This window comes from Dasypus novemcinctus, chromosome 13, assembly GCF_030445035.2.
Source record: "Dasypus novemcinctus isolate mDasNov1 chromosome 13, mDasNov1.1.hap2, whole genome shotgun sequence".
NCBI lineage: Eukaryota > Metazoa > Chordata > Mammalia > Cingulata > Dasypodidae > Dasypus > Dasypus novemcinctus.
Window position 1 is genome coordinate 21,058,162 of NC_080685.1, and position 66,929 is coordinate 21,125,090.

At 38.8% G+C, this 66,929-nt stretch overlaps 2 pseudogenes; one reads left to right on the forward strand and one right to left on the reverse strand.

Annotated features, from left to right (window-relative positions):
• Window positions 1-13,248: 13,248 nt before the first annotated feature.
• Window positions 13,249-54,533, reverse strand: LOC101437072 (flavin-containing monooxygenase 5-like; annotated as a pseudogene).
• LOC139436330 (actin-histidine N-methyltransferase-like) lies at window positions 24,178-25,316 on the forward strand (annotated as a pseudogene).
• Window positions 54,534-66,929: the final 12,396 nt, after the last annotated feature.

Below are 66,929 nucleotides of genomic sequence, written 5' to 3' on the forward strand. Positions count from 1 at the left end.
TGGTATATAATTTATAACTCATACCAAAAATATGAGGGAAGGAGGAGTATAGAAACAGTGTACATATATGCTATTGTAGGTGAGTTGGTTTCAAATCAATCAGATGATTGTTTTATATTTAGGATGTTAAATTTTAAACCAATGGTAACTATACACACACACCAAAAAAAAAAAAAAAGAAAAGAAAAGAGAAAGAAAAATATATCCAGAATGCAATGAAAAGGGACTCAAAATGGTAAAACATAAAATTTTGATAAATATGAAAGTAAGTGTATTAGCCAAAGGGGTGCTGATTCAAAGTACCAGAAAGCTGTTAGCTTTTATAAAGGCTATTTATTTGGGGTGGAAACTTAAAGTTACAAGGCCCTAAAGAGTCCATCTCAAAGTTACTTCCTCACAAACTGTGCTGCCATGTGTTAAAGCAAGATGGCAGGCAATGTCTGCAAGGGTTCAGCCTTTCTTCTTCCTCTTAAGGCTCCATGGTCCCAGCTTCTTCTGATCTCAGCTGTAGACTGGCATAAGGTTCATCTCTCAGGGCTTCTCAGCTGCACTGTTCTCTTCAGCTGCAAACTGTCAGGCTCATCTCTTCCCAGGGCCCTGCCATGTCAGTGGAGCTGTCTGTCTTCCTCTGTATTCATCTTTTCTCTGTATGTCTACTTCTGTGTAAGAATATTTTTATTGGCCTGCCAAGGGGGTGGGGACTCAACCCTGCATGCCGTAATGATGTGGCTGAATCAAAACCCTAATCTTAACATAATTTAGTCAAAGGGGGATCTCAGCTGAATCCCGTACAATCAAAGGGTATCATGCCCAGAACAACAGACCAGTTTACAAATATAATTAGTTATCTTTTTTGGAATTGATAAATAATATCAAACTGCCACAGTAGGCATTGATAGAAGAATTGAGTATTTTTAAAAGTATAAGACTTGCAAAGAAACTAATGGCAAATGGCAGAAGAAAGTCCTGCATTATCAGTAATTAGTTTAGTGTATATGAATTAAACTCTCCAGTCAAAAGTCAGAGATTGGCAGAATGGATAAAAAGCATGACCCAAGTATATGCTGCTTACAAGAGACTCAACGTAATTTCAAATACATAAGAAAGTTGAACGTGAAAGGATGGGAAAAAATATGTCATGCAAGTTGTAATAAAAGAGAGCTGGGGAAGCATACTAATATCAGATGAAATAGACCTTAATTCAAAAACTGTTACGAGAGCTTAAGAAGGTCATTATATACTGATAAAAAGGTCAATTCAACAAGAAGGCATAATTATAACATCAGAGCCTCAAAATATATGATGTAAATATTGACAGACTTGAAGAGAGAAATTGACAACCCTACAGTACTTCTAGGAGACTTTAATACAACCACTTTCAATAATGGATGAAACATCTAGACAGAAGATCAATAAGGAAATAGAAGACTTAAGTGATACTCTAAATCAACTAGGTCTAAAAAGCATATATAGAAAACTTCACTCAACAGCAGCAGAATATACATTCTTCGCTAGTACCCATGGATATTTCTACAGGATAGACCATACATTAGGACAAAAAACAAGTCTTAATAAATTCAAAAAATTGAAATTATACAATGAATCTCCTTGGACCATAATGAAATGAAATGGGAAATAAATAACTTAGGAGAATTGGAAAATTCACAATATGTAGAAATTAAATTCACAATATGTAGAGAATACTCTTAAACCACCAATGAATCAGAGAAGAAATTGAAAAGGAAATTAGGAAATACCTTGAGGTGAAAACACAATATATCATAACTTATGGGATGCAGTGGAAGCATTGCTGAGAGGGAAATGTAAAACTCTAAATGCATAAATTGAAAAGGAAGAAAAAATTAAATCAGTGCTCTAACCTTGTGACTGAATTTTGTGAATCCCAGGACAGATCTGGTTCTTGAACTAATCCATTCTTGTTGGTGTGGGTCCCTTTGATTGCATTAAATTCAGTTAAGGGACCATTGATTACATCACTTGATTAGATTGCTTTAGGGCTTTTGATTCAGCTTTGTCAGTGTAGCATAACAGGTTGGGTCTCTGCCCTCTTGCTGGGTCTTATATAAATTGAGAACACAAAGAGAGAAAAAAGAGTCCGAGGGAAAGGGAGCTCTGCCATTTTGACCCTGCCATGTGTGAAAAGAGACTCCAGGTTTTCCTGTAGCTGCAGAAAGACAGAGATGCCTTGAGAGGATCAAGGTGACAAGACCCAGGGAGAGATGACTGACAATGGCTGAGCTCATGAAGAAAGTACAGAGAGACAGGAAGACCCGCCATCTTGCCTTGCCATGTGGCAGGACTCCAGAATCTCTTAGCAGCCAACATTTGGTAAGAAAGCATCTCTGATGATGCCTTGATTTGGACATTTTCACAGCCTTGGAAATGTAAGCTTTTACCCTAATAATTTTCCCATTTTTAAAAAAGCCAACCCATTTCTGGTATTTTTGCCTTGGCAGCCTTTGGCAAACTAAGACAAACCTCAAAAGTGGTGGATCTAGAAAAGGAAGAGCAAATGAAACTCAAAGTCAGTAGAAGGAAGGAAATAAAAATAGAGTGGAGATAAATGAAATAGAGGATTTAAAAAAAATAGAATCAACAAAATGAAAAGTTAGTTCTTTGAAACGATCAATAAAATTAACATATATTTAGCCAAATTGACAAAAAGAGAGAGAGGTTACAACAAAAATCAGAAATGTAAAGGTGGACATTATTACTGAGCCCACTGAAATAAAAAGGACTGAGGTGACTCAGGCAATTCGACATCTCCTTCCCACATGGGAAGTCCCAGGCTTGGTTCCTAGTGACTCCTCAAAAGAGAAGACCAACACACAACAAACAAACACAGCGAATGCAAACAATGAGGGTGGGGAGAAATAATCTTTAAAAGATACTATGAACATATGTACACTAACAAATTAGATAGCCTAGATGAAATGGACAAATTCCTAGAAATACACAAAACTACCTACCCTGACTCAAGAAGAAAAAGAAAATCTCAACAAACCAATAATAAGTAACAAGACTGAATCAGTGATGAAAACCTTCTGTACAAAGAAAAGCCTAGGGCCAGATGGCCTCACACAGCAATTTTATAAACCATTCCAATAAGAATTAATACCAATCTTGCTCAAACTCTTCCATAAATTTGAAGAGGGGGGATCACTCCCTAACTCATTCTATGAGACTAACATTACCCTAAAAACAAAGCTAAATAAAGATACCAAAAGAAAAGAAAATTACAAACATCCCTTTTGACTATAGTTGCAAAAATCCTCAAGAAAATACTTACAAACTGAATCCCACTGCACATCAAAAGAATTATAAACTATGATCAAGTGCAGTTTATCCTAGCTATGCAAGGGTGATTCATCATAAGAAAATCAATTAATGTATTATAGCCCATTAACAAAACAAAGGAAAAAAAACATACTCATCTCAATGACCAAAGCTCTGGCATCCATCTTGGCATGAGGTGGAAGCCACAACCACATCCTGACAGTGGAGCATAAAGCTAGGAGCTGTGGAGCTGTCATCCTATCTCAGGCCTCTCTACCTCCAGATTTTTTTTTTAATGAGAGAAAAATAAACTTCAGTGTTGTTTAAGTCATTGCTAGATGCAGCTGAAACTAATCCTAATACATTGGATTAGTGAAAATATTACCTATCATAGAAATTGGGGTAATGGATGTTGGTGATGGTAGCACAATATTGTGAATGTGGCGGCGGACTTGGCCCAGTGGTTAGGGCGTCCGTCTACCACATGGGAGGCCCGCGATTCAGACCTCCCAGCCTCCTTGATCCATGTGGAGCTGGCCCATGCGCAGTGCTGATGCGCGCAAGGAGTGCTCTGCCACGCAGGGGTGTTCCCCGCGTAGGGGAGCCCGCCGTGCAAGGAGTGCGCCCTGTAAGGAGAGTCACCCAGCGCGAAAGAAAGTGCAGCTGCCCAGGAATGGTGCCGCACACATGGAGAGCTGACACAACAAGATGACGCAACAAAAAGTAACACAGATTCCCGTGCCGCTGACAACAACAGAAGCGGACAAAGAAGACGCAGCAAATAGACACAGAGAACAGACAAGGCAGGGGAGGGGAGATAAATAAATAAATAAATCATAAATCTTAAAAAAAAATATTGGGAATGTAATTAATACCACAGAATTGTGTACTTGAAAGTGGTTAAAAACAGGAAATTTTGAGTTGTATATATGTTACTACAGTAAAAATTAAAAAAAAGAGATAAAAAAAAAAACAACCACAGGAATATTATGAAAATAAAGAGAGACAGCTTGGTTCTAAAATCTTCACTGAATGAAGGGAGTAAATGGCAGGTCTATAAATAACTGTAACCAAGAGAGGGAGTGGAATTTGAGAAAGGAGGGAGAAGTAATGATCCTGAAGCAGCAGTGAGGATCAAAGAAGATTCATATCCCACTTTCTTTTTTGTATTAAGCACAATCCTGACTTTTTCAGATCTCACTTTTTCAGTTTGATCAAGGAAGTAAATTATAAATAGAGAGGCTATATCACCTGTGTTTCAAGTTTCAATCCACAGCAGAACATGATATACTGGCTCAAATTAATGATCCGGTCAAGAATACATTCTGGAAGAACATGCTTGCCCCACAGGCATTTCAAAATGTTAAACACCCCTTAAGCTCCTTAATTGCTTTTTAAAAAAATTTTTTCCCCAATTTTAATTTTCTTAAAGTATTTTTTTCTGTAGATGCTCAATAAAATTTATTGACTGATTAAAAATATGTGGTCAGCCTTATAAGAGGACATCACTATTGTAGGATATTAAATGTCTTTTTTCTTCTCCTTTATTTTTAAAGAAACTTTAGATTACATAAATGTTACATCAAAAATACAGTGGATTACAATACAGTCCACTTTCTCCACCATTCATACTTTCCCGCATTGACATCTTTCAATAGTGTGCTGTACCTGCCACAATTGATGAATACATATTAAAGCATTGCTACTACCCAAGGTCTATAGTTTACATTATGGTTTACACTTTGCACCACACAATTTTATAGGCTTTTGACAAAATATATAATGGCATGTATCTGTTGTTACAATATCATGCAGAACAATTCCAATGGCCCAGAAATGTTCTATGTTATACCTATTCTTCTCTCTCCTTCCCCTCAGAACCTCTGGTGACCACTGTCTTTATGTCAAGAATATAAAGTTCTTCTATGACTAGAATAATAAGTCAACTTGTTATTCTACGTAGTTGTATTCCCCCTTATGTTTGTTCATTCCTCACCCTTAATCACTTTTTATAAAAGTATTATTCACTATTTGATTTAATCTTTTAAAAAGTCATTCATATTTTCACCTCCCATGTTGAATTGATTCAATCAATCAATCAATCATTAATTTACTGAGGTCCTACTATGTTCCAGCCACTAAATTATTGACTAGGAAGACACATATTAATTACAAATTATCTGCCTCCAATGAGTTTACTAGTTCAAGGTGGTGCAGGTGAAAAAAGCATTTGTTATTATACAGTGTGATAAATATATTTGCCAAATGGAGGAATACACGAAGAAGCACAAAGGAAGGTCATCTCTTTCATTTTGGGGATTAGGAAGGGATTCCTGGAGGAGGTAACAGATGAACTGAATCTTGAGAGTGAAATAAGTGTTAGCTATTTGGGCAGGTGGAGAATATACTCAGAGGAGGATATAGCACAAGAGTATAGAAGCATGGTAAAGCATGGCACCGTAGGGAATTTCAAGTAGCTGTTGTGGCTGGATTGTGATAGGCGTGAGAAGCTGTGATGAAAAATGAGGCAGTCTGGAGGATGTTTATATGTTACTATTGACAAAAGTAATGTGGGAGACTCAAGCTTAAGTAAAATTGCCTTCTTTATGAATATACTTAACATTGTTATTAAAATACTGTAATTTTGCTAGTGGAAACAAGCAATAGTTTCCACTATTGACTTAATATGCCCAGTTACAAAAAAAGATGTGTCTTTTGAGCTTCTATCTCACCTTTCCTCATTTTAAACTTGTAATCAATACTTATTCAGCAAAAGAAACAAAACTTTAGTAAGTTGTGCTTTATTAGAACAATTTAACTTGTGGAGCAATTAAGGAAAAACATAATAATTTAAATGAGTGGTACTATTCAGTATTCCTCTTCTGTGAAAATTCCACTAGACTGTGGCTCTGTCAAATCTTGAACCAAAGGAATACATTTTTAAAATAAATTTTTAAAATTTGAGACTAGTTTTAGATTTACAAAAAGTTTGCAAAGATAGTACAGGGATTTCCCATATACCCCACACCCAATTTCCCTTATTATTTATATTATATATATGTAATTTGTCACAACTAATAAACCAATATTGATATATTATTATTTATTTTAAATTATGTTTATTATACATTATTAACCAAAGTTCATACTTCATTCAGATTTCATTAGTTTTTACCTCATGTGCTTTTCATGTTCCAGAAACCTATGGAGCATTCCACTTTGCATTTAGATGTCTTTTCTCCTTAGGCTCACCTGGACTGTGACAAGCCTTCCTTATTTTTCATGACCTTGAGAGTTTTGAGATGGCCAGGAATTTTATAGAATATTTCTCAATTTAGGTTTGTCTAGTATGTTTAGATTTGTCTAATGTTTTTCTGTGGTCAAACTGGGGTTATGGGTTTTGGGGAGGAAGACAATGATAAAATGATAGCTTCATTACATCATGTCAAGGGAACATACTTACTATCAACATGATTTATCACTGTTAATGTTAACCTTGATCATTGTGGTGATTTCATTCTTTTATGAACCCCAGAAAATTATGTTCTTAAACTAATCCATTCCTGTGGGTATAAGCGTATTATAGATGGGACATTCCTTTTGATTAGGTCACATCATAGATCATGGCCCAGGGTGGTTAATAATCCTCTACTGGAGTCCTTTATAAACTGGAGTAATATGAAGACAGGAGACCCTGATGCCACCATTGTGCCTTGCCTTGTGAGAGAGGACCCAGAAGCTGAGAGAGACTGCTTCAGGAGCCAGAGGCTGAAATGAATGAGCACAGATGGAGCAGCCAGAAACAGAGGGCAATGGAGCCTGGAGGAGAATGCATAGACTGGCAGATGCTGCCATGTGCCTGATCACCCATCACTGCAGCTGAGGGAGAAAGCATTTTCTGATGATGCTTTGATTTTAACACTCTCATGGCTTCAGAACTGTAAGCTTATAAGGTAATAAATCCCCATTTTAAAAGCCAATCCATTTCTTTTATATTGCCTTGGCAGCCTTTAGCAAACTAAAATAATCATCTAGCTAATATAGTGTTTGCCAGGTTCCCTGACTATAGTTACTCTTTCCCCCCTTTTGCATATTGTAATCTTTGGAAGGAAGTCACTATGGGCAGGCCACAATAAGGGGTGGGGATTTATGCTCCACCTCCTTGAAGCAAGAGTATCTACATAAATTATTTGTAATTATTGTCTATGGAAGATTCATCTATTCTTTCCCATTTATTATGTATTCAATCATTTATTCATGTCAGTATAGACTCATGGAAATATGAGTGTTTCCTTACTTTTTGGTCAATTATATAATTTTCCAATTATATAAACCAAGTATAAACTTTTAATATAATAAAAGGAAGATAAGATAAACTGAATATTAGTAAGTAGAACTTTGTATTTTGAGCAATCTTAAGCTTGAATTAGAAGTTGATCAATGATTTTTTTTTGTAATCTTACATATTTTAAGTAGAATGAGAAAGTAAATGAATTTAACAGAATGTTAAAGAGTCACATACTTTTTATTTAAAGAAAAAACTGGTGTACTTATTTCCAATCAGCTGGAATTATATTATCAAAGGACTGTTGATTTGAAAATTTTACATTAAAATTACTTCTGAACTAGAGTAATCTGCACATTAACAGATACTACATATATTTTAATAGGCAATAAATCACCATTATTTTACAAGGAATAGGGAACAAAGGGGACCTAAGAAGTAATAAAAGTTCTTAATTCTGTGATTCCCAGAAGGCATTTCCACAGGTTAATTGGCCAAATGACAGGCAGTTGTCCAAATGGTTATATGATTAGGAGGAGGTTATAACTCTTACATTTATAGTTCTTTAACATGTATTTATATTAGGAAATATAATAATTTCTAATGTTGTTCTTTCCTTTGTTAAAATTTACCCTGCTTTTGAGTAATATGGAGCAATCACAAAATTTATTAATATATTGCATAACAGCTGTTTATGAACATACACCCACTGGTACCAGTACCACTACCTTTCTTTTATGGAATTGACTGTGACTGATGCCTGAACCTTAGTTATGTCTTCATGTGAAGCAAAACAACAGAGTGAAACTTCTCTAAACAGCACAAAATACAGAGCAAAACTTCTACATATAAGAAAATAAAATAAGCAGAAGCACTGGGATACAAACTGAAGTCTCTGCTTTCCATTTTCAAAATCACACTGCTGTTTCAGAACTACTCTGTTTTTCAAAACTACACTGTACAACATAAGGAAAACTGTATAAACAGGATGTCCCCACATTTGATTTTAATATAAATTCTACTTTAACATAAATACCCACTGTGGGAGTTACCTCCTGGGAACCTCCTTGTTGCTCAAATGTTACCTCTCTCTAAGCCGAACTCAGCATATAAAAACATTATACCCCCCCACTCCCAGTGTGTGAGAATTACTCCCAGGGATGAGCCTCCTTGACACTGAGAGATTATTACTACCAAGTACCAACTAGCCATACAACTGGAAAAAGACCTTGACCAAAGGGGGAAAAGGTAGAGACAAATGAGTTTATATGGCTAAGAGACTTCAAAATAAGTCGGGAGGTCATTTGAGAAGTTACATTTATGCATATCTCACAGGATCTCATTGAGTGCCAAAGTAGATACTACACCAAATAACAGGGCTCTTGAGGGCTCTTGAGACATCCAGACACTGTAGTCAGGGCAGACAGCTCAGGAGTTGGTGCCTTGCCCTACTTCAGAATTTATGCTCCTCAGAGTGACAGAGTTGGACTCAGTTGTGGTTTCCCTACACATGGCTCTTCTGTCCTTCTATTTGAACTTATAATTAATACTAGAGTTGGTAGGTGTACGTCCAAGAGACTTAACTCTGTGGGCTGCCCATGTGCCAGCTGGGCCCTGAATTTCAAGGAGTTGTAACACCTACTCTCCAGTTCATTGGTCTAACCCAGGAAAACTAACAAGGAGGTGATGATGGACAACTAAGACAGTCTACAACTGTAAGCAAGAGAGTCTCATCCATCTGCACTATGGGATCACAGCTCCCTCTCAATTAGAGGAAGAGTGGACATCACCATCTCAGAATCCTCAGGACTGGGAAATTAACTATGGATTAATGTACACTTATTGGAATTCTACTATAAACTTATTGTGACACCAGCAATGGGAGAAATTATATCACTGATGTGGAGGCAGTGGTCACTGGAGGTTCTGAGGGTAAGAAGAGGGAAAAATAAGTATAATAGGAGGGCATTTTTTGGGACTTGGGAATTGTCCTAAATGACATTGCAACAAAACATGCAGGCCATTATATATCTCACCATAACCTAGAGAATTGGATGGGAGAGAGTGTGAACTACCATGTAAACTTTAATCCATGCTTAGCGGCAATGCTCCAAAATGTGTTCATCAATTGCAATGAATGTACCTAATTAATGAAGGATGTTGTCAATGTGGGAAAATGTGTTAAGTGTGGGGAATGGGGCATATGGGAATTCCTCTATATTTTTTTAAATGACATTTGTATAATCTAATTTTCTTTCTTTTTTTTCTTTTTTTATTATCTTTTTAAAAAGATACATAGATCACACAAAAGGTTACATTAAAAAATATAAGAGGTTCCCATATACCCCAATCCCTGCAACCCCCATTCCTCCACATCAACAACTTCTTTCATTAGCGTAGTACGTTCATTGCATTTGATGAATACATTGTGGAGCACTGCTACACAGCATGGATTATAGTTTACATTGTAGTTTACACACTCTCCCAGTCCATTCAGTGGGTTATGGCAGGATATATAATGTCCTGCACCTATCCCTGCAGTATCATTCAGGACAATTCCAAGTCCCAAAAATGCCCTTATATCACACCTCTTTTTCCCTCTCCCTGCCTTCTGTAACTCCCGTGGCCACTGTCTCCACATCAATGATATAATTTCTTCAATTGCTAGAGTTACAATAACTCTTATCGTAGAATACTAGTAAGTCCACTCTAAACCATATTTTATTCCTTCATCCTGAGGACCTGGGATGGTGATGCCCACTCCACCTCTAAATTGAGAGGGGGCTTAGAGCCCACATGGCTGATGGGTGGGATTTTCCTGCTTGCAGTTATAGGCTCTCTTGGTTCCTTGGTGTGGTGGTTGGCCATCCTCATCTCCTTGTTAGCTGCATGGGTAAGTCCAACGAACTGGAGAGTAGGTGTTGCAACTCTGCTGAGCCTCAGGGCCCAGCCAGCACATGGACAGTCCAGAGATTCAAGTCTCCTGAGTATACACTGACCCCTGTGCCAACCACAGGTTCAGTAAAAGTGACAGAAGAAGCATGTGATGAAAGGTCACATCTGAGTCCAACTCCAGCACACTCAGGAGTACACATTCCAAAGTAGGGCCCATTGGCAAGGCACTGAACTCCAGAGCCATATGCCTTGACTGTAGAACCTGTGTGTCTCTGTAGCCCTCAGGAGCACCAGTACCTGGGGTTGTATCTACTTTGGCTGTCTCTGAGATCTTGCTGAGATGTGCATAAGCACAACCCCTCAGATGACCTCTCCCTACTCATTTTGTGGTCTCTTACCCATATCAACTCATTTGTCTTTACCATTTTCCCCTTTTATTCAAGGTCTTTTTCTAGTTGCATCACCAGATGATTGGTAGTAACCCCTTGGCACCAGGGAGGCTCATCCTCGGGAGTCATGCTCCATGCTGGGGGGAAGGTAATGCATTTATATGGTGAGTTTGGCTTAGAGAGTGGCCACATTGAGCAACATAGAGGCTCTCAGGAGGTAACTCTTAGGCACCCTGCAGCTCTAGGCCTACTTGAAATTTCAAGCACACAGGCTCATAAGCATAGTCATCAGTATCAAGAGCCCATTATTGGACCATCCTTCTTAACTGGTCTTTACCTTTGCATTTGGGGATTGTTGCTGTTCCATTGGGAAATACAACAGAACTCCTCAGGATGGGAACTCGGCACTCCCTCAGTTGTGTGAAACCTCTACCCACTATGTCAATACCCAACAATCCTCCAAACATATGTATATACCAAAAATGCATGCCCTGGAGAACTCCCTCCCACCCATGCATCACCCACCAATGACACCCCACACAGGTGTTCCTCCCCTGCCATAGTTGAACCCCTCTGTGATCCAAAACTTCTTAAAAAATGAAGCCTAATATATTGTCAAATTCAATTAATAGGAAAATGAAATAGCAATGGTAGGTTTAAATATTAGAAATAAAATACGTAATAATTCAGAAAAACTAAAGTAAAAAATAAATTGGGTTATTAAAGAAATGAAAAATATCATACAAAAAATTTTTTTGATTTTTTGCCTTTCACCACTGTATAGTTGTTGCCCTGTATGTACAGTGGCAAGGCAATCTCTTCCATTTCTTCTTCAGTGTCTACATCCTTTTTTAAAAAATTATTATTATGTCTTCAAAAAAGTTTTAGATCACAGTAAAGTCACATATAGAATATAGGGGACTCCCATATACCCAGCATCCTCCCTCTTTTCCCCCTTCCCCAGCAATGATCTTTTTACATGTGGGTGTTACTTTTGCTACAACTGATGTACAGATATTGAAATATAGCTATAACCATGGTTACATTATGGTTTACATTATGGTTTCTATTTTAGACTGTATGCTTTTATAGATTTTTGGTGAAATTTAACATAGCCTGTACCATCATTACATGGCCAGTGCCCACATGAGAGAAATTTGTGATAAAGTGGAGGTAAGTAGTTGTGCAGTGAAGGGACAGATGGGAACATAGGGATACTATTGGGTTGGGCTTTGCAGGCTTGAAGGGGGCTAGGGTTGGGAGGATGGCTCAGATGGTCCATGGAATTCGGTGGAGCATTGCGAGGGAGCAGGTGAACACAGGAGATTCTCAGGTACATGGTTCACATTATAATGTTGAGAAAACTCTTAAAAAATATAATAAGGACAGCTTACTGGTTTAAGGTGTTTGACGGGGGCATCTGGTGCAGGGTGTACCTGAGGCAGGCTTCTAGGGAGTGTGTGAGTGCTCATCCTGTCATAGAATGTTATATCAGTGGGCGGAGACCCATACAATGAGTGGGAAGGTGTTGTACCCCCATCCTGGAGAGGCCTGATTTCTCAAACAGAGGGCAGGGTGTCTCTCTAGAGCATGGGTGGCTCCCAGTGGGGGAGGACAGCCTAGTGTGTTAAGCCCTCAGCATTGTTGCAAGTGTTTATGAATCTTGTCCTTCAAGCAGTGAAGCTTGGTTGTCACTATGGGACCTGTGGGGAGGGGGAGAGAGGAATAGAATAGATGGAAGAGTGTATAACTGGAGGGCAATGGAAGTATCTTTTTAAAAATATGACCACTTTGGATGCTTATTCTATGCCATGAAAGAAAGGGAGTGAGAAGAGAAAGTAGAGGTGGAGGCAGACAAATCAAATCACATTAATAGGCTACCTTACAAAAGTTGATTGGCAGCTACTTAGTATACTTTCTAAGATATACTCTAGTGGGATCCTGATTATGGGAACTAAAGAGTTCAAAACAGATAGGCCAGCTAATTTACAATCCCAAGTTTCTCAACCAAAGTTGAATCTGTTGGCAGATGCCAAATTATTAGAATGCCCTGTGAGTATAGAAAATTGAATGTAGTTCCTTCAATGAGAAAATAAAGACACATTTCTTACAGAAAAGGAGTAAAAATGATCTGGTATCAGGTACACTAGGGAATGGCAAGTGAAACAAAATACTTGAAGTATTTATGTCTTATCTCAGATACTTATAACTGTTAAATAACCATTATTTCTCTTATCCCTCAATAGGATATATTTAGTTAGAATTTTAAAAACAATTAATAATTGAACTTCTAATAAAAAAAAACAGATCCCATCAGAAGCAAAGTTACACAGAGTCAGTCATGTCCTACACAGATGTTGACTTATGCTTCCCACCATAGTATTTGATAACCAAAATCAAACATTTATTAAGCACTTACAACATGTCAAGAATTCTTCTAAGGACACACAAGTATGGTTAATAGAGTTCCTGAGCTCACGGTCTATTATTGGAAGGAAAAGTATGGGTCATGAGAGGAAGGGATCATCCTAATTCAATTGAATGTGGTTCCAGATTTTACTGGTATGTAGTTTTCACACAAGGACCTAAAAAGAGGGGAGTGGATGTTGGCTATTCTGGTTCCTTGCATTTCCATATGAACTTTCCCAGTGAAAGCTGGGGCAATGACAGTAGAGTAGCTAAAAATAGGCCATAATTACAGCAAAGAAAGCAACAGCCAGCATAACCCTGACCATTGTCGCGGAGATCATGGAGTCACTCCTTTCAACTCCTCTTGTCATCATGGGCTTCCTGATACAATCTTCTGTGGTGAGGAGAGCTTGTCGAGCTCCATGCTACTTTCCAGGGCCCTAGACAATATTGAACTGGAGTACAGGGTCCGAAAAATACCTGTAATGCCAACTTGGGGTCAGTGAAAGCAAAGTACAGGAGATTGGGCCTGACCCCCAACAGATCAGCAATCTCATCCATCGCTTTTATGTAGTCTACCTGAATGGTATGGCGTGGGCTCTCCACATATCTGGAACAGAGAAGATAGAAGCAATGATTATCAACAGTTCAGTTAATCAATCAATCCCCCAATCTGTCAGTGTTTGGTGAGTGCTTGCTCTTGGCTCAATATTGGGATAAGTGCTGTAGAAATTAGAAAAGAAATATTAGATATTGTCTCTGTCCCCAGGGAGCAGAGAGAAATATGAGACTTTGGGCAAATCATGTGGATTTAGGCTACTACATGTAAGTGTAAAGAGGAAGTACTTAAAAGAGAACTTAGTGGTTGGGGCCTTGAAGGATGTGGAAGATATAGTTTGGCTGAGAACAAAGAGGACAATATTACAAGTCAGTTTAACAGCAGACCTAAGGAGCAGATTTGAAAGGAGTGTAGAATATGAGCAGAGAGTTTGTGTGGGCACTACCCACAGCAGAGGAGGCATGTTGTGGGAATCAAGGATGGAGCTGCAGAGACAGGCACAGCAGATCCAGACACAGAAGGCTCTGATACTATCGGAAAGCAAGAACCCATCACAAAAATACTGCTCCTCTAAACCAGTCTCTGTATGTGTGGAATCCTCAATTATTTTATGAGGACAGTGTGGTAGAGTCCGTAGAGCAGGACTTCCTAGGACCATTGTGAATATGGACTCCTGAAAGTAGGGGGTGAATGATTATAGCAAGTACATATTTGAAGAGCCAAAAGGATGTTTTTTAAGGGGAGAAAATGTGATAACAGTGATCTACATGATTACCAGTTTGGAGAGGGTGGAATTTGGGGAGCTGGTGGGGGTGGGGGAGGAGGGACGACTTTTATTTTGTACTTTCGAAAAAGAAAATAAAAGAAAGAACAGCGGGACAGCGGACAATAAAAGAAAAGCCAAATCATTCTAATTAAGAGTCAGGTGGACTTGAAGAATCTAAATGTAGGATAGGAAAAAGATCATAGAAAATAAATTTGAGGGAAAAATTGGGGAGATAGAATGTAGGAGGGACTTTAGATGTTCAAGTAGGAATTTATTGAAATGGGACTAAAATTTAAAAGAGAACATTAAAAGAAATTGAGAGCTTTCCCTTATGGATATTATATTGGCTTAAGAGTTTGCAGACTTGTACTTATTTACCCTAAAATAGAGGACCAAGAGCTGTAGTGTTCATGAACATTTTACAAAAGAGGTTCAACCCTGTCTTATAGGGTTGTTATGAAGATTAAATAAGTTCATGCAAATAAAACATTTATCTCAGTGTGTCTACATAGTGGACCTTCAACAAAGGTTAAATTATATCCTCGGGGACTGCCCACAGTCAGAAGTGGTTAGATGAAAATAAATAAAAGGAAAAGAGAGGTCAAAGTTTGAAATAGGATAGTTTAGTGCAGGAAAGATAGAAAGGAGAGTACTCTAAGAAAGGAGATGTTTGAAAGCACTGAATTCAGAAGGGAGAGGAAGGAAAATGAAGTTAGTCATTTATGACATTCAAGAGAGCAGTTTCAGGAGTAAGGATGGAAGTTCCATTGTAGGGGGTTTAGAAGGGAGGAAAGGGTTAAAATTTAGAGTATGTAATACTATATATATATATTGCAGAAGTTTGGCAGAGAAAGGAGAGAGAAAAGGAGGAGAAGACCTGGAAGGGATAACAGGATACATTAAATTTCCTCCTCTCAGGAGGGGGAGAGCTATGCTAACAATCAGTTGAAGAAAAACTTTGCCTAGGATGATTTTGCCTGGTGTAATGGTTAGGCTAATATGTCAACTTGGCCAGGTAATTGTGCCCAGTTGTTTGGTCAAGCAAGCACTGGACTAATTGTAATATAAGGACAACTATGGGCTTTAGTCATTACTGAGTTTACTGCATAGATGGCTGATCTACATCTGCAGTGACTAGGGAGAGTGCCATCAGCAATGAGTGACACTTTGTCCAATCAGTTGAATGCCTTAAAAGAAGAAGTGATTTCAGCATTCAGAAAAAATGTCCCAGCTTGTCTTTGGACAGCCAAAATCTCCCAGAAACACATCAAGGACCTTCATTGGACTTTCATCAGAGGCCCTGGTTTGCAGTCTTCCTGTGGAACCTTGACTTGTGCATCCCCATGGTCACATGAGAGAATCTTATAAATCTCATATTATTTACAGATATCTCCTGTTAATTCTGTTTCCCAAAAGAACCGTGACTAATACACCTGGAATGATTTTGTCTCTGATTTTCCCATAAAAAGAAGTACTTATCATCAATTTACACTTTTTCTACATAAAAACCATCTAGATATTGAGGTCACAGTCTGAAATTCAGGTTCCTGGACTACTGCATTCACACAAGCTCTAAGATGGCCGATGTTACCACCTTCCAAGTTACATGCTATATTCATACCATATGCTATTGTGATGCTGTGTGATGACAGCCAGCAAACTGACCACTGCAAAAAGATTTCTAAATTTATCTATCAGATTTGTAATTCCATTATATCTACCTCTCATTAATTCCATAATGCCCTTTCTTTCTCTAGCAGCTCTACTAGCATTTCAATTAATCCTACAAAAAATAACATACCTGATTTTCTCTCCATGTGCTTTTTCCTACTCAACCTTTCCTTTAGACCTTAAATACTTTTCCTGAGCTTCTCTTTCTTTTGTTTTCTGTCTTTATTCAAAGAGCTGGTACTGCTGCTATTTCTTCAGGCTCTTGTCACAAACTTTTATTTCCCTTTCCTTCAAAACATAAATCCTTAAAGGAAATCCTTAAACTAACATGAGGAAGCTTAATATAGTACAGTATTGCTCTTATTAAAAGAGAGATAGTAAGTAGAAAAGTGGTAAGTAGAAAAATTTACAACATATTTTCATGGGAAAATTTCTCACCTTTTTTCCATTTCCTCTCGAGTCTTAGATATTTCTGCCATCATTTTACTTAGTGAGGGTAATGTCTTTAGCTCTGAAGAGAAAAGTTAAAATTCTAAGTGTAAAATTACCTCATTAGGAATAATAAATCTATTAACAATTACTATGCTATGGAAAATTAATAGAAATATAGGCGTTTTCTGTCCTCAAGGAACTTATATATCATTTAAGCACCTTCACCCCCACACACACTCCCACCACTGATAGTATACTGATATTAACATTTGTAGTTTATTCTGTTTTGTCCTTGGTAAATATTTCCCTGACATGCTTTCAAAGCAACACTTACTACTTCCCTAGTATAATCTTTCAACTGGGAAGTGAAATATAGATATGAGGAAATAATAAATAGCCTTTAAAGTATATGATAAATGAGGCACAAAGTAAAGGGCAGGGGTATATGGAAACATATCCACACTTGAATTCTTTATAACGAGAGGCTGACTTCCAGGAAGATGGCGGAATAGAAAGACATGGGACTCCTTTCTCCTCCAGAAAAATAGTTAAAAGAGAGGCTGAAACAGCCTAGAAAAAGTTCTTCTAGGGCTTAGGATACCTGTTGAAGGCTGGACACTGCCCAGAAGTAAGAGGGACAAAGGAGGGTAATTGTGGCGACAAAACTGTTGAACCAAGAATCAAAGAGCAGCAGTAACACACACTCTCCCACCACTAAATCCCTGTGAAAGAAAAATAAATTGAGCATCTGAATTAACTACCATCCTAATCATTTGCCTATCATCAGCAAAAAATTATGAGCCATACTAAGAAATGGAAGACATGGCCCAAGAAAAGGAATATATCAAATCCCTAGAAGGGACACAGGATTTGAGAAAACTAACAAGATGCACAAAAATTACCAAAATCAGATTAATAAGTTGAAAGACAATATGGCTAAAGAGATAAATAACATCAGGAAGACAATGATAAGCACAAAGAAGAATCTGAAATCCCGAATAGAAAAGTAACAGAGCTCATGGGAATGAAAGACACAATAGGTGAGATCAGAAACACATTAGAGGGGGGAGCGAACTTGGCCCAATGGATAGGGCATCTGCCTACCACATGGGAGATCCACGGTTCAAACCCCGGGCCTCCTTGACCCATGTGGAGCTGGCCCATGTGCAGTGCTGATGTGCACAAGGAGTGCCATGCCATGCAGGGGTGTCCCCCGTGTAGGGGAGCCCCACGCACAAGGAGTGTGCCCCATAAGGAGAGCTGCCCAGTGTGAAAGAAAGTGCAGCCTGCCCAAGAATGGTGCTGCACACACAGAGAGCTGACACAACAAGATGATGCAACAAAAAGAAACACAGATTCCCAGTGCCACTGGTAAGGATAGAAGTGGTCATAGAAGAACATACAGTGAATGGACACAGAGAGCAGACAACTGGGGATGGGGGAAGAGAAATAAAATTTAAAAATCTTTAAAAGAAAAACACATTAGAGGCATACAACAGCAGACTTGAAATGATAGAAGAAAGAATAAGTGATACCAAAGACAGAACAACTAAAAGTGAAGACAGAAAATAACAGGGAAAAGAATGGGAAAAAATTGAGCAGGGGCTTGGGGAGTTGAATGACATCATAAAATGCAACAACATACATGTCATGGGAGATCCAGAAGGAGGAGAGAAGGGAAAGGGGGTAGAAAGAATTTGAGGAAATAATAGCTGGAAATTATCCAACTCTCACTAAAGAAATGAACTTACATGTCCAAGAAGTGCACTGTACCCCAATCAGAATAAATCCAAATACACCTACTGCAAGATATATACTACTAGAATGTCAAATGTCAAAGATAAAGAGAAAATCCTGAGAACAGCAAGGGAGAAGCAAACCATCACATACAAGGATGCCCAGTAAGACTTAGTGCAGATTTCTCATCATAAAACATAGAGGTGAGTAGAGAGTGGTATAATAGAATTAGGAGACTGAAAGAGAAAAACTGCCAGCCAAGAATTCTGTATCCCACAAAATTGTCCTTCAAATATGAAGGTGAGTTAAAAATATTCACAAACAAACAGAACCTAAGAAAGTCTGTAAAAAAGAACTCACCTTTATAGAAAATAATAAAGAAAGCCTTAGAGCCTGAAAGAAATAGAAAGAAGAGAGAGGCTAGGAGGAAACTATAGAAAAAAGAATAGCAGAAAGGCTAACCAAAGAAAAAAAGACAAAAATATGATATGACATATGACAGCCAAAGAACAAAATGGTGGAAGTAAATAATGCATTTAGAGTAATATCATTGAAGCTGAATGCATTAAACTCCCCAATCAAAAAATATAGGCTGACAGAATGGATTAAAAAAACATGAGCCATCTATGGGGAAGCAGACATGGCTCAACTGATAAAGTGTCCACCTACCATATGGGAAGTCCAGGGTTCAAACTCAGGGCCTCCTGACCCATGTGGTGAGCTGGTCCATGTGCAGTGCTGATGTATGCAAGGAGTGCCATGCCATGCACGGGTGTCCCCATGTAGGGGAGTCCCCATGCAAGGAATGCATCCTGTAAGGAGAGCTGCCCCAGGTGAATGCAGGGAGAGCTGATGCAGTAAGATGATACAACAAAAAGAGACACAGATTCCTGGTGCCACTGACAAGAATACAGGCAGACTCAGAAGAACACACACAGCAAGTTGACACAGAGAGCAGACAAGGAGGGGTTGGGGGAAAGGGGAGAGAAATAAATAAATAAATGCTTTTTTAAAAAATGAGCCATCTATATGCTACTTTCAAGAGACTCATTGAAGGCCCAGGGATACAAGGTGACCAAAAGTGAAAGGTGGAAAAAGAAACTCCACACAAATAGTAACCAAAAAGAGCAGGGGTCATTATACTAATATCAGACAAAGCAGACTTTAAATGCAAAAAAGCTGTAAGAGATACAGAAGCCCATTATATATTAATAAAAGGGACAATCCACCAGGAATATATAACAGTCATAAATATCTGTGCACTTCACCAGGGTGCCCCAAAATACATGAGACAGCCTCTGGTAAAACTGAAGGGAGAAATAGACATCTCTACAATAATCATTGGAGACTTCAACACACCATTCACATCATTAACTAGACAGATGATCAAGAATGAAGCAGAGAACTTGAGCAATATGATAAATGAGTTAGACCTAACAGACATATACAGAACATTGCATTCAAACTCGGTGGAGTATACATTCTTCTCAAGTGCCCATGGATCTTTCTCCAGGATAGACCACATGTTAGGGCACAATGCAGCTCTCAATAAATATAAAAAGATTGAAATTATACAAAGCAACTTCTAAGATCATAATGAAATGAAACTGGAAATGAATAATAGACAGAATAAAGGTAAATTTGCAGATGAGTGAAGGCTAAGCAACACACTCCTAAATAATCAGTGGGTCAAAAAAGAAAATGCAAATGAAATCAGTAAATATATTGAGAGAAATGAAAATGAGAACACAACTTATCAAAACTTATGGGATACTGCAAAGGTAGTCTTGACAGAGAAATTTATAGCCCTAAATGCCTGTATGAAAAAGAAGAAAGAGCTAAACTCAAATATTTAACTGAACAACTAGAGAAACTAGAAAAAGAACAAACTAATCCCAAAAGAAGCAGAAGGAATGAAATAATAAAGATTAGAGCAGAAATAAGTGAAACTGAGAACAACAACAAAAACAATAGAGAAAATCAACAAAACCAAAAGCTGTTTCTTTGAGAAGATCAAGAAAATTAACAACCCCCTAGATAGACTAATAAAGAACAAAAAGAAACGTTGAAAATAAATACAATCAGAAATGAAAGGGGGGAAGTTATGACTGACCCCACAGAAATAAAAAGGATTATAAGAGGTTATTATGAGAAATTCTATGCCAACAAACTAGACAACCTAAATGACATTCATAGAAATGCACAAACCCTAAACTGTTGCTACACGAAATACAAGAATTTAACAAACCAATGACATTTAAACAGATTGAATCTGTCATCAAAAATCTCCCAACAAAGAAAAGTCCAGGACCAGATGGTGTCATGGGTGAATTCTACCAAGCATTTCGAAAAGAATGAACACCAATCCTGTATAAACTCTTCCAAAAAATTGAAGAGGAGGAAAATTACCCACCACATTTTATGAACCCAACATCACCCTCATACCAAAGCCAGATAAAGACATAACAAAAAAAGAAAATTATAAACCATTCTCTCTATGAACATAGATACCAAAATTCCAAACAAAATTCTTGCAAATTGAATCCAACAGCATATCAAAAGACTTATACATCACAACCAAGTGGAATTTATTACTGTATGCAAGGCTGGCTCAACATAAGAAAATCAATTAACATAATATACCACATTAGCAAATTGGAGGGGAAAAAAATGATCATCTCAATCGATGCAGAAGAGACATTCAACAAAACTCAGTATCCTTTCTTGATTAAAAAAAAACATTAAAAAAGATAGGAATAGAAGGAAAATTCCTCAGTATTCTAAAAAAAGGCTTATATGAAAAACCTAGAGCCAACATTGTACTCAATAAGGAAAGGTTGAAAGCTTTCCCTCTAAGACTGGGTATAAGACAAGGATGCCCACTGTTACCATAGTTATTCAACATTATACTAGAAGTTCTAGCCAGACCAATTAGACAAGAAAAAAAAAAAATTAAAGGCATCCAAATAGGAAAAGAAGAAGTAAAACTCTCACTATTTATAGATGACATGATCCTATATTTAGAAAATTCTGAAATGTCTACAACAAAGCTACTTGAGCTAATGAATTCAGCAAAGTGGCAGGATGCAAGATCAATGTGCAAAAATGAGCAATGTTTTTGTACACTAGTATTGAACAATCTGAGGAGAAAATGAGTGAAAAAAACTCCATTTTCAATAGCAACAAATAGACTCAAATACCTAGAAATCAATTTAACCAAAGACATACAAGACCTATATGCAGAAAACTAATAAACAATTCTAAAAGAAATCAATGAAGACCAAACAAATGGAAAGACATTTTGTGTTCATGGATTGCAAGACTAAATATCATGAAGATGTCAATCTTACCCAAACTGATTTATAGAATCAATGCAGTACCAATCAAAAATCCCAGCAGCCTCCTTACAGAAATAGAAGAGGCAGTTACCAAATTCATTTGGGAGGTAAAGTGCAGCCAAATAGGCAAACGTATTCTAAAAAATAAGAGTGACATCGGAGGACTTTCACTGCCTGACCTTGAAACATATTACAAAGTTACAGTGGTCAAAACAGCATGGTACTGGGATAAAGATAGACACATCAATCAGTAGAATAGAATTAGGAGTTCAGAAATAAACCCTCACCTCTATAGTCAATTGGTTTTTGATAAACCTTCCAAGTCCATCTAATGGGACAAAATAGGCTCTTCAACAAGTGGTGCTACGAAAACTGGATATCTATAAGCAAAAGAATGAAAGAGGACCCCTATCTCACTCCCGATACAAGAATCAACTAAAAATGGATGAAAGACCTAAATATAAAAGCCAGGACCATAAAACTACCAGAAGAAAATGTAAGGAAACATCTTAAAAACCTTGTGGTAGGTAGTGGTTTCTTGGACCTTACACCCAAAACATGCACAACAACAACAAAAAATAGATAAATGGGATCTCCTCAAAATTAAACACTTCTGCACCTCAAAGTTCTTTGTCAAAAGGGCAGAAAGGCAGCCTACTCAATGGGAGAAAATATTTGGAAATCACATATCCAATAAGGGCCTAATATCCATGATATATAAGTTGATGTTACAGCTCAACAATGAAAAAATAAATGACACAAATAAAAAATGGGCAAAAGTGTTAAATAGACATTTGTCCAAAGAAGAAATATAAATGGCAAAACAACAACAACAACACAAACATGAAAAAATGTTCAACATCACTAATGATTAGGGAAATGCAAATAAAAATTACAGTGATACCCTTTCACACCTATTAAAAAGGCAAAGAATTACAAGTGTTGGAGAGGATGTGGAGAGATAGGAGCACTTATTCACTGTTGGTGGGAATGCAGAATGGTACAGCCACTATGCAGGACTGTTTGTTAGTTCCTAAAGAAATTGAATATAGATTTGCCACATGATGCTGCAATACCACTACTGGGTATATACCCAGAACTGAGAGCAGTGACATGGATAGACATCTGCACACCTTTGTTCATAGTGGCATTATTCATGATTGTCAAAAGTTGGAAACAACTCAGGTGTCCATCAACCAATGAATGGATAAACAGTTTATACAGCTGTAAGAAGAACTGAAGTTATAAAGCATATGACAACATGGATGAACCTGGAGGACATTATGTTGAGTGAAGCAAGCCAGACACAAAAGGACAAGTCTGAGTGCAATTCTGAATATATTGTGTAATATACTGTATACTTTCATTTATTTAAAATGTAATCAATTTTTTAAGATGAAAAAAAGAAGAGGCTCTATTACAGGGAGACGGAAGTAGAAGTAAGCTCTCAATTACATTTTATGCCTAAATTATTTTCAAAGATAACCCTTATCTTCTGAACTTTTTTATTTGATGATGGCTAGGAGTAAGGCCAGGGATAATTTAGAATACCCATTCTTGGGAGAACAAACAGTTCCAGTAGTAGGAATTTAATACCAAGGACATGGTCAGACAAAGGAAAGGAGTATTTAAATCAATATAGACAATTTTAAGCTAAAATTCTCTACATGGCATAGCACCTGAAAACCTGAGCATAAGGTTTTATGCCATGTAAAGACTTTTAACTATACCCTAGCCCTAAGGTGTTAATCCATAAAATACTGTATCATATAATTTCAGAATGGGAATATACAAATACACTCCTTCTCTACATGTTCTCTAGTCAAGTGATTATCTCAGTACTGATTAAACTTCTCTGGTGATGGGGATCTCATAACCCTCTGAGGAGATTATTTAAATATTTGGTTGCTCTGGTTGATGGACTAGTACTCTTTTTATCGACTCCAAAGTCTGCCTCCATGAAACTTCCACCATTGCTCTGCCTTCTGGAGAGAATAATCTTAACATATGACAGCCCTTGAAACATTCGACAGTGCTCATAACATCTTTAGTCTTCCCAATATTTGACTAAACAGCACTAGTTCTCCATATGACAGGTTTTACACTCTGCCATATTGGCTGCACTTCTATGGGAATACACTAGTAACTAACATATGAGACTCAGAAATTCAACATTCAAGACATTCTGTTTTGCCATGTGTTTTCTCATTTTGACCATGAGAATTATTGCTTATATACAAAAGTCAACGAGGAAACACAGAAATGCTTCATTTGAAATTAGTTAGTGGTCTCTTCAGATACTCAGGAAACATTTTGTTGGTTGATTGCTTGCTGCCACCACTGCCTGGGCTTGGTTGAGATGGACCATGAGGACTGACCTGGGGAAGCAGGAAGTCAAAATGAGTAAGAAGAATTAAGTGAAAACTCAGAAGTCAGGCACTGGTGTTACAGCAACTATGTCTCTGAAGGAAATCTTGAGCTTAACTAGGGAACTGTTATAGAAATGCAGTAGTCCTGCACCTGGCCAAGGAAAAGAATGGGAAGAGTAGGTGCAGATCTGGGCTCTAGCTGAGAAAACACCATGAAAGCATTATTTTTTATGGAGAAAGAGATTACTTTCCTGAGCTAATGAAATGAGCCCCCAAAAATGTAGCTTCTGTTGAGGGTTTTGAAATGGTTAACTTCAAAGAATAGGGCTTTTATTTGAGAGCAATAAGAAATATCAAGACAGAAAATTTATTTTTATGGGTTCCACGAAAATTACTTCTGACTGTTGAATCTGCTAAGAATTCAGTGTTGGCGCCTTTATATTCTCAAAACCTAATTCTTCAAGCCATGGGAATTACCACATGGGCCTTTCACCTGCTGTGTGAGTGAGCCAGTCCTAAGTCTTTATGGCAGCCCTACATTCAGAGCCTCCCCAGTGAATATGATACTCCTCTCTACTCTGAAGATGAAATTTGGTATCTTATTCAGCACAGATGTACATGATGTCTTCAGTCAGTACAAAAACACAACTCGACAGTATGCCTCTTTCAATAATGTTATCCAGACCCTATTCATGCCAACCAACTACCCTTGAAGGATTTTTTCACTTATGAGGAATACAGGTGGGCAGTCTCTTTTGTTATGATGTGACAGAACCAAATCCCCATAGATGATGGATCCCATGTGACGCTGGTGCTGATTCCTCTATGGGATATATGTAGTTACATCACTGGACTGATCTCCACTGGGTACAACCTCAAGGACCTCAAGCTGTGAGTGTGTGACTCTGCAGGACTTTAAAGCTGTGAAACAGATTTTCATTTTTTTGAAACTTGGTCAAATACAGAGTTTGGGAACCACAGCAGTTTTTTCTTTGAGAATAATTCACATAACAGAGTACCTAAAGCTTGGAATGGATAAAATTGACCAGCTCTACACCATGAAGGCCGAGGTCATGTCCCATGCTAGCATTCCCATTTCCTATGTCTTTGCATGCCCTTTTTTTTTTCTTTTTTCTTTTTGTTTATTGAAGTATATCACTCATACATAAACATACATAAACAGTAAGTGTTCACAATAGTTGTGAACTTATAAAACAAACATACGTAACATCATACAGGGCTCTCATATCTCACCCCACCACCAATAAATTGCATTGTTGTGAAACATTTTTAACTAATGATTAAAGAACATCTTTAAAATTTTACTAAAATCAAAATATCTTACATGTGGTGTATTTTTCCCCCAGCCCGCCCTATTATTATTTTTTTATCATTTACACGTGAACACACATAAACAATAAGTGTAGAGTAAAAGTTGTGAACTTACAAAACAAACATGCATAACATCATACAGGGGTCCCATACATCAACCCACCACCAAAACCTTGCACTGCTGTGAAACATTTGTTACAAATTATGAAAGAATATCATCAAAATCTTACTATGAATTATAGTCATTATCTTATATTTGGTGTATTTTCCCCCAACCTACTCTATTATTATTTTTTAAATATATTTTTATGACAGAAGCTATAAAGTTATAAAAACAATCATGCACATGTGCACAATTCCCATACAATACTCCTCTATCAACATGTCACATTGTGGTGGCACATTTTTTACAGATTATGAAATGATATCCTCATATTATTACCAGGTCCATAGCATACCCTGGGCATTCATTTTACAGACTTCCACAGTATCAACACAGTATATCTTTGGCATAGATGTATTGATATTATGTTATTACTGTTAACCAAGGTCCATAGGTCACTCCAGTTATATTTTTCCCATTCTTCACATTCACACCACCCTGCAATAGTGATGTATATCTGCTCTAGGTCACAAAGGACACTCTTGCATCTGTACCAATAACCACAATTCTCATCCACCTCTGGGTTTACTGTGTTATTCAGTCCCTAGATTGTTCTCTTTCTTTCAATTGGCATTTACATCCCTAGACTACCCTTTTCAGCCACGATCCTATTTATAAACAATCTGTTACTCACTGTAATGTGTTACCATCAACTCTATACATTTCCACACTTTCACAGTGTTAATTTTTGTATAAGGTATGAGATAGGGGTCCTATTTCCTTCTTTTGGCTATGGATATCCAGTTCTCTCAGCACTATTTGTTGAATGGACTGTTCTGCCTGAGCTGGGTGTTTTTGACAGGCTTGTCAAAAATCTCTTGACCCTAGATGTTAGGGTCTATTTCTGAACTACCAACTTCGTTCTATGGGTCTATATGTCTGTCTTTGTGTCAGTATCATGCTGTTTTTACCACTGTAGGTAATATTATTTAAAGTCTGGAAATGAGAGTTCCCCAGCTTTGCTTTTCCTTTTTAAGATGTTTTTGGCTACTCAGGACACCTTACCCTTCAAAATAAATTTGATATATTTTGCTTTCTGTTTATTTTTTAAATGCTGGAAGAATTTTTATCAGGATTGCACTGAATCTGTATATCAATTTGAGTAGAATTGTCATCTTAATGATATTAATGTCTTCCAATCCATGGGCATGGAATGTTCTTCTAGTTATTTAGGTCTTTTAAAATTTCTTTTAACAATAAACTGTAGTTTTCTGAATGCAATTGCTTTACATTGTTGGCCACCAACTTCAGCTGATGGTTAGTAAATTAAGCTAGCTAAAGTATAACCCTAAGAACAGCTAAAGTTTGAACCTGACCAAGTCAGAAAAAGGCCTGTAGCTGCATTTTGACTCTTCCCACAGCATGAGGGGAAGCCTGGTTGACTGAAAAATCACAGTGATGGTAGGGAGCCCTTTCTTTCACCAAAGTCGGACTGCAGCCCTAGCCTATGCTTCAGTCCCACATATAGCAGGGAGAAATCTGGTGAGCCCTGCACCAGCCTCTTTGGGTAACTGCAGGAACAGTTAGCTGGCACAGACTGAATAGTCAGACGTCTACCAGGGCAACTGCAGTCATTTTGGACCCACATGGCATAGATTGCTGCCCACACCTACAGCTCTATCCCCACTCCAGGTAGGGGAGAAAAGTGCATGAAACTTCATCAGTCTCTCTGGGCAACTAAAGTCTAGGCCTGCACAACTTGTATTATTACACACAGCTGTGACTCTGTCCCTACCCCTGGCAAAGGAGAAAGCTGGAAGAAGCGTCATCAGTTCTTATGGCAATGAGAGAAGATTGAGCCTCTACATCTTGCAGCACCAACTACATCCTTAGCTCCTACTACACACCAGCAAAAGAAAAAGGGCAAGAAAGCCCTAAATTAAAGAGAGAAATTGCATCCAGAATAAATACATCTAGTAAGCCAGATGCCAAAACGCCAACAAAAAATTACAATCCACACCAAGAAACAGGAAGATATGGCCCAGTTAAAGGAACAACATAAGCCTCCAGATGACATAAGGAATTGAGACAAATAATCATAGATGTTCAAAAAAATATCCTTAATAAATTCAATGAGATGGCTAAAGGGATTAAAGATATTAAGAAGACATTGGACAAGCCCAAAGAAGAATCTGAAAGCATACATAGAAAAAGAGCAGAACTTACATGAGTGAAAAATGAAATAAATTAAATAAAAAATACCTTGGAGGGAAGCAGACTTGGCTCAATGGATAGAGCATCCACTTACCACATGGGAGGTCCACAGTTTAAACCCAGGGCCTCCTTGACCCATGTGGAGCTGGCCCATGTGCAGTGCTGATGTGCGCAAGGAGTGCCGTGCCATGCAGGGGTGTCTCCCACATAGGGGAACCCCATGTGCCAGGAGTGCGCCCTGTAAGGAGAGCTGCCTAGCGTGCAAGAAAGTTCAGCCTGCCCAGGAATGGCGCCACACACACAGAGAGCTGATGCAGCAAGATGATGCAACAAAAGGAGACACAGGTTCCCGGTACTGCTGACAAGAATAGAAGTGGACACAGAAGAACACACAGAAAATGGACACAGAGAGTAGACAACTGGGGCAAGGGGAGGGGGAAGGGGAGAGAAATAAATAAAAATAAATGTTAAAAAAAAAAAAACCAAAAAACTGGAATCATATAATAGCAGATTTGAGGAGGCAGAAGAAAGGACTGGTGAGCTTGAAGAAATGGCCTCTGAAAGCAAAAATACAAAAGAACAGATGAAGAAAAGAATGGAAAAAATAGAACAAGTTCTCAGGGAACTAAATGATAGGAAGAGACATGCAAAGATACTTGCCATGGGTGTCCCAGAAGGAGAAGAGGAGAGAAAAGGGGCAGAAGGAATATTTGAAGAAATAATGGTAGAAAATTTCCCAACCCTATTGAAGGGCATAGATATCCATGTCCAAAAGCACAACATACTCCCATCCAAATAAATCCAAATTGACCAAATCCAAGAAACATACTAATCAGAATGTCAAATGCCAAAGTCAAAGAGAGAATTCTGAGAGCAAGAGAAAAGCAATGCATAACATATAAGGGATAACCAATAAAATTAAGTGCTGATTTCTCACCAGAAACCATGGAAGCAAGAAGATAGTGGTATGATATATTTAAGATACTACAAGAAAAACTTCCAAACAAGAATCGTATATCCAGCAAAATTGACGTTCAAAAATGAAGGCAAGTTTAGAATACTCATAGATAAACAGAAACTAAAAGAGTTTGTAACCAAGAGACCAGCATTGCAGGAAATACTAAAGGGTGTGCTACAGTCTAAAAAGAAAAGACAGGAGAGGTTTGGAAGAGAGTCTAGAAATGAAGATTATATCAGTAAAAGTAAGTAACAGTGTCAAAAAATGGTGTAAATAAAATATAACAGATAAAACTCAAATATTTTGGAATGAATTTAATGAATGTTGTCAATCACTTCTATTCAGAAAATTGCAACTCATTTTAAAAGAAATTTAACCTAAATAAATGGAAGAACATTCCATTCTCACAGATTGGAAGGCTAAATATCATTAAGATGTCCATTCTACTCAAATTGAGATACAGATTCAATGCAATCCCAATATAAATTCCACCAGCATTTTTAAAACAAATGGAAAACATGATTATCAAACATATTTGGAAGGGTAAGGTGTCCTGAGTAGCCAGAAACATCTTAAAAAGGAAAAGCAAAGTTGGAGGGCTCTCACTTCCAGACTTTAAATCATATTACCTAGCTACAGTGGTAAAAACAGATGGTACTGGCATAAAAGCAGACACACAGATCAATGGAACTGAACCGACTGTTCAGAAACAGACCCTCACATCTATGGTCACATGATTTTTGACAAGCCTGTCAAACCCACCCATCTTGGGCAGAACAGTTCGTTCCACAAATGGTGCTCAGAGAACTGCATATCCATAGCCAAAAGAAGGAAAGAGGACCCCTATCCCACATTATACAAAAATTAACTCAAAATGGATCAAAAGCCTAATTTACATATCAAGAACCATAAAGCTTCTAGAAGAAAATGTAGGAAAATATCTCCAAGACCTGGCAGTAGGTGATAGATTTTTAAAGGAGATAAGAGGAGGACTCAGATGGACTACTGATGTTTAATGTATGTACAAGTTTTAATTAACTTTACTTTAAAATTGTGGAAACGTATAGAGTTGATGTAACACATTATACTGAGAAACAGCTGGTTTATAAATAGGAATGTGACTGAAAGGAGTAGTGTAGGGATGTAAATGCCAATTGAAAGAAAGTTAGAGAATAATCTAGGGAATGAATAACACAGTAAACCCAGAGAGGGGTGAGAGTTGTGGTTGATGGTACAGAGCAAGAGTGACCTATGTGAGCTGGAGCAGATGTACATCACTATTGCCGGGTGGTGTGAATGTGGAGAAGCATGGGAAAAATACAACTGGAGTGGCCTATGGATCATGGTTAACAGAAATGATGTAATATTCATGCATCTATGCCAAAGATACACAGTGTTGAAAATGGGGGAGTCTGGAAAAAGTGTGCCAAAGGTACACAATGGACCTGGTAATAATCTGATGATATTATCTCATAATCTGTAACAAATGTTCTACTGTAGTGTGGTGTGTTGATAGAGGGGTGTTTTGTATGGGAATTCTGCACATGTGCATGATTGTTACATAAGTTCACAATTTTTGTCATAAAAACATTTAAAAAATAATAATAGGGTGGGTTGGGGGGAAAATACACCAAATACAAGATAATGACTAGAGTTAGTAGTAAGATTTTGATGATATTCTTTCATAATTTATAACAAATGTCTCACAACAATGCAAGGTGTTGGTGGTGGGTTGATGTATGGGACCCCTGTATGATGTTATGCATGTTTGTTTTGTAAGTTCACAACTTTTACTCCACACTTATTGTTTATGTATGTTCATGTATAAACAATATAGTACTACTCCTCCTCCTAATAATAATAATAGGGTGGGTTGGGGGGAAAATACACTAAATGTAAGCTACTTTGGTTAGTAGTAATATTTTAAGGATGCTCTTTAATCATTAGTTAAAAATGTTTCACAATAATGAAAGGTATTGGTGGTAGGCTGAGTTGAAGTATGAGAGCCCTGTATGATTTTATGTATAGTTGTTTTATGCGTTCACAACTATTACTATACAGTTATTGCTTATGTATGTTTATATATGAGTGATATACCTCAATAAATGTTTTAATATACAAAAAAAAAAAAGAGTACAGCTGTAAACCAGGAATATTTCTGCAAACAGATGGAAAAGATCCCAACTTCCCAAATATGATGGCACCCACTGATAGGGAAAAAACAAGTGTCTTTGTCTGCTTGTTTGTTGTTACTTTGAGCTGATTTTCTTTTGTCTATTTATTTTTTTAATGTTACATTCAAAAAATATGAGGTCCCATATGCCCCCCACCCCCCTCACCCCACTCGGCCCCCCATAACAACAATCTCCTCCATCATCATGAGACATTCATTGCACTTGGTGAATACATCTCTGAGCACCACTGCACCTCATGGTCAGTGGTCCACACCATCGCCCACACTCCCCCACAGTCCACCCAGTGGGCCATGGGAGAACATACAATGTCCAGTAACTGTCCCTGCAGTACCACCCAGGACAACCCCAACCCCCAAAAATGCCCCCACATCACATCTCTTCCTCCCACTCCCTACCCCCAGCAATCACCATGGCCACTGTCTCCACACCAATGCCACATTTTAGTTGATTACTAATCACAACAGTTCATGAATAGAATATTAGTAAGTCCACTCTAATGCATACTCTATTCCTCCATCCTGTGGACCTTAGAATGGTTGTGTCCACTCCACATCTATATCAAGAGGGGGCTTATATTCCACATGGATGCTGGATGCAATTCTCCTGCTTTCAGTTGTAGGCACTCTTGGCTCTCTGGTGTGGTGGTTGACCTTCTTCACCTCCGTGTTATATGAGTGGGGTAAGTCCGATAAACCAGAGTGTAGAAGTTGCAAGTCTGTTGATGCTCAGGGCCTGGCTAGCACATGGTCAGTCCAGAGATTCAGGTCCCCTGGGTATACACTAAACCCCAGCACCAACTACAGTTTTGGTAAAAGTAACAGGAGAGGCTTTTGGACAAAAATCACATCTAAGTACAGCTCCATCACAGAGAAACACAAACTCCAAAGTAGGGCCAACTGACATGGCATTGAACTCCATCTGCCATGACCATACAACCTGTGGGTCTCTGTAGCCCTCAGAAGAACCAATACCTGGGGTTGTATCTACTTTATCTGTCTCTGAGACTCTGCTGAGGTGTGCATAAGGGCAACCCCTCTGATAACCTCCTGGCTCTTTTTGGAGACTCATAGCCATATAAACTCATTTGTCCTTTCCATATTCCCCTTTTTTCAGGTCAAAAAGCATTTTTAACTCCTGGTATTATATGTAGACTGAGATATTCTGCTGGTCTGAGTTGACCCTTTTATTCAAGGTCATTTTTTAGTTACATCATCAGCTGGTACTTGGTAGTAATCCCTTGGCACCAGGGAGGCTCATCCCTGGGAGTCATGTCCCATGCTGGGGGGTAAGGCAACACATTTACATGCTGAGTTTGGCTTTGAGACTGGCCACATTTGAGCAACACAGAGGCTCTCTGGAGGTAATTCTTAGGAACCCTGCAGCTCTAGGCCTTGTTCTTATTTCAGGTGCACAGGCTTACAAGCATAGTCATTAGTATCAAAGACTTTGAGCTGATATTTTACTCTACTCAAGATTTCTCTCCTTGCTTCTGGTTCAACTCTTTGAAGTTATACTGGACAAATCTAATCCTTCATCCATGGGTCATCTAAATATTTGAAGAGAACTCTCCTGTATCTCTGAATCTTACCTTCTCCAAGTTAAACATCTCCAAATCTTTCAGTTGTATTTCAGATGACAGCAATTCAAATCTCTTAACCATTCTGTTCTCTTTCCTTTTTAAGCACTTTAGTTATACCTTTTTTTTTTTAAATGTACTGGGGCTGGGAATTGAACCAAGGACCTCATACGTGGGGACCACTGAGTCACCTCAGCTCCCCTGATTTGGTTTTTTCATTTGTTTTTTTGCTGTTTGTTTTCATAGTTTTTAGGTGGTACTGGAACTGGGGACTTACCATATGGGAAGCAGGCCCTCAACCGCTTGAGCCACATCTGCTCCCCTAGTTTCAATTTTAAAATATGCCTTCAGATGTTGTCTGACCATTTTAAACAAGACAATTGTTCTATGACATTGTATAGTTTTTAATGATGCTAAATATAATTAAGGATTTTGGAAGCTATGTCATATACTCATATCAAGCCTCTCCTTCCAAGCTCCAAAGTCTTTTTCTCATGTACTCCTAGCCAAAATAGAAAAAAAAATGATGTGTGTGTGTTGGGTGGTGGGGGTGAGGGGTGGAATGAGGATTTGAGAGGTTGAATCTTCTACATATTAGTTTAGTCTTCAACTGAGACTCAATTGTTGGCTGATATTAAGTCACATCATTTCTATATTGAAATTCTCTAGCTTTAATGAAATAAGATGCAATTGTTTTACTCCACATATATATATATATATATATATGTTGCCTAAAATGTAGATCAGTGGATTCTACTTTGAAGTGCACCCCTGCCCCAGACTTTAAGAGAGTGTCACTCAAGGGGGTCAGGGCATGCATACTTTGAAAAAATTTCCCAGATGATTCTGAAATGTCTATGGTTATAAAATTACTACTTTAGATTCACTTAAAAATTAATTTTCAAGTAATAACTTTGTGCCAGGCACTGCTGAAATCAAACACATAGTCCATAACAAACAAGTGCATAAATAGGATTACAAACAACAGCAAGCAGTTAAGTAATCAACGTGCATGGTCACTTACCTTTAAATACTTGAGTGGCCCAGCATCCCTGGATCTCTGAAATGGGCATAATGGCTCCCAAGGGCTGGACTAAGCCTATGATTGCAAGAGCTGGCTTTTGGAGGGAAGGCATTTTTATATAGGGATGTCTTGTTTTTGACCACTTTGACAGTGTCGTCAAGAAAAGGAAAGGCAAAGCTATAGCCCGTGGCAAAGATAACAGCATCGATGTCATCCTCCCGGGAACCATCTTCAAATATGGCAGCTGTCTCTGTGAACTCCTTCACATTTCCTTTTCCTTTCACCAAGTCAGAAATTATGCGACTTGGTAGATCATCATTTACTGTTGGATGCTGACTTAGTGCTCTGTGAATAGAGATAAAGAACAAGAAAAAGAAATATGTGAGTGACTGAGAGAGAGAAAGAGAAGAGAGAGGAAAAAACCAGCATGATATAAACAACAGTATTCCCATGGTCTCTCTCTCAGTCAATCCATGAAAGTGAGAAAGGTCTAGTTTATACCAGCTTGGCACTGTCAGCTTCTCAGATTAAAGTAAAGAAAGAAGAGTCTTATTTGAGCAATACATATATTGTTTCTCAAAGAGCAGAAATGCTTTAGTAATATGATAAGGCCAGTAGTTCTTGTCCCCATATCAAGAATTCTGGCAGTACTGGACAATTAATGTTCTGTTCACTCTCATTTCCAGTTGTAAATGTCCAAGAGCTAAACTTAGACCATAATTTTCCAAAGTGCATAATCAATTACAAGTGTATGGCAATTTACAGTTTATAAATTGCTTTTGCATGCATTAACTTACTTGACTCTCACACAAACCCTATGAGGGAGGCAGGAGAGGTGTCTATATCCAGGCTTTATCGATGAGAAAACTAAGGCTTGGAGAAGTTAAATAACTTGCCCAAGGTTACCAAGCCTAAGATTTTAGAATTTATACCACAATGGTATTCTACAAACTCCTTTGAAATCCTTTGGGATCTGTTAAGTAATGTTTCATGGCAATAGCATAGGAAAAGTGCACCAAAAAAGAAGACAGGGTTTCCAGTATCTTGAATGCTTCTAAAAAGCAGTTTGCATCCTTGGATCCTAGGTTCATAGGCTCTCAGATCATCAGCCCATTACGTTCAGCTGGCCTAGCCTCAGGAGCATGCCATGTTTAAACAACAATTACTGGATGGCTACATTTAGTAAGGCTTTAAATCTAATCTTTAGGTAAAGATTCTGTTCTGCATTTCAGCCTGATGATTTCATCTTTCTCTCCAAACCTATCATTTTCACTAATTGTACTGCCATCCACATAGTTGCCCAGGCCATAAAACTGAATCTTACATATGGTGACCAAGACTCTTCCCTTTCTCCTGTTAGCATGCCCAGCATCATTTTAAATATTCTACACAAATATTACCTTGGCTTAGTCCCTCAATATTTGTCACCAGGACTATTAAAACTACCTTTAGGGAAGCGGATGTGGCTCAACGGATAGAGCATCTGCCTACCATATGGGAGGTCTCGGGTTCAAACCCAGGGCCTCCTGGCCCATGTGGTGAGCGGGCCCACACGCAGTGCTGATGCACACAAGGAGTGCCATGCCACGCAGGGGTGCCCCGCGTAGGGTGCCCCTTGCAAAAAAAGTACAGCCTGCCCAGGAGTGGCACTGCACACACAGAGAGTTGACACAGCAAGATGATGCAACAAAAAGAGACACAGATTCCTGGTGCCACTCACAAGAACCCACGTGGACACAGAAGAACACATAGTGAATGGACACAGAGAACCGACAACTGGAGCTGGGCGGAAGGGGAGAGAAATAAATAACAAATAAATCTTAAAAAAAAAGACTTTGTTTTTGTTATTGCAATGCTCCTCCCCTAACTTATTTGTTTGGCTATCCCCTAATATTCCATAAAATCTGAATATATTTTGCAACTACCGAAGAAATGGATGTTAAAATAATTGAACAAGGGGAGGGGCTATAGCTCAATGGTTAAATGCCTGCTTTCCATATACAAGGTCCCAGGTTAAATTCCTGGTACCTCCTATTAAAAAAATTGTGTGAAAGGTTGTTGGGGAACACAGTGTCAAAGTATCACCCCAATGAGTAATTTCAAAGGGAAAAAATACCTTTTCCTGGAGGAACTTGGTGGATACCACCTTTTTCCAAGTGATCTAATTTAACATCATTAATATGGGATGAACTGATGACCACGTTCCTCCTGATATTGTCCACCAGGACAGGCATAGCATCTCCTATGTAGTATTTGTGCCTAACATATTTAACCTGAATATAAGCATGGAGAAACAACAATGCCAGTCCAAATTGAGAGCCTTTCTGCAAAGCAAGTGCCTTAGCATCCTAAAAATATGTCCACATCAAAGAAAAGGATGAGGAATTATTCCAGATTAAAAAGATTAAAGAGAGAAGCCAACAAAATGTAATGGTGCGTTACCTGACAGGATCCTGGATAGAAAAATAGGGGTAAAGAACATTATTAGGACAGCTGGGAGAATTTGAATATGCCAATATACTAGATTGTATTGTATTATATTAATATTAAATTTTTCAAATGTGATGATTGTACTGGGAGAATGCTCTTTTTCTTATAATATATGGCATATATATATGCTGAACTATTTAGGGTAAAGTATCATAGCGATGCAATTTATTCTCAAATGGTGTAGAAAAATACATGTATGTATGTATGCATATATAATATATGTTTATGGATCTCTCTTCAGAGAGAGAGAAAGAGAAAGCACATATAGCAAAATGCTAATGATAGGTGAATCTAGGTAGAGGGTAAATGATTGATCATAGTGTTTACTATTCATACAACTTCTTTGTAGATCTGAACACTTCCAAAAATAAGAAGTTTGGAGAATACAAAGCATTTAAAACCAGTTCTCAAGGGAAGCGGACTTGGCCCAATTGATAGTGCGTCCGCCTACCACATGGGAGGTCTGCGGTTCAAACCTGGGGCCTCCTTGACCCGTGTGGAGCTGGCCCATGTGCAGTGCTGATGCACGCAAGGACTGCCCTGCCATGCAGGGGTGTCCCCCATGTAGGGAAGCCCCACGTGCAAGGAGTATGTCCCGTAAGGAGAGCCGCCTAGCGCTAAAGAAAGTACAGCCTGCCCAAGAATGGTGCCGCATACACGGAGAGCTGACACAAGATGAGGCAACAAAAAGAAATACAGATTCCTGGTGCTGCTGATAAGGATAGAAGCGGTCACAGAAAAACACACAGTGAATGGACAGAGAGAGCAGACAACTGGGGGGAGGAGAGGGAGGAGGTTGAGAGAGAAATAAATTTTTTAAAAATCTTTAAAAAAACACAAAAACAAACCAGTTCTCTGGAAATGCTTTCACAATCTACCTACATGGATGTGCGAAGTCTCCCTCCTTTATGTTCTCATAGCAATATATGTATTTCATCATATTTTGTCTTCTTTTCATTAGAATATTTATGGAAAGATCCCTTTCTAGAGCCTGCCATTTATTAGTTGTGTGACCATGAGCCAATTACTTAGTTTCTCTAAGTCTATATCTGCAAAATGGAGAGAATAATAGTACTAAGGTATAGGGCTGTTTTGAGAATTAAACGAGATAATGCATGTAATTCATTTAGCACTGTGCTAAATGTCATACGGTTGTCATATAGTAACTCCTCTATAGGGTAAAGTATTATTACTGGTATTAGTATTTATATTATGTTTTTTATCTCTGTATTCTCATGCCTGGTATAATGCCTGATTCATAAAGGCACTCAGTATTTGTTAGATGAATAAATAAGTGCTCTGCTTTCTGTTACTATTTTGTTGTTGTTGTTGTACATCGTGTGAAAAGAACTGATTCCTGGGGGAATGAGAAAATGCTAAATGCCAAGGGGAATCATAGACCATAAACCTATAGACCTGTAGATTTTGGACTTACGTGGGGGAATAAGGGAGGAGCCGATTTCAGATTCTGTGGATTTTCCTAACGTGTGGGTAGAGGTAGCTCTGCTGTTAGCCTATATATATAGCCCTTATTCTTGTCCCTGGGCCAATTCCTTCCCATTCCCAGCCTGGGGACGTGCCTGTGTTTAGGCTTCAGGCCAAACATTTCACGGTCAAATCTTTGGTTCAATCTTTTTTCTCGATAAATATTTGATAATGATTGACCTATAATCTTTGAGAGAAAATATTTAAGTCGAGAAGAAAACAGTATGTCAGCAGGATATCCATAGTCCCCTACACGATTTATGATCCAAGCTCCTCTCCTGGTGCTGAGGAATACCTAGGGCATGGGGAAAAAAACTGTTTGCTTTTGCCACTCTGTGGCTCATAAACCTTCAAAACCACCCCATCTTTTTCAAGATTAAGTTCAAACTCATTAGCCTGGCTTTCTAACCTTTGCACACTCATTTTTAATTCCTTGCTATATTCTTTCCTAAGCATGTCTTCCCAGAATATGCCTGGGTCTGATCCACCACTGCATTTCTGTTTAATGCCATTACACCTGCCTAGAAAGCCCCCTTTCCCCTAAATTTTCCAAAGCCTATTCCTTTTCAAGATCCAGATTAAGTTTGCCTCCTCATTGAAGATGCCGCTGACCATGCTAGCCTCCAGTTTTCTCTGCATCCTCCGAACATATCTAGCACTTATGGTAGGGTAAAGCTGGAAGGAACCTGAAGTTATTTAATCCAAACCTTTAAGTCCTTTTGCCTTTATATTGTTTGTATTATTACAACAAACGGTTACTTAGCAATTATACTGATGTTATACTTTTTATGTTTTGTTGCCTGTCTCTCCAAATTTATTTTAAGAAGGGCGGTGGTATAACCTACATATCTTAATCTCCCCAGCACATCATCACCATCACTTCCACTAACTGAGAATTACAACCAGTACCCACAGTGCTAGATCCTTTCCCTCTATTCTTGTTTAATCAAAATTCCAACCTCTTGAGGAAGGTATACTTATCCCCATTTTACAGTTGAGAGGAATGGAGAGGATGAATGACTTGCCTGAAATTGTATAGCTAATAAGTGGGAGAATTGAAATTCCAATCATGCCTGAATGACTGCAAAGTCTGTGCTTAAGATAATGTTTCAATGACTAATTAATGGAAAAAAATTAAGATTGCCAGTTGAACAACAGAAAGCTAGTCAGTCTCTCTGAGGCTGTTGACTAAAGTCCACTTTCAGAGTGGATGAAGGTTTGATGTCCCTGTGGTCAATTACCTGGTTAAAAATATTGCTTGAGGTCAATTACTGATAAAGTATTGATTTCTCCACATTGCAAAATGTTCTGGAGATAGTTTCCAGAGTTGTAAGGTATATAAGTAGATTGCTTCATGGTCTTTTGTCTATGCTCTTATATAGGAAGGTGAGTTATCTATAGGGGGTACTCCTTTACTTCATATTTCTGTAATCAGGAATATATAGTCCCACCAAAATGACTTTAAGTGCTATCATAATTTAGCACAATTCAAAGAGTAGTCATGGTCTTAGGAATTGGACAGTTCTGTGCGCTGGCTATATAACTTTTGACAAGTAATATAAATGCTCAGAGTCTAATTTAAAAGGTTCCTGATTTATAAAATAGTAATACTACATACATCACAGGGTTTGTGAGAATTAAATAATATTTTTTAATGGATATGGTACTTGATAAATGGTTTAGAGCTATCCTACCTCTCATTTCATTATTCTGACCCATACCTTGTTTTAAGCAAACAGAATATTTAAAATCTGGATATATAAGTGGAAAATATAAGAGAAATCGTTTGACAAAAAAGAGATGTTTCCATCAAAGCATTTTACCACTAGCATCTTTAATATAGCAAGCTTCCTTGGTAAGGTAAAACTATGAGTCCATATGCAAGTCCTATTTAACAAACAGCTGACCAGAAATGTATTTAATATGCAAAGTAAAGTGTTAGAACACAAAGTGTTAGAATTGAGTTTTCAGCTTGCATCAGTGGGGTGACTTAATACTGCCCTCCTTGAAGACAGTTTTATTCTGCATTTTCCCAGGCATTCTCCACACGCAGCTGTCTTATCACACAGGCACAGCTACCTCATCTCCACCCACTCGGGCTGCTTTGCTCTCCGGCAGTCAGTAATTCCTTGGTGAGAGTAATACTCAGCTGCCTTAGAAGGGGCCATCTGACAAGGTGATGGGGTTGATGAGGGCCCTGCTATGGACCCCACTACATACATTGCACATACTTGTATCCTAGCACCCAACACATACTTGGCCCTTGTTCTTTTCCTACCTATTGCTTGAAACATGCCATCAAATTAATTAATGGAATAATATTAATATATAAAATCACCTTTGAGATATAGATGAGGATACTACTGAGAAGAAGCATTATTGGCTTAAAGTTGGTAGAGAGGGTCATTCAATAAATACTGGCATTAAGCTTCTTGTTTTAAAAAAAGCATTTAAAGGCTATTTGTGGAGAAGCCGAGTTTAGAGTTACTGAAGAACAACTAGGTATATATTTATTAGCAGGAAAGTTATGATTCAATAAAAACATGAGTAACAGTATATTTATATATATGACGCACACTATATGTAATATATGGTGTATTTGCCAGGATAGGTTAGGGAAACAGACACTTTCTTCAGACTTCAAAATCTCTGATAAAAATATAAAACAAACCAAAACTTGCAAAACAAAACAAAACAAATATCAAAGAGAAAGAAATTGCTTTACTGTCAATGTCATTCTTTATGACCTAACCGGATGCCAAGGCTGGAGATTGCTGCTTGTGTGTGGATATATTTCTTTGTAAGATTAGATTGCTTCTGTTTTCCATTTGGTGAGTAAAGAGTACAATACAGGCACAACACTACGAGTGAAAAGCTTTCAATGACAACGGTGTGCTTCCCTTCATGTAAACATATGACATTTTTACTCTGGCCATCCTACTCTCTGAGTGCCGCATTCTAACTAGTTCTCCCAGTAATTACCTCAGAGTGTGTCAGCAGCACACTCTGAGGAAATGACTGGTTGGGACTATCAGCACAGTCTATGACCATGAATAATTTCCTAAGCGGGAGACCAGCTGAATGAATGGAAACCTAACTGGTAACCTTGGCTCCATTAGCCTCAGGCATAATATTAACAACGAAGGGATGGAACCAAGCTCTACATTTGTCATTTATACCCATGGCTTATGTGCGGCCATCCACACCCCACCTGCAGCTTACTGGATGATGCCTGACCAGGGAGAAGTAAAGGGACTAATTCACTGATTCAAACCTGCTTGGCTGTGTGGCTGATCTCCACTGCCAGATCCCCTCCAGAGTTCCCAATACCAATTAAAATGACTCTCTTTCCAGTGAATATCTCTGGGTTCTTATAGTCCCGACTGTGGAGGTACTGCCCTTTGAACTTCTCAATTCCTGCAAGAAGCAGAAAAATAAGTGTTGGGTAATGGTTTCTCTGACAGGTATTTATCAAAGCACTCATTTTGGGTAGTGTTTATATAGAGTTTAAGCATGTATTATCCATTATGCTTCCCCTTCACTCAGCTACTCGCTTGCCTTTCAATTTCTGCCTATTTTCTTTTTCCCATAGCCTCAGAGAAAAACCTTCCACTTTCCTTATGAGAAAAAGTCTGCTTAACTCAGGATTCAAACTGCCTCAGAAACCTCCTTTCTCTTTCATCCTTTCCTCCCCTTGAAAATCTTTTCCCATTCTAATCAGAGTATATCTTTATGTACACTTGTTTTTTTCAAAATGCTATACCAGGCCAAAGACTGTATATACATTTTTTCTTCAAGCTTTCATTTATCTCTTTGAAACCCAACAGTTCTATTTGTTTCCTTGATTGCTGAAAAATCTCTCATCTAACCTAATACTGATCAACAACTTCACATTCTTTCTTTTGATCCCTAGATAAACTAAAGTCATAGTGAAACTAAATAGACCTCGATTTAATCTACAAAATTACCATGATCTCTAATACCCCAAAGCAGCAGTAGTATAAGTAGTATCACTCAGGGGCTCATGCAGGATGAGTGCAAGTCTTATTTCATCCTGAGGAGGAAGCACTCAAACTTCCCAATCCTCAGGGGTCAGCCCGCAGGCATGGTTCAAGGAGCTTCTTCCTGGTAGGCTACTCACCAGGGAAGCTTTCCAGGGGTAGGTGAGCATCAGTGTGATGACCAGTGCAAACCATAACCCCATCGAAGACATCCACCTCCTTTTTCCCTTCACACTCAGTGACCACGTCCCATTGGCCTGAAGTGGAGAAATCAGGTCGCATCTTCACACTGCACACGGTGGTCTGAAAGGAAAAGGGATGGTTACAGGGGACTGTAACCACATATGACGGCGGACACCTTCCCCGACATGACTGTCCTCCCAGAGTGTTACACAAAGGGCCGAAACCACAGGCACCATCACAGGGATGTTTGATTTTCATACTCCGTGAATAAGAACTTTTTTTAGCCGAGGTCAGAGTGAGGAAACTTCACCAGGAGGTCTAACTAAAATAGAGTTGTCGGGCTAGTGCTGCTCTCTCCTCTGCTCTGGAAGAGTGCATTGTGCCCCATGGCACTGTCCTACCCACTGTACCCCTGGAATAAAGCTGGGCTTCTCCATGCACTAAATGCCACCCTTGCTCCTGACATCCTGAGAACATCCTCTGTTCCTACCCCAAGCCTGTTTTTACTGGCTAGCCTTACGTATGTGGCTGCTAGAGGGCTCCCGTCCCTGGTACAGTGGAAAACATTTCAGTGCCTAGTATTTTATGTAAATGAACCTGTTTGCGCGCTCAGAAGGTCCCATTTTACAACTAACTTTAAAAACGGCTGCAAGAGGGCAAAGTCAGTTTTATCATCTTTAGCCTCTGTTTAAAAAATAATTAATATAGGTTGTTCAACTCACCAAGAATGTGTTCCTATGTACTTGTAGGGCCCATGGCCATAATATCCTGGTAGACTGATAGTGATAACCAGGCCTGCATGCCCTAGCCATGCTGCATTATTTACAATTCCTCTTTGTTTTTTTTTGTTTTTTTTTTTTTCTTTTAGAAAATACTTTTTTCTTATTTTCTTTTTTTTTTTTAATTGACTTTGTAATAATATTACATTAAAAATATATATGTGAGGTCCCATTCAACCCCACCCCCCCACCCCCCCTCTCCCCCCCCAACAACACTCGTTCCCATCATCATGACACATCCATTGGATTTGGTAAGTACATCTTTGGGCACCTCTGCACCTCATAGACAATGGTTCATATCATGGCCCATACTCTCCTCCATTCCATCCAGTGGGCCCTGTGAGGATTTACAATGTCCGGTGATTACCTCTGAAGCACCATCCAGGGCAGCTCCATGTCCCAAAGATGCCTCCACCTCTCATCTCTTCCTGCCTTTCCCCATACCCATCGTCTACCATGTCCACTTTTCCCAATCCAATGCCACCTCTTCTATGTGGACATTGGATTGGTTGTGTCCATTGCACCTCTATGTCAAGAGGAGGCTCAGATTCCACATGGATGCTGGATGCAATCCTCCCATTTTCAGTTGTAATCACTCTAGGCTCCATGGTGTGGTGGTTGTCCTTCTTCAACTCCATCTTAGCTGAGTGTGGTAAGTCCAATAGATCAGATTGTAGGTGCTGGAGTCTGTTGAGGCTCAGGACCTGGCTATCACATTGTCAATCCAGAGATTCAAATCCCCTAAATATATCTTAAACCCCAACATTAACTGCACCTCCAGCACATTAGCATGAAAGTCTTATGAAGGGAGATCCCATCTGAGTCCAGATTCATCACACATAAACACCATTTCCAAAGAGGGGCCATCTGCCCTGGTAGTTAACCCCATCGGCCATGACCATAACTCCCATGGGTCTCTTTAGCCCTCAAAGGAACCAATATCTGGGGGTTGTATCTGCTTTATCTGTCTCTCTGACTCTGCTCAGTTGTGCATGAGGGCAATCCTTCTGCCAGCCTCCAGACTCTTTTTTAGAAACTCGTAGCCATATAAACTCATTTCTCCTTTCCATTTCTCCCTTACTTTAGGTCAAACAGCATTTTAAAGTCATGGTATTTTATGTAGACGTGGATATTCTGCTGATCTGCATTGAACCTTCCGTATAAGGTCATTTTCCAGTTGCATCATCAGTTGGTAGTTGATAGTGGTCCCTCGTTGCCAGGGAGGCTCATCCCCGGGTGTCATGTCCCACGCTGGGGGGAAGGCATTGCATTTACATGCTGAGTTTGGCTTCGAGACTGGCCACATTTGAGTAACATGAAGGCTGACAGGAGGAAATTCCCAGGCACAATGTTGCTCTAGGCCTTGTTCTTATTTTAGGTTTATCAGCTCACAAGCATAGTCATTAGCATCAGGGGCTCACTGTTGAACCCTCACTCCCTCCCGGTCCCCGCCACTGTACCTGGGAGACTGTTGCTGCTCCCCTAGGGACCACGACAGAGCACCACTGGCCAGGAACCCAGTACCCCTCCTGCTGTGGTTTTTAATTGTTGCCACTATGATTATATCCAAACATTACCATGCACCCTGGACATATGTTCTGTACAGCTCCCTGTCAGCCATATATCACCTGTCATTGGTATCCCATACCAGTATCCCTCCATTGCCATTGTTGAAACACTCTGTGATCCAGAACTCCCCGAAATTTGAAGACCAATATAATGTCATGGTCCCTTACTAGGGAATGGCATATAGCGATGGGTTTAAAGGATAGATAAAGAACTTGGATAAGGTTAGATAAAGAACTTAGATAAAGAATGTTGACTTGAAAAAATTCCACATCCTATCTTTTTCTTTTTCTTTTTTTTTTTTTTCCCCCCCCCTAATTATTCAGCTTTTCTTCACAGGAGTCCTAGACCACAGCAATGTATATATATAATATACAGCACTCCCACACATCCACCAGAAAACCTTTTCCCTTCCACAGTGATACTCTTACGCCCTATTCATATCATATTTACTTAAAGTGATGTACAGAGTCTGAGACATTAGCTTTCTAACAAGGTGACATCTGTGCTTACATTATGGTGCATACTTTAGGATACACAGTTCTTTACATTTTTAGTTATCCTATGTTTTACATTATGGTTTACATTATCAGTCTGTCATCTCCTATATGTTATGGTGTAATATTACATGTTTTATATCCATCCTTGTGTACTCTCAAGAAACTCCTCTCTTACCCCCCATTTACTTTGGTTCCACACATTTAACGTCCATTTTCCCTTCCACCTTGGTGCCCACAGTGACAGCCAACCTCCGTTTCCTGAGGAGCCACTTCCAGAGATAGATGGAATAGTGTTCAGGGCCTAACTTGCTCAACTGCCCCAATGCCCTGGGAGCCACCCTTTCCCTCGAGGGATACAGTTCCCTCTATTTGATGGCATTAGTCCTCCCCAGGATGTGGGTTCACCCCCACTCTCACTACTTGGGTTTCTACCCCATGGTGTCACCCACTCTGGCAGAATGAGCATTTAGACATTCCCCAGGAGCCCGTCCTGCATCAGACCCTCCCCTCCGAGCATTCTAAACAGGTAACCCTCTTTATTATATTTTGATATGATTTTCTCGGCATTTTACTCTCCACCAACACCTGACCCTCTCCTGTGTTCGTATGCTACCCCTCCCTCCCCCCACTTTTGGGCAACGTTACCCATCCGTCCCTCCCCAGCCACCCTCAAACCCGCAAAGCCCCAACCAAAGGCAACCCCTTGCCCCCCTTTTATCTCTTCTTTGTGTTCATACTTACCACCATCTCGTCTTAAATTCCACCCCTGCAGACATCGGCTCATATCCTTCCTCCACCCTCCAATTTCCTGTAAGCCTATCGTTCAGTCTCTTGCTATCTAGGGCAGCTTGTTTATTTCATATCATTGAGGTCATGTAGTATTTGTCCTTCAATGTCTGGGTTGCTTCACTCAACATAAGGTTGAGTAGATTCATCCATGTTATCACATGTGTTTGTAGTGTGTTTGTTCTTACAGCCGAGTAGTATTCCATTGTGTGTATATACCACATTTTATTGATCCACTCATCTGTTGATGGGCATTTGGGTTGATTCCAACTTTTGGCAATAGTGAACAATGCTGCTATGAACATTGGTGTACATATATCGGTTTGTGTCCTTGTTTTCAGTTCTGCTGGGTATATACCCAGCAGTGGTATTGCTGGGTCATATGGCAAATCTATGGCTAGTTTTTTGAGAAACCGCCATACTGTCCTCCAGAATGGTTGGATCCTTCTGCATTCCCACCAGCAGTGGATGAGTGTTCCTCTTCCTTCACATCCTCTCCAGCACTTGTATTCTTCTGTTTTTTTCATAGCTGCCAATCTTATGGGTGTAAGATGGTATCTCATTGTAGTTTTGATTTGCATTTCCCTGATAGCTAGAGATTTGGAACATTTTTTCATGTGCTTTCTTGCCATTTGTATTTCTTCTTCGGAGAAGTGTCTGTTTAAGTCTTTTTCCCATTTTTTAAATGGGTTGTTTATCTTTTTATTTTCAAGATATAGGAGTTCTTTATATATGCAAGTTATAAGTTTCTTATCAGATATATGATTGCCAAATATTTTCTCCCACTGTGTGGGCTCCCTTTTTACTTTCTTGACAAACTCCTTTGAGGTGCAGAAGGCTTTAATTTTGAGGAAGTCCCATTTATCTATTAGTTCTTTTGCTGCTCGTGCTTTTGGTGAGATATTCATAAATCCATTTCCTATTACAAGGTCCTGTAGATGTTTCCCTACACTGCTTTCTAAGGTTTTTATGGTCTTGGCTCTTATATTTAGGTCTTTGATCCATCTTGAGTTGATCTTTGTATAAGGTGTGAGATGGTAATCCTCTTTCATTCTTCTACATATGGCTATCCAGTTCTCCAGACACCATTTGTTGAATAGGCCACTCTCTCCCAGTTGAGAGGGTTTGGTGGCTTTATCGAATATTATATAGCTATATATGTGAGGTTCTATATCAAAACTTTCAATTCGATTCCATTGGTCTGTGTGTCTCTCCTTATGCCAATACCATGCTGTTTTCACTACTGTAGTTTTGTAGTATGTTTTGAAGTCAGGTAGTGTGATTCCTCCAATTTCGTTTTTCTTTTTCAGTATGTCTTTGGCTATTCGGGGTCTCTTTCCTTTCCAAATAAATTTCATAGTTAGTTTTTCTAGTTCCTTAAAGAAGGCTGTGTTGATTTTTATTGGGATTGCATTGAATGTGTAGATCAGTTTTGGTAGGATAGACATCTTAATAATGTTCAGTCTTCCTATCCATGAACAAGGAATAGTCTTCCATTTATTTAGGTCTTCTTTGATTTCCTTGAACAATCTCGTATAGTTCTCAGTGTATAAGTTCTTTACCTCTTTAGTTAAATTTATTCCTAAGTATTTGATTTTTTTATTTACTATTGTGAATGGTATTTGTTTCTTGATTTCCTCCTGATCTTGCTCATTATTGGTGTACAGAAATGCTACTGATTTTTGCGCATTGATCTTATAACCTGCGACTTTACTAAACTCATTTATGAGTTCTAGAATCTTCATTGTAGATCTCTCAGGGTTTTCTATGTATAGGATCATGTCATCTGCAAATAATGAAATTTTGACTTCTTCCTTTCCAATTTCAATGCCTTTTATTTCTGGTTCTTGCCTCAGTGCTCGTGCAAGTACTTCTAAGACAATGTTAAATAGGAGCGGAGACAGTGGGCATCCTTGTCTTGTTCCTGAGTTTAGAGGGAAGGAGTCTAGGATTTCTCCATTGTAAACAATATTGGCTTTAGGTTTTTCATATATACTCTTTATCATGTTCAAAAAATTTCCTTGTATTCCAATCTTTTGGAGTGTTTTTATCAAGAAAGGGTGCTGTATTTTGTCAAATGCTTTTTCTGCATCAATAGATATAATCATGTGATTTTTTTCCTTCAATCTGTTTATATGGTGTATTACGTTGATTGATTTTCTTATGTTGAAACATCCTTGCATACCTGGGATGAATCCCACTTGGTTGTGGTGTATAATACGTTTAATGTGTTGTTGAATACGATTAGCAAGTATTTTGTTAAGTATTTTTGCGTCTAGGTTCATTAGAGAAATTGGTCTGTAATTTTCCTTTCTTGTGATGTCTTTGTTTGGCTTTGGTACTAGGGTAATGTTGGCATCATAGAAGGAGTTGGGTAATGTTCTTTCTGTTTCGATGTTTTGGAATAGTTTCAGCAGGATTGGTGTCAGTTCTTTCCGGAATGTTTTGTAGAATTCACCTGTGAAGCCATCTGGCCCTGGGCTCTTCTTAGTTGGGAGATTTTTAATAACTGATTCTATGTCTCTGCTTGTGATTGGTTTGTTAAGATCATCAATTTCTTCTTTTGTCAATATGGGCTGCTTATGTGTTTCTAGGAATTTGTCCATTTCCTCTAGATTGTCATTTTTGTTGGAATATAGTTTTTCAAAATATCCTCTTATGATAGTCTTTATTTCTGTGGGGTCAGTGGTGATATCGCCTTTCTCATTTCTTATTTTGTGTATTTGCATCTTCTCTCTTTTTTTCTTTGTTAGTGTTGCTAAAGGTTTTTCAATTTTGTTAATCTTCTCAAAAAACCAGCTCTTGGTCTTGTTTATCTGTTCAAGTGCTTTCTTATTTTCTATTTCATTTAGTTCTGCTCTTATCTTTGTTATTTCCTTCCTTCTTCTTCCTGTTGGGTTACTTTGTTGTTGTTTTTCTAATTCCTTCAAATGTGCAGTTAGTTCTTCAATTTTTGCTCTTTCTTCTTTTTTGATATGTGAATTTATGGCTATAAACTTCCCTCTCAGTACTGCTTTTGCTGCATCCCATAAATTTTGGTATGTTGTGTTATCATTATCATTTGTTTCAAGGTAGTCATTGATTTCTTTTGAGATTTCCTCTTTGACCCACTGTTTTTCTAAGAGTGTGCTGTTTAATTTGCAAATCGTGGTGTGAAATCTGGGCTTCTGTCCCTTGCAAATCTCCAGCTTGACTCCACTGTGGTCAGAGATAATGTTTTGTATGATTTCAATCTTTCTGAATTCGTTCAGCCTTTCTTTGTGGCCTAGCATATGATCTATCTTGGAGAATGATCCATGTGCGCTTGAGAAAAATGTATATCCTGCTGTGTTTGGGTGTAGCGATCTATATATGTCTATTAGATCGAGCTCCTCTAATATACTATTCAGATGTTTTGTTTCTTTGGTGATTCTCTTTTGAGATGTTCTGTCCAGAGTTGATAGTGGTGTATTAAAATCCCCCACTATAATTGTAGATGTATCTATTCTTTCACTTAGTTTTTCCAGCGTTTGCCTGACGTATTTAGAGGCACCCTTGTTAGGGGCATAGATATTTATGATTGTTCGATCTTCTTGACAGATTTTCCCTTTGACTAAAATGTAGTATCCTTCTTTGTCTCTCACAATTGTTTCACATTTAAAGTCTATTTTGTCTGATATTAATATAGCTACTCCTGCCTTTTTTTGGTTATTGTTAGCTTGTATGATTGTTTTCCAGCCATTCACTTTCAATCTCCATGCGTCTCTGGGTCTAAGATGTGTCTCTTGTAGACAGCATATGGATGGGTCATATTTCCTTATCCAATGTCCCAGTCTGAATCTTTTGATAGGTGAGTTTAATCCGTTGACATTCAGTGTTATTACTATCAAGGAATTATTTGTGTTAGCCATATTTTGTACAATTCCTCTTTGTAATGTTCTTTTTTTTTTTTTTTTGAGGTACAGGGGACTGAAGCAAGGACCTCATACATAGCAAGTGGGCATTCAACCACTGAGCTACATCTGCTCCCCAGGGAGAGTTGGCTTTTTTGTGTTTGTTTTGTTTTGTTTTAGGAGGTACCGGGTATCCAACCTGGGACCTTGTATGTGGGAAACAGCTACATCCATTCCAGTTCTTGCTTTTATCTAGGCTGCTGCCTCTGCCTGGACTGCCTTGTTCCTTTGGCAGGTTCTTTTTCACCCTTCAGCTTGGACATCATCCCTTCTCAGAAGATTACTCTGTGCCTGGGACCTCGTGCCCTTAAGCATCCCTCTGAGCTGCAATGTATAGATCTCTGTGGTGTTTATCACCATGAAACTTTATTGTATTGATTATAAAATTTCTCTTTATTTTTCTGTCTCCCTAACTTGACTGTGTACTTCCTTATTTTTATACTTTGGTCTTTGCATCTTCACTGCTCAGCATGGTAACAAACTTGCTTAGTAAGTGTTGCTTGAACAAGTGAAGAAGAGCACCACTGGGCTATGCTTTGGAAATTCTGACCGTAATAAAATTATTTCATTATTGTTGCTAAACAACAGGAGAAGACATGATTTAGCCAAATGATCAGAAGGTATGAGATTTGGACTTTTTTGCCAGTTGTCAGAAATATCTGTCCTTTTATGACCACAATTAAGAATCACAGAAAATCTATGGAAGTCTTTATAGTAGGGAGTAACCTGAGAAGTAATCTAGTAAAATCAGCTTGTTTTTACATACGAGAAACTAACAAGGAGATGTTGAAGGACAATGACCATCGCAAGGACCGAGAGAGGCTACAACTTCAAGTGAGTCCCATCCATCTACCCTATGGGATCGAAGCCCCCTCTCAATTAGAGGTGGAGTGGGTGTCACCATCCCAGAATCCTCAGGATTGGGCAATGAACTATGGACTAAAGTAGACTTAGTGGTATTCTACTATAGACTTATTGTGATTCCAGCAACGGAAGAACTTATATCATTGATGTGGAGGCAGTGGCCACTGGAGGTTCCGAGGGTAGGGAGAGGGAAAAATAGGTGTAATATGGGGGCATTTTCAGGACTTGGGAATTATCCTGAATGACACTGCAACGACAGATACAGGCCATTGTATATCTTGCCATAACCTACAAAATTGTGCGGGAGAGAGTGTAAACTACAATGTAAACTATAATCCGTGTTTACTGGCAATACCCCAAAATGTGTTCATCAATTGTATTGAATGTACCACACTAATGAAGGATGTTATTAATGTGGGAAAATATGCAAGGTGTAGGGAGTGGGGCATATAGGAATCCCCTGTATTTTTTATGTAACATTTATGTAATATAAGTATCTTTTAGAAAAATAATAAATAAATAAAATAAATAAGTAAATAAGTAAATGACTAATTGAAGTTGAGTAACTACTTTTCCCTGGTCACAAGTTAATTAATGGCAGAATAAGGACCAGAATTCAGAGTTTTGTTTCCCCATTAAATGCTCTTCTTTCTTATGTTAGAGTTAACGTCTTTGCTCTTACAATAACGTCACAATAACTACATTACTGGCCTGTTGTGGTAATCACACAAAATAATACCTTGGAAATACTTGGGAAAGTGTAAAAGAGCTAAGCAGTAGCAATTGAGTAGTGTCCAAAAGGCTCTATAATTCCCTTATCTGTTCATTCCCCTCTACAACAGTTAAAACACTTCCCCTAATCTCATGTTTTATTGAGATCAAATCATGTAAAATGAAAACAATGAAAGCATTTTTGCAGGTAGCTTCCTGGATCTGTAGTCAAAATTTATACAAAAAGGGACCTTACCATGAATACTTTTCAGGCACAGAGAGGACAAAGAGTAGAGTCTTTGCTGGACTGATGGACACATGTGCATACCAAGTTAATATTTAAATGCAGGCCCTCACAAATGAAGCCACTTTATTCATCTACTTTAAGAATGCCTTCCAACGCAAAGATACCCACAAAATTCCTGACCTTGAATCGAATGTACTTCAGAAGGCCAAATTCTCTGGCATACATCCTGAAGTACTCCAGGATATGGGAGTTGTGCATGTAGTTAGGAAAATGATCTGGGATGAGATAGTCACTGAAGCACATCATCTCCTTAGAAGTATTGATAACCACTGATTTGTAAATACTGGCCCTCCCCTCTTCAGGATTCTCCTGCAGGAAATAAGAAGCATTCATCGCAACTTAAGAATCAACATCATGGTTTATAAATAGTCAATAAACATTTAAAAAAATATTCTGGAAGAAATGCCAGTTAAAACATGTTACAGGGAAGCGGCTGTGACTCAAACAGCTGGGCTCCTGTCTACCATTTGGGAGGCCCTGCAAGCACCGCTGAGAGCCAAACAGCAAGGTGATGCAACAAAAAAGGGAGACAAGCAAGAACGCAGAAGAGCACGCAGCAAACGGACACAGAGAGCAGACAGCAAAACAAACTGTGGGGGGCGGGGGGATAAACAAAATAAATATACACACATAGAAGAATGCACAGCAAATGGACACAGAGAGTAGAAAGCATGTACAAAAAAAAAAAAAAAAAGCCACAAAGTGGAGAGGATAAAAGAAAAAAAGCACACACAAAAAAACCCCGGAACGCCAGGATCAACATGTTCAACCCACAGTTACAACACTTCAGGTTCCACAACTGTGTAACAAGGTAAAATGTGAGAATGACAGTCTCTAGCACCACAAATAATCCAAGTAGCCACTCGAGACATTCTGCTTCTCAGGGATTCATTTATGAAATGGAAATCTATAAGGTATGTCCAAAGTGCCAGGCCCCATGCTTTGCTAGAGAAACATAATGTTGAACCCCCAGGCATGGTCTATCTTAAAGGAATTCAGAAAGTTGAAATGAAATACAGCTTATTCACTTTCAAGGAAGCAGTTTATCAGGTGTTGAAATTTTGCCAAGAGGATAATCAAAAAATACTCCAACTTAATTCAGGAGCAGGGAACAAGTTTGAACCACTGTGAAGAAAAAAATCAGAGAATTGATAATCCTCAGTTGATTTCATGCCTATTCAGTAGTTACCAAACCTGGCTGGGATGCTCACATGCTTAGAAGGAATGCCCGATGTCTGGGCCCCACTCCAGGCACAGTGAATAATAGCTTACCTGGAGCATTCACGTGCACGTGGCACTATTATAAGTGGCAGGGTTACAAGTGATTGAAATGTTTATTCATTCCATTAATTCCTCTAGTAACTCTATACCAGGGGCACTTTTACTATGCCTCTTTTAAAGAAGAAGAAACAAAGGTAAAGAGAGCCTTAATGATTTGCCCAAGATTACACTGCTAGTAGGTGAAAGGAATAGGATTTAAATCTACATTGTGCCCTTAAACTCTACATAATGTTATGTCTGGATTTCAACAGTAGAATTTTCTGTTGATGACTAAAAACTAATTAACAAGATTTGCGCCCATTCCCAGAAATGTTTATGACAGAGGCATAGGGGTCTACCGTGGTGGCAGAGGGAGATCCACTCAAGATCTGAATAAGGGCTATTGTGAAATAGAGTCAGTCCCCAAAGACAGAGCTAAGATGGTAACCTTCGTAACAAAAGGAGTGTAATCCTGTTCAACTAGGAATATGGTAAAGGGAATTTTAAGTAGCTTGTCAATACTTTGTTGGTTTTTATGAAATATGAATCACATAAGTGGCACCAAAATACCGTTTGCTGGTTTAGAAAGCTAGGGTAAAAGTGAAACGCAGTGCATGTCAATTTGGAGATTAGCAAAGGTGGATGATATTCTTTGGTTTATTCTTGATTTCATTAATAAGCTTTTCTATCACTTAAGTAGATGTTATATTTATGCTGCTAGTAACAAGTTGCAGGGATAGACAAACATATAAAAATAATTCCGCTTTAAAATTGAGTGTTTTCAAGGACCAGAAAACCCAAGTGTTGGTAACCTTTACCCTCTGACAGGACTTTGAGCTATCAATTTCTCAAAGGAAGAAAAAGTTCAAACCAAACACACTGGAGAAGGTTTTATATTTCATTCAAGAGGTTGGATTGTGAGCCAATGTCTTAAAGTGAATCGGAATTCAGAAAAACAAAGTGAAAAAGTAAATAGGTTAGAGAAGATGGAAAAGAGGGATTCCTGGAAGGAATTATAAGCAGATCATCTTGTCCATTGCAAATAGACAGCAACCACTCCCTATTGCCTAGCCCCCTTGTGCTTTCTAATCTTTGTTAATTTACTTTACCAGGTTGTTTCCTCCTTTTGGATAGTGGCAAAACTCATTAAATGAAAATGGTCTCTGTGTCATTTTCATAATCAATGGAAAAGCAAACAAGTGACATCTGTGTCCCAGCCAGCCTGGGGAAGGAGGACCAGTACAGAACTTGAGTTGATAGCAGCTGGGAAGAGAGGTCAGCAGGCTGAGTCCCTGCAGCTATGGCAAGAAATAACAGGGGGAACCAGACTAAAAGGGGATTCTAGCTGTTTTCATCACTATCAAGCCTATCATATTCCGTGACACTATATAAAATTTGGCAAGCCTCTAGTTGCTGTGAGCGAGCAGATTTACCTCGAACCTCCAGAGCCCTCCGATGTCATGAGTCCTTTCGAAGCAAACAGGCTCCAACCCTTCCTCCACGCAGCACTTGATACAGGTGAGCCCGCTCACTCCTGCCCCAATCACAGCAATTCTCTTCTTGGCCATGGTCTCCAGAGATATTCACCAGGCTGGCTCAGTGCCCCTTGTCCTAAAGAAAAGATAAAAAGAAAGAAAGAAAAAAAGACAAGAGAAGAACCCACACATAGTTACCACCTTTCAGGGAAGAACATGGCTGTTATCCAAATAAATGCTGCCACAAGAGATACCTTTGGAAAGCCAGATTCTGTTGTCCTCTTAGAGCTGGGGAATGCTCTGGGTGGGACAGGGGAGCCCTGAGCCTGTGAGACCCAGAGCCCAGACCGCCCGGCTATGTACCCAAGTTTACAGCCCTTCCAGCTGCAACTGGCAGATCCTTCAGTGTGTTTGGAGGCTTCTCTGGGAGGATAAAACCACAATAAGTGAACAGCTGCAAGTGCAATAAGTAAACAGTCCAAACAGCCAATGGGGAGGAGCTGTTGCAAACCACCTCCTTTCAGCCAACACCCCTGCCCATTCAGCAACATCCTCTCGCCCTCCACCAATTGGGAATAAATCGTGGGCTGAAGCTGCTTTGGGCAGAAAACAGATTCATCCTACAATGGTCTCCACTTTTCGCTGCTTTTGCAGGACTCTCAACTACTCACTCTGCAGAAGAAGCAGATTCCTTTTCCCACCTCTTCTTGCTCCTCTGGTTTCACTTTTAATTTCCGGGTTTTGCCTTAAAGTGACAAACTCATACCAGTGTAGGGAATCCCTGTCAGCAACCCCAAAGTAACTCTTACTTCAAATGCTTAAGTGGAGAGCACCTAACTTTCCGGGGATCTCTAAAACCAGGAGATCCCCGTCTTCTCCGCCATTTTCTTCTCCTGCCCCTTGGATTAGACCTTTGGATCTACGCTACCTGTAAAATGAACTTTAACATCTCCAGCTGGGTGCGGGGTACAGTGAGGAATGGGTTATGTTTCCTCCTTAAAGGAGCTCACATGCTAGTGGAAGACATGAAAATATTAACATGTAATTTCAATAACATAAAAATACTTTTAAAAAGCGCTTTCTATCAAACAGTTCCGTCTTCAAATTAAAGACCCAAAATATCCATTTTTAAAAGGTGGCTTAAAATTTCGAATATAAAATCAGGAGTCCCTATCATGCAGGAAAAACCAAAGTAATGGATAAAGGATTTCACACTCTAGATTAGAATCAGATCTAATCTGCCCAGTTTCTATTTAGTCAACTGTACCTGGTTGTAGGAGGCATTGCTTTTGGCAAGATGATGCCGTGACTATCATTAAATAGTCCAGGCCTGGACTAGGCCAGGCCTCACTCCAAAAGTATCTTTCACCAAAGTGTCTTTCTCCTGATCCCAAAAGTATCACTTACCTGGGACTATGGTTTAAAGGCTTAATGAGATTCCCCCCTTGTAATCCTCTCAGCAATCTCACAAGGCAATCACTATCATCACTCATATTTTGCAGTTGGAAAATAGAGGTAGAGAGAACTTAAGTAACCTCCTTTTCACTACAGCTGCTTAAAAATAGGTGCTCAGTTTGGAGAATTATTTGGCTTCATTCAGGAAGATTCCTGCTCAATATATGGCCTGAACTGTTTGAAAATATAGCAAACACACACACGTACACACACACAGAGTGGTGCACATGACATCAATATCACAGAATGGGAGAATGCCCAGGAAGAGGCTTGAGAATAGTGTTTTATAAATATTTCTCAGTAATAAGCATTTTTCCTTTTTTATGTGGTTCTGTCAAAACAGTTATTTTTCAAAATGTCATGAATTTCTTAATAGCCACATCAAGATGACTAATCAATTAGTAATCCTTGGAAAAAAAAATAAAACTTCTGTTTACTTTTGCTCTGGATTGTCTCCTCACATTGCTCCAGAAATTCTTTAACTACTCTTCTTAGAGAATGCCACCAAACAGTATGCCTTTTGACCACAAATCTCTTTCCTTTTGTCTAATGCTGCTTTCACCTAGAAAGAAAAAATGGCTACTCCAGCAATTTTTTTTCAGGTACCTGAATGTATATTCCTTGGGTTACCTTTCCATCTTATCCCTCCCCAAGATTGATGTTAGCGAAAGGGTTAAGGGTAATTTAAGAACAGCGTGTCTCATATCATCCTGTTTCTATTACACCATTAAGTGTTGCATATTAGTGAAGGCAGATGCGGTAACTTGGGTTGTGTATCCCAGAAAAACAGGTTCTTAACCTTCATACATTTCTGGTTGCATGTGTGAACCCAGTGTAAATAGAAGCTTTTGATGAGATTACTTCTGTTAGGGTATGGTCCACCTGAATCAGGATGGGTCTTAATCCTATTACTGAAGGCCTTAATGGGAAGGCCACAGAGAGGGACGCCACCAGGAATAGCCAGAAGCTGGAAGTCAACACAACTGGAAGAGACAGAAGACACCAAGTGACAGAAAAGTCAAGGAATCCCATAGATGGCTGGCCAGCCTAAAGACACCAAGCCCAGGTGTAAGCAAGCCTTTCTAGCTTCTGAAACTGCGAGCCAATACATTTCTGTTTTCAAATCGACCCATTGTATGGTATTTGTTTTAGCAGTGGGGAAACTGAAATAGCATTTTTCAGTTGAGTCACTAGAACAACAGGAGCACATCTGAATCTGAGGGGTACGGTTGTACCTCACCCAGAAACTCCAGAACTTGAGTTGGATGTAGTAACTGGATGAGATTTTGGGTTGTTTCCTCTGGGAAAGGATGACCACATCGAAAGAAGGATAAACTCATATTTTTTAAGGCTAACTTTCCATCAAAATCTGTTCTCCCCTTACTATGGCGTTATAGGACTATTGCTCAGAAGGGACTGCCCAGAAACGAACAGTATTTCCCAGCCCCTCTTGAATATATGTGTGTTCATATGACAGAGCTCTCACTAATAGAATGTAAGAGGAGGGGATAAGGGCATTTCTACCTAACTTGTTTAAAAAGAACTGGCTTGCACTGGACTTCCACTCTTTCTCCCATCCTGTGGCTTGGAATGCTGATGACCAGAGAGAAATTTGGAAGCCCCATATTGAAAAAGATAGGTCCATAATCAGGTTGGATCCCTAAATGATTGGCTCTTCTAACTGATCTTGGACTGTTATGAGTCACAGGGAAACCACTGCTTTGTTTGTGCAATTGAATTTTTGTTTTGCTAATTTACCACACTTTAGCCAACTATAATCAAAATTAACATTCTTTGGATCTGCAACCTCTAAAAAAATATTATTGAAGTATATCATTCATACATGAATATACATAAACAATAAGTGTATAGTAAAAAGTTGTGAACCGGGAAGTGGGTGTGGCTCAAGCAATTGACCTCCCATCTACCTTATAGGAGGTCCAGGGTTCAATTCCCAGGGCCTCCTCTGAAGGCAAGCTGGCCCACATGGTGAGCTGGCCCAAGCAGAGAGCTGGCCCATGCAGGGTGCTGGCCCACACAGAGTGCTGACCCGCAAATGTACTGGCTCGCACAGTAGTGCTGGCCCAAGCAGAGAGCGGCACAGCAACATGACACAACAAAAAGAGATACAGAGGAGAGACAATAAGAGATGCAGCAGACCAGGGAGCTGAGGTGGTACAAGAGATTGAGTGCCTCTCTCTCACTCTGGAAGGCCCCAGGATTTGTTCCTGGTGCCGCCTAAAGAGAAGACAAGCGGACACAAGAGAAACATGCAGTGAATGAACACAGAAAGCATACAGTGAGCCCAAAATAATGAAGGGGGAAGATAGAAATAAATAAATCAATCTTTTTTTAAAAAGTAGTGAACTTACAAAACAAACACACATAACATCACAGTGGGCCCATATATCAACCCAGCACCAACACCTTGCATTGTTGTGAGACATTTGTTACAAATTATGAAAGAACATTGTCAAAATCTTATACTACTAACTGTAGTCTATACCTTATATTCAGTGTATTTCCCCCCCAACCCACCCTATTATTATTATTTTAAATATATTTTTATTACAGAAGTTGCAAACTTACAAAACAATCATGCACATGTATAAAATTCCCATACATTACCCCTTCATCAATACAACAGACTGTGATGGAATATTTGTTACAGATTATGAGATAATATCATCGGACTGTTACCACCAATCATGGTCCATAGTGTACATTTGGCACACTTTTTCATACTCCCCCATTATCAATGCAGTATATCTTTAGCATAGATGCATGAATATTATAGTATTGCTGTTAACCATAGTCCATAGGTAACACCAGATGTATTTTTCCTATGCTTTTCCACATTACACCCTACATATTGGTAGACATCTGCTCTAGCTCACAGAAGGACACTCTTGCATCTGTACCATCAACCACAATTCTCATCCACCACTGTATTATTCAGTCCCTAGATTATTCTCTAGCTTTCTTTCAATGGACATTTACATCCCAAGACTAGTCTTTCCAGCCACATTCCTAGTTATAAACTAATTGTTACTCACTCTAATGTGTTACCATCAACTCTGTACATTTCCACACTTCTACAGTAAAGTTAATTAAAACTTCCACATACATTCAAAATCAGTAGTCCATCTCAGTCCTCCTCTTATCTCCTTTAAGAATCCACCATCTACCACCAGGTCTTGAAGATATTTTCCTACAATTTCTTCTAGAAGTTTTATGGTTCTTGCTGTTATTTTTAGGCTTGTGATCCATTTTGAGTTAATTCTTGGATAAGGTGTGAGATAGGAGTCCTCTTTCCTTCTTTCATTTATGGATATCCAATTCTCTCAGCACCATTTGTTGAATGGATTGTTCTGCCAGAGCTGTGTGGGTTTGACAGTCTAGTCAAAAATCACTTGACCACCCCTGATACTAATGACTATGCTTGTGAGCCTATACACCTGAAATAAGAACAAGGCCTAGAGCAGCACTGTGCCTAGGAGTTTCCTCCTGACAGCCTTCATGTTACTCAAATGTGACCAGTCTCGAAGTCAAACTCAGCATGTAAATGTAATGCACTCCCCCCAGCGTGGGACATGACACCCGGGGATGAGACTCCCTGGCACCGAGGGATCACTACCAAGTACCAGCTGATGATGCAACTAGAAAATGACCTTGAATTAAAAGTTCAACGCGGACCAGCAGAATATCCCTGTCTATATATAATAACAGGAGTTTAAAATGCTGTTTGACCTAATGTAAGGGGGAAATGGAAAGGAGAAATGAGTTTATATGGCTATGAGTCTCTAAAAAAGAGTCTGGAGGTTGTCAGAAGGATTGCCCTTATGCACACCTGAGCAGAGTCTTAGAGACAGATAAAGTAGATACAACCGCAGGTATTGGTTCTTTTGAGGGCTAAAGAGACCCACAGGTTTTATGGTCATGGCAGATGGGGTTCACTGCCATGTCAGTTGGCCCTTCTTTGGAGCTGGTGTTTCTGTGTGATGGAGCTGGACACAGATGGGATCTCTTGTCACAAGACTTTCATGCTACTTTACTGGAATTGTAGTTGGTGCTGGGGTTTAAGATATATCTAGGGGATTTGAATTTCTGGACTGACAATATGATAGCCAGGCCCTGAGCCTCAACAGACTTCAACTCCTACACTCTGATTTATTGGACTTACCCCACTCAGCTAACATGGAGTTGAAGAATGTCAACCAACACACCATGGAGCCTAGAGTGCCTACAACTGAAAGCAGGATGATTGCATCCAGTATCCATGTGGAATCTAAGCCTCCTCTTGACATAGATGTGCAATGGACACAACCAATCCAAGGTCCACAGAGAAAATGTGGCATTGGTGTGGGAAAAGTGGCCATGGTGGCTGCTGGGTGCGGGGAATGGGAGGAAGAGATGAGATGTGGAGGCATTTTTGGGACTTGGAGTTGTCCTGGGTGGTGCTTCAGGGACAATTACTGGACATTGTAGATCTTCCGGGCCCACTGGATGGAACGTGGGAGAGTGTGGGCTATGATGTGGACCACTGACCATGAGTGCAGCGATGCCCAGAGATATACTTACCAAATGCAATGGATGTGTCATGATGATGGGAGAGAGTGTTGCTGTGGGGGGAATGGTGGTGTGGGGACGGTGGGGTTGAATGGGACCTCATATTTTTTTAATGTAATATTTTTAAAAAATGGATTAAAAAAGAATCACATGACCACACGTGTGAGGGTCTGTTTCTGAACATCAATTTGGATCCATTGTTCTATGTGTCTGTCTTTATGCCAGTACCATGCTGTTTTTACCACTATACCTAGGTAATGTGATTTAAAGTCTGAATGAGGGTTTGCTTTTCCTTTTTATGATGTTTCTAGCTATTCATAACCCCTTACCCTTCCAAATAAATTTGATGATCGTGTTTTCAATTTTTTTAAATGTTAGTGGAATTTTTTATACAGAATTCAATCTGTACATCAATTTCAGTAGAATTGACATCTAAATGATGTTTAGTCTTCCAATCCATGAACATGAAATGTTCTTCCAGTTTTTTAGGTCTTTTATGATTTCTTTTAAAATTGAGTTGCAGTCTCTGAATACAAGTGATTTATATCATTGGTTAAGTTTATTCCTGACTATGTGAGTTTAACGTGTCATATTTTATTTTCACCACTCTTGACATTTTTAGTTACTTTTATTGATATAATCTTCATTTCTAGACTCTCTTCCAGGCCTCTCTCCCCTGTATTTTCTTTTCAGGCTCTAGCACACCCTTTAGCATTTCCTGCTTAGAAATTCTCTGTTTCTGATTATCTGTGAATGTTCTAATCTCAGCCTCAATTTTGAAAGAAAATCTTGCCAGATGTAAATTTCTTGGCTGGAAGTGTTACTCTTGTCACATTTTAAATATATCAGACCACTGTCTACTTGCCTCATGGTTTCTGGTGAGAAATCAGCACTTAATCTTATTGGATATCCCTTATATGTTATGCATTGCTTTTCTCTTGCTGTTCTCAGAATTCTCTCTTTGTCTTTGGCCTTTGACATTCTGATGAGTGTGTGCCTAAGAGGTGGTTTACTTGGATTTTTTCAGATGGGAGTACATTGTGCTTCTTGGACATGGATATCTATGTCCTTAATAGGGTCGAGAAATTTTCTACCATTATTTCTTCAAATATTCCTTCCGTCCCTTTTCTCTTCTCTTTCCTTTTGGGACACTCATGACACATGTTTGCAAACCTTTTGCTATCATTTAATTCCCTGAGACCTTGTTCAATTTTTTCCATTCTTTTCTTCATCTGTTCTTTTGTATGTTCACTTTCAGAGGCCATTTCTTCAAGCTCACCAATCCTTTCTTCTGCCTCCTCAAATCTGCTCTTATATGATTCCAGTGTTTTTTTAAATTTCATCTATTCCATCTTTCATTATAATTAGATCTGCTATTTTTATACGCATGCTTTCAAATTCTTCTTTGTGCTCATCCAGTGTCTTCTCAATATCCTTAATCTCTTTAGCCATCTCACTGAATTCATTAAGGACATTTGTTTGAACATCTATGATTAGTTGTCTCAACTCCATTATGTCATCTGGAGGCTTATCTTGTTCCTTTAACTGGGCCATAGCTTCCTGTTTCTTGGTGCAGATTGTAATTTTTTGTTGATGTCTTGGCATCTGGCTTACTAGAGTGTATATTCTGGCTGAACATTTTCTTTAGTTTAGGGCTTCCTGCTCTTTCTCTCTTGCTGGTTAAGCAGTAGGAGCCAAGCATTTAGTTGGTGCAGAAAGCTGTGGAGGCAGCAAATCAACTGAACAAACATATCGAGATAAAATGATGACCAGAGAGCAAGAAAAAATTACAAATCATACCAATAATCAGGACTACATGACCCAGTCCAATGAACAAACTAAAAACCAGGAAGATGAGAAGAATATCAAACAACTAATCAAAGCTCTTCAAACAAATATCATGGGCCAATTTATGAAGTGAAGGAAGAGATTAAGGATATTAAGAAAACACTTGGAGAGCATCCTGAAGAAACTATAAACATATAAAATAAGATAATGGATATGAAGCTAATGAATGGCACAGTCTGAGAAATCAAAAATACACTCTCAGGGAAGCAGATTTGGCCCAAAGGATAAGGCATCTGCCTACCACATGGGAGGTCCAAGGTTCACACCCAGGGCCTCCTGACCAGTGTGGTGAACTGGTCCACGCACAGTGTTGATGTGCCCAGGGAGTGCCCTGTCACGCAGGGGTATCCCCCGTGTAGGGGAGCCCCACATGCAAGGAGTGCACCCCACATGGAGAGCTGTCCCGCGCAAGAAATGCACAGCCTGCCCAGGAGTGGCACCGCACACATGAGGAGCTGATGCAGCAAGATGACTCGATAAAAAGAGACACAGATTCCCGGTGCTGCTGACAAGAATCCAAGTAGACACAGAAGAACACACAGTGAATGAACCCAGAGAGCAGACAACGGGGCAGGGGGTGGGGGGAGAGAGAAATAAATAAAAAATAAATCTAAGAAAAAGAAGTGGTACAATCAAAGACCTAAATGAATACTTGGAGGAATTAGTAAAAGAAAATAGCAAGCTAACCCCAAAGGAAGAAGAAAGGAAGAAATAACAAAGATCACAGCAGAACTAAATGATATAGAAAACAGGAAAGCACTAGAAAAAATAAAAACAAAGAACTGGTTCTATGAGAAGATCAATAAAGTTGGCAAACCCTTAGCTAGACTAACAAAGAAAAAAAAAGAGAAGATGCAAATACACAAAATAAGAAATGAGAAAGGGTCTATCACCACGGACACCACAGAAATAAAGACCATTATAGGAAGATACACTGAAAAACTATATGCCAACAAAGGACAATTTAAGGGAAATGGACAAATTCCTAGAAAAACATAAGCAGCCTACATTCATGAAAAAACAGAATTGGTGATCTCAACAAACAAATCACAAGTAAAGAGATAGAATCAGTCATTAAAAACTTCCCAACTAAGAAGAGCCCCAGAGCAGACACCATCACAAGTGAATTCTACCATATATTTCAGAAAGAACTAACACCAATCTTGCTTAAACTCTTCCAAAATCAAAACCTTGTGTAACTCTATGATGCCAACATTACTCTAATACCCTAATACCAAAGCCAAACAAAGACACCACGAGAAAGGAAAATTACAGACCAATCTCTCTAATGAAACTAGATGCTAAAATCCTCAACAAAATTCTTGCTAATTGTATTCAACAAAATGTCAAATGAATTATTCACTATGACCAAGTGGATTCCATCTCTGGTATGCAAGGGTGGTTCAACATAAGAAAATCAATCAATATAATACACCACATAAACAGATCAAAGGAAAAAATAATATGATCATATCTATAGACTCAGAAAAAGCATTTGATAAAATACAGCACCCTTTCTTGATAAAAACACTGCAAAAGATAGGAATAGAAGGAAATATTCTGAATGTGATAAAGGGTATATATGAAAAACCCACAGCTAACATCATTTACAATGGTGAAATCCTTAAATCTTTCCCTCTAAGATCAGGAACAAGAGAAGGATGCGCACTATCACCCGTCCTATAACATTGTGTTAGAAGTACTTGCTCAAGCACTGAGGCAAGAACCAAATATAAAAGGCATCCAAATTGGGAAGGAAGCAGTCAAAATCACACGATTTGCAGATGACATGATCCTATATATAGTAGGCCCTGAGAAGTCTGCAACAAAGCTTCTAGAACTTATAAGTGAGTTCAGTGAAGTTGCAGGATATAAGATCAATGAGCAAAAATAAGTAGCATTTCTGTACACCAATAATGAGCAATCTGAGGAGGAAATTAAGAAGCAAATACCACTTACAATAGTAAATTAAATAAATCAAATATATAGGGTTAAATTTAACTAAAGATGTAAAAGACTTTATACACAGAAAACTAGACAACACTGTTAACAGAAATCAAAGAATACTCAAATAAATGGAAGAATATTCCCTGATCATGGCTAGGAAGACTAAATATCATTAAGATGTCTATCCTACCCAGACTGATCTACAGATTCAATGCAATCCCAATAAAAATGAACATAGCATTTTTTAATGAACTAGAAAAACTAACTGTGAAATTTATTTGGAAGGAAAGAGGCCCCAAATAGCCAAAGACATATTGAAAAAGAAAAATACAATCAGAGGAATCACACTACCTGACTTTAAAACATACTATAAGGCTAAGGGTTATCAAAACTGCATGGTTTTGGCAGAAGGATAGACATACTGACCAATGGAACTGAATTGAGAGTTCTGTATATCCTCACATATACAGTCATCTGAAATTAGACAAGGCTACCAGACCCACTCAACTGGGAGAGAATGGCCTCTTCAACAACTGGTGCTTGGAGAACTGAATATCCATATGCAAAAGAATGAAAGACGATTACCATCTCACACTTTATTAAAAAATCAACTCAAAATGGATCAAAGACCTAAATACAAGAGCCAAGACCATAAAGACTTTGGAAAACAATGTAGGGAAGCATCTATAGGACCTTGTAGTAGGAAATATCTTCATGAACTTCACACCCAAAGCACAAGCAGCAAAAGGAAAAATAGATAAATGGGACCACCTCAAAATTAAAGCCTTTTGCAGTCCTTCGATAAACTCAAAGGAGTTTAATGAGAAAATGAAAAGACAGCCTACACAGGGGAGAAAAAATTTGGTATTATGATAGGAGATTAATATCCAGCATATATAAAGAAATACTATATCTTGAATTAAAAAGACAATCCATTTTAAAAATGGGCAAGAGATTTGAACAGACACTTCTCCAAAGAAAATATACAAGAGGATAAAAAGCACATGAGGGAAGTGGACTTGGCCCAGTCCGCAGTTCAAACCCCGGCCCTCCTTGACCATGTGGAGCTGGCCCATGCGCTGTGCTGATGCGCGCAAGGAGTGCCCTGCTAAGCAGGGGTGTCCCCAGCACACGGAAGCCCCACATGCAAGGAGTACACCCTGTAAGGAGAGCCGCCCAGCGCGAAAGAAAGTGCAGCCTGCCCAGGAATGGTGCCACACACACGGAGAGCTGACGCAACAAAAAGAAACAGAGATTCCCAGGCCGCTGACAACAACAGAAGCGGACAGAAACAAGAACACTCAGCAAATGGACACAGAGAACAGACAACTGGGGCTGGGGGATAGGGGGAAAAATAAGTAAAAAATAAAGCTTAAAAAAAAAGATCATATACATAAGTATTGAGTGTCCTTGTTTGTTAACCACTGAAGTAAGTGAGTACCATGAATTTCTTTGGCAATTTTAGTTTTTGAGACTTGCATGATTTTACTCTAGGACCTCATTAATTGTGCTTATAATATGTGGATGGATATATTATTTCTTAATACTCCAGTTCTTTTGTAAGAGTTCGTGTTCGCTACAGAGTTATGGGAACTTTGTGCTTGGTTCTCATGCAGAAATGTGATAAAAATTTCCTTCTTTACTCTTTCAGGCTTTTGCTCTCTTTATTTATATGGCAGGAGGATTAAATGATGAAGGACCATTTCTGATTCTTTGTGTCTTGTCTTTTTGAAGAATAGGAAAGAAGAAATTGAGAGGTATAGATTATATGGTAGCAGAAATTTTAACCTTTAAATAAATTGATTAGTGCCCATTATAGAAAAAGTAATTAAAAATTTTTCCCAAATAAATTTTATTAGTACATATTAGTAAATCATACATTTCATCAAAGGATACAATCAATAGTATTTGGTACATAATCACATAGTTGTACATTCATCATTTCAATCATTAGTAGTGCATTTTCATTATTTCAATACTACTGCTACTAATAAAAAAAACAACAGGAAACTTCTTTACCCCTTAAGGTCTCTGTTTCCCCTGCTGTACGTAGTTGCTATTTCTGGTTGAAAAAAGGTAATTTTTGATATTTTAAGATGTTTTGTCACTTTGAGGTTTTTGTTTTCCTGATATGTAAAACCCGTTAGAGCATCATATTGTGGCAAGCAATGGGCTTATTTCTTCCAGAAAATTCTGAACTGATGCAATGTAGATGGAGACTGAGGACCTAATAGGTATATTGTTACCAATTGGCAGTTTGAAGGTTGTAACTCATTTTTAATAAATTTTGCTGACTTTAAGGAGAATCCATTTTTTCAGGTGACATAGGACGTAAACAACATATAGAAAAACAGTTTGTTTTTTTAAGAGTAAGTACAGGACCCTTTTAGGTGTTCATCTGATACATCTACTTGTTCACACAGGGATTGCCCTGAGTTTGAACTATTATTCTAGATAAAATTAATCATATTATGCATCTTACATAATTAAGAAGATAGTATAAACTGTAAGTAATTAATTACTGGATAATGCTCTGAAGTCCTTTTTACCCATTCCCAGGGCTCTTTTCTGTTTGCAGGGCATCATGAGGTCTTCACATTGCAATACTTCCATGAGATCTCATTTTCCAGATATGCCTCTTTTCCTATGGTTCTAGCATTCTTGTTCATCTACCTATTTTCTTGGGTTCAGATTTGCTCCCGGTATATCCTGTGTAACCTACGCAGGTGACAAGGAGGAGAGAGCTCACTTACAGCAAGACCTAACCCAGGAGTTATGTTTTCATGTGCTGCTGACTACCTATGAGGTACCCCATTTGTTTCTCCACAGCAGGGACTGTTATTCTGGGGCTTTAGAAGTTTAGAATTTTCTGAAATTGTATTGAATTTTTTTAGTATACACACTTTTCTGAGAAGATAGTCCACATTCATTAGATTCTCAAACAGGAGGAGTGACCCAAAGAAGTTAAGGACCATCGTGCTCCAAATCAGTTAGACTCCTCTCCCTGTCTTTCCTGATGGATCAGTGGGAAGGCTTCCTTGGGACGTCGCCCTTGAGCTGCATCTTAGTTGATGAATAGCAGCAGGCAGACAGGCAGGGAGGGGAAAGGGTTTTCTGGACTGAAGCATCATGTCTGTTACTGGAGGTTGGTAATGGAGACCACTTAGGTCCCATCTTTTTTTTTTTTTAAACTTTTTAGTTTGAAATATTTTCAAACTTACA